The sequence below is a fragment of the Rhinichthys klamathensis genome, unplaced genomic scaffold (assembly GCF_029890125.1).
Source record: "Rhinichthys klamathensis goyatoka isolate OS25496 unplaced genomic scaffold, OSU_Roscu_1.1 h1tg000281l_1, whole genome shotgun sequence".
NCBI classification, from domain to species: Eukaryota; Metazoa; Chordata; class Actinopteri; order Cypriniformes; family Leuciscidae; genus Rhinichthys; species Rhinichthys klamathensis.
In genome coordinates, this window is record NW_026606800.1 from 1,263,250 (window position 1) to 1,335,338 (window position 72,089).

General features: G+C 36.5%; 4 protein-coding genes across 7 annotated transcripts in view; 3 read left to right on the forward strand and 1 right to left on the reverse strand.

Moving 5' to 3' along the window:
- The first annotated feature begins 16,517 nt into the window (after positions 1 to 16,517).
- fermt1 (FERM domain containing kindlin 1) lies at positions 16,518 to 34,969 on the forward strand. Its single transcript, XM_056269437.1, has 15 exons — positions 16,518 to 16,642; positions 18,733 to 18,882; positions 22,857 to 23,090; positions 23,826 to 23,960; positions 24,421 to 24,610; positions 27,785 to 27,887; positions 28,578 to 28,685; positions 30,224 to 30,355; positions 31,025 to 31,074; positions 31,433 to 31,557; positions 31,641 to 31,747; positions 32,795 to 33,019; positions 33,150 to 33,274; positions 34,394 to 34,535; positions 34,613 to 34,969. Exons 2-15 carry the CDS (start codon positions 18,741 to 18,743, stop codon positions 34,784 to 34,786), a joined length of 1,992 nt encoding a protein of 663 aa, XP_056125412.1. The 5' UTR covers positions 16,518 to 16,642; positions 18,733 to 18,740; the 3' UTR covers positions 34,787 to 34,969.
- A 3,669-nt stretch (positions 34,970 to 38,638) lies between these two features.
- On the forward strand, positions 38,639 to 50,303 carry trmt6 (tRNA methyltransferase 6 non-catalytic subunit). The gene is made up of 11 exons (XM_056269438.1): positions 38,639 to 38,908; positions 40,233 to 40,363; positions 40,447 to 40,556; positions 41,816 to 41,907; positions 42,005 to 42,088; positions 43,901 to 44,025; positions 44,140 to 44,465; positions 45,388 to 45,473; positions 47,118 to 47,220; positions 48,349 to 48,435; positions 49,536 to 50,303. Exons 1-11 carry the CDS (start codon positions 38,799 to 38,801, stop codon positions 49,722 to 49,724), a joined length of 1,443 nt encoding a protein of 480 aa, XP_056125413.1. The 5' UTR covers positions 38,639 to 38,798; the 3' UTR covers positions 49,725 to 50,303.
- Positions 49,841 to 55,841, reverse strand: chgb (chromogranin B). Its single transcript, XM_056269432.1, has 5 exons — positions 55,655 to 55,841; positions 55,386 to 55,432; positions 55,203 to 55,296; positions 53,045 to 54,828; positions 49,841 to 50,578 (listed from the first exon to the last, which is right to left on the reverse strand). The coding sequence occupies exons 1-5, from the start codon at positions 55,698 to 55,700 to the stop codon at positions 50,522 to 50,524; spliced, it is 2,028 nt and encodes a 675-aa protein (XP_056125407.1). The 5' UTR covers positions 55,701 to 55,841; the 3' UTR covers positions 49,841 to 50,521.
- A 15,000-nt stretch (positions 55,842 to 70,841) lies between these two features.
- gpcpd1 (glycerophosphocholine phosphodiesterase 1) overlaps positions 70,842 to 72,089 on the forward strand; it is a 17,964-nt gene continuing 16,716 nt past the window's right edge. The window contains exons 1-2 of one of the 4 annotated variants that reach the window (XM_056269434.1): positions 70,842 to 71,117; positions 71,763 to 71,853. In XM_056269434.1, the coding sequence (XP_056125409.1) occupies positions 71,802 to 71,853 (52 nt within the window). In that variant the 5' untranslated portion in view covers positions 70,842 to 71,117; positions 71,763 to 71,801. Of the gene's footprint in view, positions 71,118 to 71,439; positions 71,650 to 71,760; positions 71,854 to 72,089 lie in introns of those variants that run through there. The other 3 variants (XM_056269436.1, XM_056269433.1, XM_056269435.1) reach the window with 3 other exon arrangements.

Genomic DNA, 72,089 nt, shown 5'->3' on the forward strand with positions numbered 1-72,089 from the left:
TCACACAGTTATCTCATATAGAGACTGCAATTCATCTTTGATTCATTTGGCTTTTTCCGTTCCCGTCGCTGAGAATGAGAAAAAGGCCCTCTCACTTGGTTTGTGTATGGATCATTGAGAAAGACTGGGCCCCCCTTGTCATTATGTCAAATTCTACCTAAGAACGAAACATTCTATTTTCCTAACCTGGTTAAGTAATCATATTACCTCAGGCTCCATAAAGTGGAACAAACAGTAGCATAGAAGTTCAGCTCCCTTTTTACGTGCCTTGAGTGACAGATTGGCTTTCATCAAAGGGGCCAGAATCAAACTTATGGAGTCATTTCGCTTTGCTAAGAATACTAAATTGATCCTCACATGCGGAACATCTGGTGAAAAGCAATTTCCACCCAAGTGTTTTAGTATTTCCTCATAATTAATTTCACATGTACATGACAAGAGCTACTGGCCTCCCAGAACAGGCGCACAAAAGCTAGCTTTGTTTCCCTCCGTCACAAAGTACGCTGTGGTTCCTCGTTAAAACGTGCTTGTTCTTTTGACGCTCAAATTGATGATGAAAGGTCTGCTCAGGAGACGCAAGTCATATCATCTGCTCCAGAAAGCTTGCTGTGTTGGCCACCAGTATGACACGAAAAGTTTAGGAACAAAAGAGAAGTGAGTGAACTTTGCTTTGAAGTACGTTTGAAATATTTGTACAACTGAAATGTCGAACACCTTGTGTAAAGACTAATATGGTGAAATTGCACTAAAATGATTAGTACGCCTATGTACATTAAGTTGTAAATAACCTACAATATTCCTTAAAACTTAAAACCAGAGACATTTTTATTGCATTATTTTATCTACATTTTATTGCTTTAAAACAAAAGTTTGGAAAGAAAAAATTTTTTTTGAAAGAAAATACCAAGGCTGCATTTATTTGATCAAAATAATAATAATAATAATAAGTTTATTTTATATAGCGCCTTTCTCAAACCCAAGGTTCTTTCCCAAAAAACACAGTAAAAACAGCAATATCATGAAGAAATATTACAATTTAGAAATATCTGTTTTCCATTTGAATAAAGTTTAAAATGTATTTTTTTTTTCAGTCTTCAGCGTCACATCAGAATATGCTGATTTGCTGCTCAAGAAACATTATTCTGATTATTAGCAGTATTAAAAACGCTCAAGCGCAAAATTGTGCCATTGCAGTGTTTACTCATTCTTTTGCGTTTTTATTTTTCAGAGCATCTTCATTGACCCTCACGATTTTCCACAATGCTCTTGAGTTGAGAATAGAGGCCTACGACATGAGACATAACAGCACCTGCTCTTACTTGTCTCCAAACGTGAGGTGTCTCCAGATAAAAGTCAGTCACCATCAGATTAATCACTAAAGCCACCAGGGAAGATGCTGTCCGATCAAACGCGTCTGTTTGTGTTGCGTGTCTGGGACCACCTGCATGTGCGTATGTACTGTAATGCTTTCTTGGCTAAACCATTTGTAAGCATATTGTTTTTTTCCCTCAAGCGGACTTCCCCCTCTTTTGAGGTCGTTGTTTCATGCGCAGTCATTCTTTCAGATGTCTCATGTTGCCAAAGTGAGACGTGAATGGGTTGAAGTTGCCATACACAAGTGAACAAGAATGGAAAATATGTTCCTGTTCCGATACCGAGCCCAGATAAAAGCAGGTGTTTCAGGTGTTTTGGATAACTGCTGTATTTAAAGCGGTGGTACATCCTGTTTGCCAAGTACTCTCTGAAAGGCCAAACGTTCTTCTGGTGTTCTTCTAAAAAATCAAAGTGTCTCATTCCTCTTCATCTTTTATGTCAGCCAGCTGTTTTTCTACCTTTTCATCTCCATTCTTAAAGATTAGTTCATCCAAAAATGAACATTTTGCATTCATGCACTTCTTTCGTCTGTGTATCGTAAAAAGGACAAATTTTAAATAATGTGCTGGTCACTTTTCCATGCAACTAGTGAATGGGAACTGGAGTATTTGAAATTCAACAATCCAAAAGCACCATAGAAGAATTGTAAAAGTAATATATAAGTGACGTGTGCACTGTATTCCAAGTCTCCTGCAGCCATATAATGCCTTTGTGTGACGAACAGATCAAAATTGAATCATTACTCACTCACAATCTTGTCCTCCATTGGGTCATTAATCACTGTGAACAGATTAAATCAGTGAGTTGAACTTGAGAACTGAATCAGTCTAATTTGTGCTTTTTTGTGAATGATTCATTGAGAAGATCTGAGTCAAAAGAATGATTTATTAATGAATCGGATTTGATTCTCCACCTCACTGACTCAATTGAGTCACAATCCAGTGACTACATTTTGGACTTTAAGATCATTTTGTTGTTATTTTTTCCTTTTTGTTTTAAGTGCATTGATGCTATGGCAAAACTGCATGTAAACAATCATGCCAAAAGTACTTCAAAATTGAAATAGATTTTGAAATAGATTACTATCGTATGAATATAGCACAAAAGTCACAATGACCACTTTTATGGTGCATTTTTTCCATCATTTTGGCACGCTGGTCCTCATTCACTTCTAATGTATTGAAAAAAGAGACAAGGATATCCTTCAAAAACTGATCTTTCGTATTCTACAGAAGAAAAAAGTCATACACGTTTGAAACAAATCATGGCGGGAAATCATGACATATTCCTGTGTGTTTTGAGATGTTGCTTCACCATCGTAATCCTCTTTATTTCCTTTCTTACGTGGCCAACTTTTCCCTTTGTTGCCGGACTAATCTAGTGCTAATAGTCCAGTTAGTCTGTTTCACTTCCACATTTTTAATCCCCGAACGGCAAGTCTGCTTCCATTGTTAAAGGCAGCAGAAATTGCATTGATCCTTTAACCCCACTAACCCTTCCGATGACCCCCGGAAGGGATAGCATGACTCTTAGGTGATGAGTGGAGCGGTAGGAAGAAAAGGAGCCTTACAGTCATGGGGGAATCTCATCCCCGAGAGGTCAAAGTCATGAGGGACCACTATTATCCAGATGAACTCAGTTGTTTGTGACTTCAAAAGCATTTAAATACAACAGTAGACTCTCTCAGAGAACCTTTTGTGACCCGGGCCCTTTGTGCCGAGGTCTGGAGGGTGACTGGTTTCACTCAGAGCCGTGACAGGTCTGGTGCTCAGAGACGTTTAAGCGTCTAATGTTACCCGAGCAGCTCCGGTATTAGGGCCTGATGACGAGCGAGAAAAACAGCGAGGCCGCTTCATTTACCTCTAACAAAAACACAAATAAGAATGAGCGGAGGGACACAACGGTTAAACAGTCTTCAATCTGGACTCCTGTTATTGGAAAATAATAGCTTTGTGAAAAGGAAGTAATCTAGAGGGCCTTTAATCAATTTCTGCTAGATGAGCGATCGGGATGAAAGCTCTGGGATGGGGTCGCCAGCTCCAGACATTGTGGGCTGGTTGGTGTATAGGAAGGATGGGCTTTAATTTGTCTTTTCAGGGTGTCCAGGCATCTTTAAAGGCTTAATTGTTACCATAGACAGCCTTGATGCCATGTGTTTGCGGAAATGGTTTCAAGCCCTGCTGTGGTAAAATCACTGACCACTGACTAAACGGTGAGCGCTGTATAGGTTAAAAGCCCATTCCAGTGCCATTACGCAAATATTTCACCAGGTTCCGGTTCCTGTGTAACATTACCCATCCAGGCTGAATGTGGCAGAAGAAAAAAGCATCTGTGAAATTTTGGATCGATGTGTTTAATTGTTAACTTTAACTTTTAAACATTAATATGCTGTGAAAAGGTTTGCCATTCATTTTGCTTTCTTCATTTGGTTGCAAACCTTCATTTAATGCAACAAAAAATGGCTGAACACAAAACGCATCTGACTCCTTATACCCCGAGGATGATCATCTAATCGCTCGATCCTCTCTTGTTGCATCCACAACTAATAAAAGTCTAAGAAGTCACTTTATGCGCGATCCCGCAAGGTCCAGGGTCAGATAAACACGCTTTGTTTGGTGAGACATCATTTCTTTCTTGTGGTTATGATGTAAACTCCCATTGTGGGATTTGGACTGAGAGGGGAAACTCAGCCTGGGTTTTGTTCAGAACACAGAAGAGCGGTAATCCCTGCACCTGAGGCCATTTTCAGGGAGGTTCCTGTAAGCCGAGAGCGATCCCAGAACATCTCAGATGAGCTGCTACAATACAGGCCTGCCATCTTGAGATCCATTACCAGAGCCGGCTCTGACAGGAATGTCAAGAATTCCGATGCTCTTTCACTTGAAGAAAAAAGGAAAAGCTGATAAGTCCATTGTTGTCTAAGTTTTTTTTTGCAATTCCACTGGCGGGAACTGCATGTGTCTGCAGGCGTTTCTGATGACCTCCATTAAGTGACGTGATATTTCAGGTCAATGCAATGCTTTGTAGTGAATATTTCCACACATTTCAAATAAAAAGCAAATAATTATATTAGAATTATTATATTCCTGTGGCTGTTACTGAGATTGTCTACAAATGTTTCTGACAAAGTTCATAATGTTGTGCTAATTTCAAGTAAAAACCTGACAATTTATTTTTATTCCTAATGTTCACTGTCAGGACCTATAAACATCTACAAACATTTCTGACAAAAACTATGATGAGATAATCAACACCATAATTGAGAAGCAATCATTAGCAAATGTCCAAATTTGAAGTATAAAGCTAATGTACTTTGTCATAATCAATGCCAGAATTTAGGATTATTGAGATGCTTTTCAATAAGAATTTCAACATATATTTTAATGAAAAAGCTATTAATTCCTAGTTTCTGCACTTCAAGTTGCGGAAACCTCAAATATCTGCAAACTTCATGCTACTCAAATGCGATGTGATAATTCAGTGCAATTGAGAAGAAATAATTACCAAATGATTTGTAGTGAATATTTCAAGTAAAAACCTGATGATCTCATAACATTCTTATGTTTTGTCTTTGTATTTCAACTGTCAGGAAATCCTAACGTGTACAAAATGGTAATGACGAAGACCATGATGCAACACAGCAAGTCACCATAACTGAGAAGCAACCATAAGCAAATTGTTTTACTTTAAATATATTTAAAATAAAAAGGTAATGATTATATTATTATATTATTATGCACGTTTTTATATTTCATTTGCAGTAAGTGCAGCTTTTACATAGGTTTCTGACGAAATGCATGTGTGAAAGCCATAACTTAGGGTTATTGAGAAACAATTGTTAGCAATTTGCAGTAATTCAACATATATTTGAATGAAAAAGCTGATAAATTCCTAATTTAAAAAAATCTGCAACTCCAAAATGCAACATAATAATTCAGAGTACTTTGACTTTGACTTTGACAGACTTTATTGTCATTCAGAATACAACAAGTGTATACAGAACGAAATTTCGTTTGCATAGGCCACAAATTTCTTACAGTTTCAATTTTGCAGTGTAAATGTTCATCCCAAAAATTTGGACAAACAGATTATAATAAATATATAATAAATATATATCATAATTATTAATAAGAAATCATTATTAAATGATTTGTAGTGATTATTTCAACATATTTGAAGTGAAAAGCTGATAAATCTTGCATGACTAACATTTGCGATTCCAGTGGCAGTAACTGCAAGTGTCTGTAAACGTTTCTGACAAACTGCATTCGAACGTAATTGAGAAGTAATAATTAGAAAATGCTTTGTAGCGAATATTTCAGCTATCATTTCCTCTCCGCCTGCCAAAGATAACATCACATCAACAGAATATACCGTAACCATATTTCTTCTTAAAAGGACAGTAGAAGGGTACGTGAATAACAAAGTGAAAATGCGCCAAGAGGTGCTAAATCGTTTGTGATAGGTTCAACTAGAGGACACCTGTGAGTTTTGTTCTTCGCGAGCGTACTTCAAAGTTCTCCAGGCGGGCTTTAGGCAGGCCAAATGTGTCTACCTGATGGACGTGCATTCAAGGAACAGATGAAAACAGTAGCTTCTCTGTGTATTTGAGCAGCATGTCATGATGATCCCTAATGCGACAGTAATTGCTCCTTGATGCCTGGCTTGCCAGCACAGAGCAGGACCTTTCTCCCATGAGTCAGAGAGAAAAGACTCCGAAATTGGAATGTCAACGGGATAATCCTCATGTTGTTGCTGATGGATCCTCTTGACCTTTGACTGCCAAATATAAGGTGGAGTGAATATTTAACAAACAGCTTATGTTAACGATGCTTGCCTTTAATGAGAATATGAAACCTTTTAACATGTTTCAGGCAGCGCGTAAACACAAAGGAGGTGTTGCCGGAGGCGTTCAGCTCTTTTGAAGATGACCGCAGATGAGTTCGGCATGCCATCCAACCGAAAAATGTGGGGAGTCTTGCTATAGGGCGGCCTGAAGCATGTGGAGAACACTTGAATATATATATCAGAGTATTTAATCAGAAAACAGTGTGGGACGTGGATCTTTCAATGGTCTGAATTCCTTCTCCATGTGTGAGAAATCTGCCCTCCGCAACCTGCAGTTCAAAACTCTCAAATTTAACAAATGTCTGTGGATTAGTAGGCTGTAACCATGGCTAGGAACAGGAAGGAACTAACTCCAAAAGCACTAGAAACGTCTAAACTTACACGGGCATGGCGGACATTCAACTGACACTCGATAAAGTGTGCGAAACATTCAAATATTTACTTTTATTCCTAGCTCGGAAACAAATTTACGTGAATTGCAATCCATAAATCTTGTTTCCTGTCACTTCTTGCCTCAAGCATTGCATCTAACTTAAACAGTTTACTGTTGTTTTCTAAATGTCAAAACTCTAGCATCAAGAACAAATTAACAGCAAGCTATTCAGCTTCCCAAATGAAATATATACCTCCAAATAAAACGCAATTAGTGGCATTTGCCAAGGCAAGCAAGTGACTGCAGGTTTTGCATGTTAAAGGAAAAGCAATACAATTTTCTTTTTTCTAAAGTTACACTTTATTTCGATGGTCCACTTTAGATATTCTACTAACTATAAGTAACTTTGCAACTACATGTCAACTACAAGTCGACTGTAGTAGACTGTTAAGGCCCGTTTACACCAAGGATGTTAACTATAAAGATAATGATAAAGATATATTATTCAATATTAATGAATAACAGAGTTCTCGCCACAGCTATAACGATAATGGCACAGAGAAACGATATCGAGCATTTAAAGCGGCGACAAGAACACAATATCATCCACTGGTGTGAACGCTAATATTGTTATCTTTATAGTTATCGTTCTTGGTGTGAACGGGCCTTAAGGTTAGGGTTGGGGTTAGTAGAATAAGTTAACATGTAGTTGCAAAGTTACTTATACTCAGTAGAATGTCTTTTGGGGAGCATCACAATAAAGTGATAGCAGATATTAAGCAGACAGTCTACTAATAGTCTAAGGAGAGTATTTTATAGTTAGTAGAATGTCTAAAGTGGACCATCAAAATAAAGTGTTACCAAATTTAACTACTAAGCAATGTGAACAAAAAATCATTTGGAGCAGGATATTAAGGGGGCATCTAATAGCTATTCTGCAAATAATTTTTTTTAATTAATCAGACAAAAATGTTAATATTGTTTTTACAGCATTTATTAAGCTTTGATAATGTTAGTTAATAAAATGTTCATGTTAGTTCAAAGTTCATTAACTAATGTTAATAAATGAAACCTTATTGTAAAGTGTTACCAGTTTTTTTAAACAGTTGATGTTGCAGCCCTACAGGATATTCTACCAAAAAAAAAAAAAAACTATTTACCACATTTCTTGAGGATCTATCTCTGTGCTGAGAGGAGCCCTCCAAAGTGATCTATATTTCAGCATGCATGGAGGGCTCTGGAAAGCCATGCCAAAAAATGTCAGGAGCTTGTCAGCAATTCTTCTGATTTGTCATCAGCCTTATCAGATTTTGCAGTGCATCTCCTTCCTGAGTGTGAATAGAAAAATGGAATTCATTCATTCAACATTGGAAACTGTATGGCCGCCTCGCTTCTGTGTGTCTTTGACTCTGGATAAACACAAATGGATTTTGAAAAATGCCAGATCTTTTCCAGATGGTTTCACACAACACCTCGCCTTGCCGTTTCAACCCTGTGTCTAAGATTGCGACTCAATGTGCCACTGTGTGCGTGGTGTCTCTTGAGACGTGTACAATAACAAATAATTTTTCACAACGATCTTTTGTTTACTTGCTGCTGAGATATATGCGAACTACAACAAACAATTTCAAACCATCTGAACATTAACTCATTTGTCATGGTGTTTAAACAAACCTGTTGGCTTATTTACTGTCACAATGAGTAGTTAACCGCAAAATTAGCATTATGTCATTTTTGGTTTGTTTGTTTGTTTGTTGGTTTTTCGTTCCAAATCCCTTCTTTCTTCCGTGGAATGTACTGTTTGCTTTTTTTCTATGAAATTAGTTTGCAAACTTCTAAACGAATACAAAACCCCCATAACATTATCCTGAAAGTAGTTTATATGACTTTGAGTTTTAATTTACAAATCCAATTTTTGAATCAGATCTTCAGTGAATCAGTTGATGATTGAATTATTCATTCACAAATTAATCTGGTTCTCCAGTTCAGTTCACTGATTTATTGATCCATTCGCAAGTTAACAAACCACTGGAGGGAAAGATTGTCAAATTCAGTCTGTTCCTCTTCCATATTACTTAAGAATATTTGCCAAATTTACATGTAGGCAGATGTTTTTATCCAAAGCATTGAAAGAATACATTTTATTAGTTCATGTATTCCTTGCAAATCAAAACCAATGCCCTTGGCATTGCTATCTCCATGCTCTACTATTTGAGCTTCAGGAATACTTGTGTGCAAGTGGAATGGAAAGTCCTTAAACTTTAGTCCTCATTCATTGGGACAGTTTTGTAATTGCATGAACATTCTTCAAAAGATCTTCTTTTGTGTTCCACAGACTAACATCATACAGGTTCGGAACAACATGAGGGTGAGTAGATGACAGAATTCTCTTTAAATAAAACTAAACCTTCATCTTTTTGTATCACACAAGTTTGTGCCCAGATATAATCTTTGCAAGTGGCTCTTGTACGTTTTGTCTCCGTATAAAGTCTGAAACGTTTGCTGCAGTCACCACAGAGCTCTGCTAAAGCTGCGGTTTGAGCCAGACTGCTCTGGGACAGGAAATGTCTGAGCATCACTGGATGAGGGTTCGAACCTGCTGGGCTAAGCAATCCAGAAGTATGTACTGTCTTCACTGCCTTTCCTCACTTTAGGAACAAGTTAAAAAGGCTCTGGATTTATGATTTAGCACCGTAAGAATGTGCACATGTGTAAAAACAGGGATATTTATGTTCGCGTATAGCCGTGAAGTGATGTGTGACTGCTATATAAAGGCTTTGTTCGTTCACAACTGTAGCCATGTCAAGATAACACCACTAGTCTGGTCTTTTTTTTTCAACACAGTTTCACTGCTGCACCAAGAGTTTGGTGTAAAACACGCAATTGGCGAAAGAAAAAAGCCACTTTACTGACGGTTTTAATTATGGGGAAGCAGCAGCACTTTTAAATCAATGGAAGTGGTATTATTTGCAAGCGTTTAAAGCAAAGCATGTTTCTATCCGACATGCAGTGCAACATGGAATATGGGAAACATGTGCCACCAGAGCTGCGCTCACGTGCACTGACGGCATTACACGAATTCCTTCCTAATTGCACATTTGACATCTTTCAAAGCCGAAGAAGTGGCAGTCCAGCAACAAGGAATCTGGGGATAAGGCGATATACGGACCACATCCGTCCCGCTTCTCCCGTGGGCTATTTAAAAGTACAGTAGGCTGTATTTTCCGCTGCAAAGCCAAGCACCCACCCTTCCGTCCTTGCACCATATTGGAAACAGATGCCGTTGGATGCAAGGCCCGGCTAATTTAAGTGGACAGGCCAGATGAAGGAGAATGATTGCACACTACCCCCTGTTGGCTTTCATTTCGTAAGGTTTCAGAAACATGGCAGAGGTCTGCAGAGAGGCAGTGAAGAATTGTTTTACTATTGAATGTTTTAGCCCCGTATAGCACTGGATCCAGCGTGGGTATAGACCATTTCCTAAATTAGACTGTCACATGTACAGGCTTTCATTGCATTAAGTATTTAGAGACTAGCATGCAGATATGGAGAGAAAAGTTCCTGGGGTTTTTTTTGTATGTTATCACAGTTGTGTCTGCCAAACTTTTAGTTGGTAGGAATGTTTAAAAAAGCATTAGTAACTAAAACTTTTAACCACAATTAGAATGTGTGTAGAAAGTTGTGCACTTATGGCCCGGTTTCACAGACAGGGCTTAGATTAAGCCAGGATTAGTCCTTAGTTCAATTAAGACATTTAAGTAGCTTTTACAAACGTGCCTTAGAAAAAACATGACTGATGTGCATCTTAAGACAAAACAATGGCACTTACAAATTTTAAGATATATCAGTGCAAGTTGCTTTCGGTCAAAACAGCTTAAACATGCATTTTAGTCTGGGACTAGACTTAAGCCTTGTCTGTGAAACCGGGGGTAAAAGTTCTTATGTGACTTTGTTTCGCATATGAAGCCATATTGCAATAATATGTCATTTAATTGTTTTTTCTCTTGCAGATGTGGTGTTGACAATTTCATTTAACGAAATGATTCATTTTTGAAAGAAAGCATAGGTAAGTGTTCTGACTGAAAACTACATCTGCGATGACCTAAAGCCAATGAGAGAAAGCAAGATAGGCTACATGGCAGCGGGAGTTCGGGGAGGAGTTATAGACCAGAATATCAGTATTTTAATAGATATATTTACAATTACATCAAACAGAAACGAAGCACAAACATTTGCTTGACCCGCCGGAACAGCAGCACATTGAAAAATTATTTATTTACCTCCAACTCTCTTTCCAGAACACACAGTCCTTGCTCCCCTCGTCTTCCGAACCATTTCCTCCTGCAAACTGTTTATTTTTCTCCTTTTCCCTGCAAATCAGCGCACAGACAATTTGGATCGCAATTTTCTTGCAGGCCTAATGAGGCTATCATTTTTAATAACAATTTCAGTCTCGCGCGAGAACTCCGGTCTTGCGTTATTTCCTTATTATATCACTTCTCGCGTGTGTTTGGTTGTGAACGTAGTTTGCGGACCACCAGACAGAAGTCGTCGGCGATTCTTTCTTTTGTAAAGTCATGCAGTGTGAAACCCCCTATCGCTGATCCGTCGTGCAGTGTGAACACACCAGCAACTGAATGTTACCCCAGATAGTCATGCAGTGTGAAAAGAACAGTGACCCGACTACTTTGAGAATCGTGCAGTGTGAACTCGGCATAAGAGATTGTCTTGAGGCTTTAACTTTTTCCCGCCATTGACAATAACTTTTCGTCATTGATGAAACAAGCTGCAGTGAAGGGAAAGGTTTATTAGTGAATAATAAGTTGTGTATATATAGTAGCCTACTACCATTCAAAATTTTGGGCTCAGTAATATTATTTTAAAGAAAATGATAAAGAATTTTATTTATATTGATAAAGAATTTTACTCAGCATGCAAGGATGCATTAAAGGGATAGTTCACTTTGAAATTAATTTTTGGTATGTTTTAGCTTACCTCAAGGGCATCAAAGATGTTGGTGTCTTTGTTTCCGCAGTAGTTTCAATTTTGATATTTTTAGGTCAAACCGTTCTTGTCTGTCAGTCATATAATGCAGGTCTATGGGGTCCACCTCAAAGTGCCGGAAAGTGCCGGAAGTGATCTCTCGCGCGTGTACGTCACTGATACAATTTTTTTTTTTTTTTTACGACGGTTTAAACATTCCGGATAAGCGCAAATTAGTACCATTTTAATTAGCTGTCTTACCTACAATCTCTGTTCTGTGTAAACAATGAGTGACGTACACGCGCGAGAGATCACTTCCGGCACTTTCCGGCACTTTGAGGTGGACCCCATAGACCTGCATTATATGACTGACAGACAAGAACGGTTTGACCTAAAAATATCAAAATTGAAACTACTGCGGAAACAAAGACACCTACATCTTGGATGCCCTTGAGGTAAGCTAAAACATACCAAAAATTAATTTCAAAGTGAACTATCCCTTTAAATCGAACAAAAGTGTCAGCAAAGACATTTATAATGTTACAAAAGATTTTTGTTTCAAATAAACACTGTATTTATGATTTTCTATTTATAAAAAAAAAACGTGCAAAAAATGTATAATTTTCCACATTAATTTCAACATTGATAATAATAAATGTTTCTTGAGCAGCAAATCATCATATTAGAATGATTTCTGAAGGATCATGTGACACTGAAGACTGGAGTAATAATGCTGAAAATTCAGCTTTGATCACAGGATTAAATTGAATTTTAAAATATATTAAAAATAAAAATAATATTTCATAATATTACGGCATTTTTGATCAAATGAATGCGGCCTTGGTGAGCAAAAGAGAATTCTTTACCAACCCCAATCTTATATTCTAGACAGAATGTATTGAAATATATTGGCATTGACTGCTTTTATGGTGCCCCACACCCCCACCCCTATTTTTGGGGAGCTTGCAGCCTGAATCCCCATTCGCTTTTGTGATATAAAAAAGAACAGCTGCAAAATATCTCTGTTATATTCCACAGATGAAAGAAAGTTTTCCTTTTGCGTTGAACGATTGCTTCATGGGTTTTGTAATCTAAATATTAAACTCATCTAGCTGAAATTCAGTCTAGTGACCGAGCATGTATCATCATAAGCGTGGTTGTACTATGTAATTTGTGCCTGTGTGTGCGAGATAGAGACAGTTAGCTCACTCGGTGAGGTCTGTGGAATAATTGTACGGTGTGCGCACATGCCAACGTCACTACAGCAAACATTTGCTCGCTTAATTCTATCGTAACCTGAGCCGGGCTTTATTTTCACTACAGGCCAGTAATATTTACTTAGCCAAGCCAGATTCGTGCACACAAGTGATCTCAACTGTTTCCTAAGCCATGTTGACATGTTTGACTTGAATTAAATCTGTGGCTGTAAATAAGAAATCTAGAGGGGTTCATCGCTAATCGAGAGCAGAGGCACATTGTAAAACTCAAGTGAGACACAAATAATGAGTGTGGGAATGTCGGGATGGCATAAATCAGTTTTAACTAAGGACTGCACTGCTTAGAGTATGTAACCCGTAATTCTCAACATCAGCCCTCTGTGCACTACATTTGCACAATGCCTTCTTTACACAGTAAATGTGTTTTAGCTTAAAGTAATTAATTAGACTCATTTAAACTGGTTGCCATACAGCACTAAATGAGAATCCGGAAATCAAAGGATTCAGTGCACTTTTTGGCTTGTCTATTTACTCTCTCTGTCTCCTGTGACTCTGTGCTCACGAGCGTTATAACGTTTTGACTATTTTTCAAATAAAAGATTTCCTGCATCATAAATCGATGAACTTTAGCTTAAAAACTATGAAAAAGTCCCTAATTCCTCACTCCAGTCCCTAAAATGTCACTCCAGATAAAAAATTGGAACAACCGTATAACAAATGTTACTGCTTATATAAGTAGGTAGCACTATATATATATATATATATATATATATATATATATAGGAGAGAGGGGCAGAGATGGAGCTTTATGAGCAAACAACTCAACTTGATACTTTTTAATATTTGTTTCAGTTGCAATAATGTCACATAAGATAAGTGATACAAGAAGAACAAGTCTATCTGATCCAATAATCGGAGCTTTAAGCAATCACATAAGAAGAGGAAGTGAGCCTTTAGAAGAATCTTGAAGAAAAGTGCAGAATGCCACTCCAAATGCAAATTATTGGACGCTACCAGTTTCTTGGATTCAGAAATCAAAGGAAGAATGGAGCGAATAGTGGAAATACCAACACTGGAAAAAAAAGGTTGCTGCCTTAAATTTTTAAGTACAATCAACTTGAATGTTCAAGTCATTTCAACTTAAATTACATTAAACTGACTTAAAAAACTTATATGCATAATAAATAGAAAGTTCCAAATGCCAAAAACAATTTTTTGATTTCAGGGTTACCTTTTTTAAAAAGATATTGAAATGAAAGATGGGTAATACTTTATTTAAGGTGACGTGTTACTAGTACTACATGTACTTATTATAGTAATAACTGTAAATTATGCATAATTACAAATACCTAGCCCTAAACCAAACCCTATAAATATGTATTAATATTCAGTACTTATTTGAGTAAGTACAATGTAAAATAAAGTGTAACCGAAAGTTAATTTCTTTGTTTTTAGGCAAAAGTTCTTCGAATTAAAGGAACATGAAGTTAAAAAGTTCTAACCCCTGTGCTCATGCTTCATCCTGCTGTGGAAACTTACTTGGGCATCAAAACTCAAGTTCATATGGAATGACCTCGCAGAGAGGCCCTCCTGGCGTTCGTAATTATTAAAATAACATTTTCAAAGAATCATCTGCTGGGTTCGCAGGAAGAGCGTCTTTAAAGGCGAGAAGAGAAAATTAAAAGGCTGATGTGCAGATGGAGTGGCATCCATCACCCCTCTGAACTCTCAGGTTAAGAAGTTGTTTTGTTATCTCCCGCTCGCCCTTTGGGTGTGATTAAGCCTTGTTTTCCCTGTCCGCCTCGTGTACTTGCGCTTAAATGTCAAAACTATGGCAGGAATGCTGGAGCAGAGAGGTCAAATGAGGTCATACGGAGGATGTAAACAACAATGTTTTCTTTTCTTTTTTCTTAATGGACTGATCCACTTAGGGAAAGAGCGCACCGCGAGCGTAGCTTGATCCCACCGGCCTCCGTGTGTGGATTCCTAGCAGGGATTTAGGTTTTAGATCGCAATCGGACCCGACCTGAGTTTTAACACTGGCTAGGGAAGGATCTAATCATCTGCACAATAGATTCTCTATTCGACACGCTGATGCCGCTGATGCCGCTGAGTGCCTGATCAAACTATAATAAACTGAGTAATTGGTTGAGTTCAGAGAAAGGGTCGTCTGTTTGATATACTGCCCCCTTCTTTATGATGAAATATTCCTGCTGGTGTTCCTGTAGGAATTTGAACACAAGTGTTAACGTTGTGCTTTTCAACTAGAAAACAAAAGATCATATGCGTTGGACATGGTTTGAATTAGCATAAATGTAAGAGGACACTTCTCCCATGGGAGTCTGCTTTAACGGCGCATATTTAGGGTCTTTAGGCTTAGCCTTGACATTTGATATTTTGGTCAAGTCCACATTCCCTGTCAGGTTTACCAAACCATAAAATAATGTCCATAGGGAGACAGAAACTATGTGAGTCTTTAGCCGAAATTGTGGCTAAACTCTGGCTGCACACCAGCTGTACAGCAACACCTGGTGTTGTGCTGGAGAAACGCAGTTGGGAAACACTTTAGGGCATTTCTGTATTGTTTAAAATGTCACATGGTTAAGTTTGTTTAGGGAAAAAAAAAAGTTTTTTTATATGTGAATCTTGTTAACAGTCTGTTTCTCATAAACTAATAATCTTCTCTCACTTTATGACCACAATATGTGTCATTGGATGTCTCTCTCTCTCATCAGTGTATGGTATTGCCATATTCATATACCACGGTATTTGCATGGGACTCCAATGTACTTTAAAGAATGCTTTGGTGCATGCCAAAAAAAAAAAAAGATTCCAATCCAAGGGCAATTCCATGATAGCATATTAGTATGCAAAGTCTGACCTCTGCTGGACAGATGAACTGAATGAAGACAGATGAACTTCAAATAAGAAAGCAAAAGAAGAAAGATTAGGATATAAAAATCATTTTTTTATGGTATAGATTTATATTTATTAGGCTATATAACATTTCTACATAACAAATTATTCATTTAAATTCAGTTCATTGTTCTCATTTTCTTATCAGCATTTTAAGCATCAGTTATATTTAGCCTACATTTAGCCTACTTTTGTGAAATAATAAATTAAAATGGTCAAATACAACATTGGGACCAAATAACATGTGGCTTGCCGCTTGTGCTAAACTTAATGTTTATTATGTAGGCTATATTTAACAACGCTAAAAAAAAATCGATTTCTCGTATTCCGCATTAAATAACAAAATATTAAAAGTGTAACCTAGCCTATATAAAGTTTTCAAGTAAAGCATTTCACAAATAAAGAGGGTTGACAGCTTGTAAGTTATAAAATATTCTGTTCAAAATTAAATTATGTGCGACTAACCATTTAGCTAACCTTCTGGGTGTATAATTCCGGTTTAGTTTTGTTGGCTGGAACTGGTTTAAAAATCTCACAGACACAGCGCACACGTTAGTCATTATGTGGTCATAGTTTGGGCAACAATTACAACCTAGTTAGTGTTTAGGTATTTGCGTAGTCACTTCCGTTACGGGCCCTCCCTGTATTTCTATGGCACACCGCTATTATGCTACTATGGTGAAGACTGTGACTAACAATATTCAAAAAACAAGCCTTGGCTGCTGAAATCAAACAACGTAACCTCAAGGACAAGCAATTAACGTACGCGAGTTTACCGAGAGCTTGAGAGACACGCGGCACGATTTAATTAATATTCATGAGCCCGGCCTTCGACGTAGTAGAATTCTGGGCGGGGTTTTCTCCATCTTGCCCACCTGGACAGGAGATCTGTTTCACTTTCCAAAGGGAAAATCCTCGGGAACGCATTCAGGTGAGTGAAACTAAAAAAAGATATTTTACTCAATTTAGATTATTATAGGCCTAGCCTATAACCTAACTGTTTCCTGTTTCGTTTGCTCTGTGCTATTTTTATTCGAGAAAATTGCTTAAAATTAGTTTTAACGATGCTAAGAGTTTGATATATAGGCTAAAAGTAGATATGAGATACCAAAGAAATGTTTTATATCATGTTATTTGTGAAAAACGTCGGATCGTATGCATTGCACTACATTCTGTACTCTTTCCTTTGGGAAACGTAAGAAATTTGGGTCTGTTCTGAGGTATACACATGCCTACATTCATTAATTTCGATCTATCACTGTATTTCGAGATATTGAGCACAACTCATTTTTTGCATGCTTGTAATAGTATATTCTTAACTAGCCTAAATCGTTTTAGTTGACATTTGCAGCACCTTAGTTACAGCATATATTTGATTCAGTTACATGGTTCTTTGTAGATTAAAAGAGTTGTTGATTTCACATATTGTAGCAGAGGAAAAGTGAATCCCTCTGAAGTGCATAGCTGCTTTTATTTACAGCCCTCATTTAATTTCCATACTCATATGATGTACTCATACTCATTAAAGTATCTGTTACATTGGGAGGAGTATTTCTTTTCTTTTCTTCGCCTGCGGACATGTTAACCTGCTCGCTTACCAAGGCCCCTTGGGCTAGATAAATAGTTGTCTTAGTTCAGAGAGTGTGTTTTATCTCTAATCTAGTCAAATTTATCTCCCTCCCCCACCCTCCTTAGTGAACATGGACAGACCTGGTTTTTCTAAATAGCAATATTGAGAACTCAAATGCAACTTGTAAAAACTAATGCTTTCCCATCTTAAGTCACACTAAAAGATCCTTGAAGTCTTGGATTGTGTAGTTTACACAGCAGATCTCGACTCTGTGTTTTTGTGCGTAAGACCCGGGCTTTGTTGTTTTTTGATGTACAACCCAACAAGACAGCAGGATGACGGCTCTATGTGAGTGGTTCTGTTGTTTCTGACTGAGATCTTGTCTCAGCTTGTCAGGAATTTTAAGCTGAAGTCTCCCTTGTTCTGTAATCACACATCCCTCCTCCACCCTAGTTCTCTGTCTGTCGCTCCCTCTGATTTTGTGTAGCCTATGTAAACCTGTACTTACATCAAAAACAGAATGTTTACCCCTTGTTTTATTTATTCTTTATATCTGTAATGCTATATAAAACATTTTCCTGACAAATCAATTATAAAAATAGTGGTAAAACTTTACAATAAGGTCTGATTTGCAGTTAATACATTAGCAAACATGAACTGACAATGCACAAGCGATTTTTTTTAAAGCATTTATTAATCTTTGTTAATGTTAGTTATGGTAACACTTTACAATATGGTCCCATTAGTTACCGTTAGTTAATGCCATAATAACTAACAATGAGCAATTCATTTGTTACAGTATTTATTAGTCTTTGTTAACAATTGTTAATAAAAATGCAACTGTTCATTGTTTGTTCATGTTAGCTGCGCTTCATTAAATAATATTAACAGATACAACTTTTTATTTCTATAATGTATTAGAAAATGTTGAAATGAACATGAACTAAGATTAATAAATGCTTTAGATGTATTTTTCATTGTTAGTTCATGTTAATTAATGTGGTTAACTAATGTTAACAAATGAGACCTTATTGTAAAGTGTTACCCATATGATTGCTCTTTGTTTGTTTATGTTAGTTCACGGGGATTTTAACTAATGTTAACAAATACAACTTTTGATTTAAATAATAAATCAGTAAATGTTGAAATTAACTAAGATTTTTAAATGCTTTAGAGGTATTATTCATTGATAGTTCATGTTAACTAATGTATTTTTTCTAATGTTAACAAATGATACCTTATTGTAAAGTGTCACCAATAAAGTAGGCTATATGATAACAAAACACACATTTCAAGCAAAACATAAAAAAAGGTTTGTTTTCAAATCATAAAATAATTCATATGCTGTTTGGAATGAAGAAAAAAGTATTGTGACACTGAATCACATGTATAGTCTTCTGTCATGTGCCTGTGGTGGTTCGTAACTGTGTTTGTCTGTGATTTGATTGCAGGCAGAATCATGGCCACTCCCATAGCCAACTCCTGGGAGCTCACCATCCAGGTGGACCAGCGCGAGGGAGATGAGGGCATGAAGTTTAAATTGCGGGTCAAGGGGGATCTCCACGTCGGGGGTCTCATGCTCAAACTTGTAGAGAAGATCAGTGAGTAATTTACAGAGTTCTCTGTTGGAGAACCAGCACATGAGTATGAACACGAATTGGTGTAGCTTTTCATTTCTTAAACAACCATGTAGGAAGACACATCATGGCCATATTCCAGGATGACAATGTCAAGATTCATCCGACTCAAATTGTGAAAGAATGGTTGGGAGGGAGCATGAAGAATCATTTTCACACCTTAAATTAATTGAAAGTCTTTGGGATGTGCTGGAGGAGACTTTATAGGGTGCTTAACTCTTGCATTGTCAATACTAGATCTTGACCAAAAATTGATGCACCTCTCGATTGAAATAACATCACAACATTTATTTCCATCAAGAGGTGCATCAAGGACTACGTTTACATGCAGCCAATTTTCGGGTTATGGTCGGGTTAAGGTCACTATTCGGGTTTCTGAAACATTAGGAATAACCCGTTTACATGCGTGAGCAGAGAGAGTTTCTCCTGTATACATGTAATTGCAATATCCCGATGTAAACGGCGACGCACGGCGTACGGACAACCTTAAGACGCAATATGCGTCATTTCCGATTCTTCTTCCTGTATCCAAAGACAACAACAATAGCAGCAGCACGCGGATAATGAATAGTTCGGGGCAGATAGCGATCGCCTTTGTTTGCGCTTTGGTGCTGGTACTGACCTCGCTCCAAAAGTATGCTGTGCTGCGTCTCGCCATGTTTACTTCCGGTATACTGCACGCAGGTTTTTGTATGCGCCGAGAAGTTCCTCTACTCAAAAGACCAAGATTCCTTGCGAATAGAACATGCGCAGAACACAAATCACTATGGGGATATGCCGATGCGCGTTTACATGACCAAAAATTCGGGTTAGAAAAGGGGTACCCCAGGTATCATATCCCGGTTTTTAAAATCCGGGATATGAGCATATTCGGGTTTTTGCCGGTGTTTACATGGCCGTGCGCGACCGGGTTATTGCTAATATCCCGGTTTTGAACGGGTTATTGGCTGCATGTAAACGTAGTCAATGAAAGATCTTGTATTGACAATGCAAGAGTCCAGCACTCTGTAAAGTCTCCTCCAGCACATCCCAAAGATGTTGATATGCTGGATTCAATAGTAGAGTTGTGAATAAAATATAGCCATTTCAATCTTAACCAACCTACATATATTAGAAAACGAAATAAAACTTGAGCGTTTGAGCAACCGAACACACATCTCCAACCCATATTGCTCCGTGACACGTCAACGGTCGCTTTGGCCAGGTGGTATTTATAGCATAGAGGGCGAGACACTTCAGATTCGAGAGAACATTTGATTGGACAGAAGATGTGATCCGCGGTGATGTCATAAACATCTGTGATCCATTTTAGCAGAAGTGAGAGACTGTAAGATTTGAATGCTTATATCTCCTAAATGCGAATTTTGTCATTGTTTTGGAACACACCAGCTTATTCTTATCCTTAAGGCTCACATATTCATACTAATAGCTAAAAATCTTCAATTTTGATTTCAGGGGGCCTTTAAGCATTTGACTATTTAAATCCAAACAGCAACTTTTTTGGGCCGGGAAGTAATGCTTCTGGAAATACTTCATATGTTGTGTGTATGATAACATATTTTATGTGTAATTCATAAAAAAAAAAAAAAGTATTAATAATACTACACTTACCGCAGTAATGTCTTTAAATTTCATTTCATTTTAACTGCCGTTTTGTTTCAGCCTCTGTTTGCTACTTTAATGCAAATTTAAGATTTTCATTTGGATTTAAAAGAAGTTCTGAGTGCAATTCTGAAAAGCTTTTTAAGAACACGTCCAAAGCTCTTCAAAGTAATAATAGTGTTTTGTAAGGATGGGTTGAAAAAAGCAGTCAGAGTTTATGGGAAAAACCCCTGTTAAGGAACAAAAAACAAAGTACTCTGGATCCCGTTTAAAGTGCAGTTTTAGAGTCCTAAACACTGGTTGAAATGCACAGGTACGCCCATGTTTGCCTTATATCTTTGTATAGCCTCATGCTCAGAGCTATTGTTCTTTGACTCAGGCGTTGTTTGCCGACGCAGGGTCTGAAGTTCACTGTGTAACTGTGTTAGCCAGAGAGACGTTAGCAAAACATCCTGCTTTCCTCTACAGACTCATCAGACGACCCAGTTGCTAATTATTATGCCATGTAGCTCTTTAATTGTAAATGGTCATTCTTGAAGCCATTTGAACACAATCTGTTTATAGTCAACGTAATAGGTATATTACAGGACAGGCACCCCAGAATTTCTCTAGTAGGTAATTACGGGGCGGGAGTCAGATGATGATCAGTGTGGAGGATGAAGGAAATGTGAGTAAAAGAAGAATCATCAAGGTTTAAATGAATTTGTCGTGTCATCAAACATTGCCTCATGTTTGTATTGCTCAGTGGCAAATGGTCTGGTTTATGTCATGGTTGTAGTTTAACTACACATTAAACCACTCTACATACATTTTTCCTGGTCAGCTCTTTAATAATAAGTCCTATACTAACGTGCGCAAAGTAAAATTAAAATTAAAAATGCAAATAACATTATTATTTTAGCATTATTTATATACTACTATAATTGTATGTCATGATATTTTGTAAATATCCTTTTTTTCAGTTTTTTAATTTAAATTTGAATAATTTTGTTGTGTACCATTTGTTAATGTTTTTTAAACAAATTATTTGTAGCTTTAATATATTTAAATTTGAATAATTTTGTTGTGTACCGTTTGTTAATTTTTTTTAAATCAATTATTTATAGCTTTAATATATTTTTCAACTTAATTACATTTTTTAATGTAACATTTTTATTTCATTTTTATTTTTTATTTCAACTTTGTCAATGATTTTTAATAGTTTTAGCTAGCATAACATTACTCACAATTAAACGATTATATATACTAACCTGTTTAAACTAAAAGTTCATTTGAAATTGGTGTTTTAGGGCTTTACATCAACTTTTCTGTTTTTTACTCAGATTAATCCAATGTTTTCCGGTCACACTTTATTTGGTTACACTTTATTTTAAGGTGTCCTTGTTAATTATACACTTAAGTACTGATTAATAATACTTAACTACATATACAGTGCTTACCATAGGGTTAGGATTAGGGTATGGTTTAGGGTTAGTTGCGTGTAATTATGTTATTACTATTGTTACTACATGTAACGTGTAACTTGTTACATGTTCTTACTGTAGTAATAACAGCAAAGATGTTTTGTATAGATGCTGTGATAAAGTAAAAAGATATGTTTTGCGACAGTGACTGTCTGCTCCGTCAAAGACTGTTGGTTCACAAAGACAGTGCACTCATATTACTAGTTGTGTCCCAATTCAGAGGCTGTGGGCTTTGAAGGATGCAGCCTCTGAATTGGGACACAGCTTATGAATGGGAGAATGTGCAATGCACAATATGGCGAAATAAGTCCCGCCTTCTAAATAAAAGTCATTGCGTCACTGCAGCTGCCGTCAGAAGCTCTGGATGCTATAGAAACAGTCATGAGTTCTGAGATTTTTGTGATAACATAAACAGATTATGACTCTACTGCTTACGACTACACATGCGCATTGGCTGGTCATGATTTGAGTGTTTAGAAACAAAATTTATGAGACAGTTGTTTTCAGATTTCATTGGTGATTTCAAATATGAAATGTAATCGTAAGCTTGGTAAACAGCTTTGGAGAATTTGATGTTTCCCCATTCAAAGAGATAGGAGCTGTACTTTCATGACTGAAATAGCTGCCAGAGAGGCGTTTCAAAAATGCCAGTTGAGTGAAATGACTTTAATGCCTTATAGGGACTTTGCCTCCATGTACTTGGTCTTAAAGGTTTTATGTTATTACAAAAATCTGTTTCACTATGGAATTGCTTGTGGGGGGGTTTTACTTTTGGAGCCCTACTGTTGTGCTCTACATGTGTGTGTGTAGATAAATGGCATCAGAGCATTGTCTCAGGCTCATGTTCTCATAGTATGATGTTCTCTGTGTCAGAGGCTCCTCAGGACTGGTCCGATCATGCCATCTGGTGGGAGCAGAAGAGCTCCTGGCTGCTGAAGACACACTGGACTCTGGATAAATATGGAGTCCAGGCGGACGCTGACCTGCGATACACTCCACAACACAAACCCCTGTGTATCCAGCTGCCCAACATGAAGACCATCAAACTCCCGGCTACCTTCTCTGGTGTGGTCTTCAGAGCCGTGGCTGAGATCTGCAAAGCACTCAGTAAGAACAAGTGCAAAGGAAAATAATGTATTTGTTATATTGTAAAATATTATTAATATAATATCACATTGCAATTGCTTAAAAGAAAAAGAAATAGGGTTAATTTGGGATAATTGGGATTTTATTTTACAGTCATTTCCCTGGAAAAAGGTCAAAATTTACCCTAATTCACCTATTTTTAAATATTGTGTAAAATATATGAATGTGCTGTAATACTAATTCAGGTTTGTGTGATTTAGATACCACATTATATCATATAGACAATCATTAAAAACAAACATTTATGATTAGCACTTTTGATTGAACCTGATACTAGAACTGGAATTGCCAACAATGCAACTGTTTAATGCTGCTCAGAGGTGGCATAAATGCATTTACACAACAATTTTAATTGCATATTGTTATACTAGGGGCTGAGGTGTGTCAGAGCAGGCATACTTTAGTCTGACTTTAATGCAGAATTGCGTCTTTACACAGAATTTCGAGAAACTCAGCTGAATGAAGTACAATAATACAATAACTATACAACTAAATTTGAAACTTTTAAAAATAGACACTTGATACATTTAAACAAAAAAATTTTTTTTATGAATTTACGAATCTTGTTTTTATAATTCCAGTTAATACCTTTTTTACATGAAAAAAAAAGCTGAGTAATTCATTTTTCCATTATTTCTTTCTCTACATTAGTTGATTCTTTACTAAACTGTGTATGTTTCCATTCTTTGTTCTCAGACATTAGAAGATCTGAAGAACTTTCTCTTCTAAAACCAATAGATGAACCAAAGAAGAAAAAGAAAAAAGACAAGGGTGCAGAATCAGCCATTGATGAGATATTAAACATGGACATCGCCAGCGGAATGGCAGGAGGTATTTATTTGCTGAACATGGCCATGAGGATTTTGCTTTTTGTGGATTTTTTTTATTACAATGAAAAAACAAGCATCAACAAACCAAACCAAAAAAAAGAACCACCTAATCATAACCAATAACATAAATATACAAAACAATAAAACATTCATTCAAATAAATATCCATTTTTAGACTGTTAGCCATTATTTTTTCTTCAAAAATAAATAAATAAATACAAAAAAAACCTACGTAAATAAAGTTCATTTTAGCTAAATGTACAGTGATTAAGTAAGCATTATACATTTAGGCGTCCAGATAAAAATCGGATTATTTTTTATAAGTTTTAAACACATTAATATGCATTTTCTTCTTCTAGAAAATACTGTAGATTGCTTCTGGATAGTTATCAACAGTTTGGATAAACATGTAAGTCTTAAACAAATAATAATTTACAAGTTTACATTTATATTTTCTACAGGAGCACTTGGTCTGTACAGTAAAACGATGACTCCGACCTATGACCCTGAGAGCGGCTCTCCTGCGTCTTCCACCAGTCTGTGGTTCGGAGAGAGTCCCCTGACGGCCAGCCAGCCCAATCTTCCACCGGAGGAACTGGCCAAACTCTACAAGCCTCTTACTGTGGATGATAAAGCAGCCATTAATGCTGGGTAAGAGAAAGACACAGGCTGGCACATTTACATTACCATTCAAAAGAAGTCTCTTACATTCACAAAGGCTGCGTTTATTTGATCAAAAATACAGTAAAACAGTAATATTGTGAAATATTATCATGCAAAGCTGAATTTTCAGCATCATTACTCCAGTCTTCAGTGTCACATGATCCTTCAGAAATCAATCTAATATGATGATTTACTGCTCAAGATACATTTTGATTATTTTCAATGTTTAAAACTCTTGTGCTGCTTAATATTTTGTCGAAACCGATACTTTTTTTTTTCAGAAATCTTTGATGAATAGAAGGTTCAAAAGAACAGCATTTATTTGACATAAAAATCTTTTGTAACATTTTAAATGTCTTTACTGTCACTTTTGATAAAATTTAGCAAGGATGCATTAAATAAAATTTTTTGAATGATAGTGTTTGACCCCTGACCCTATGTCTTCAAGAATAGAGATTCCTTCAATGTCTTTATTAATAGATCTTTATTAGTGCTGGGCCGTTATCGGCGTTAACGTGCTGCGTTAACGTGAGACTCTTATCGGGCGATAAAAAAAATATCGCCGTTAATCAAAATTGGGTTGGGATCATAAATAGCTTTTTCGAATATCGTTATATTTTCGCGCAATTCTGTAGTATGACGCCGCGCCTACTGTCACAGATCGCGCAGTAGGGTATTTTCCTGTCAGGGACACAAGGTGTACTTTTACTTTGTTACGTTGGGCGACGTTCCTCTCGTTACTTTATTTTAATGCAAACGTTGTTAAATGAGTTTATTCCAAGCGCGCTGTGTCCTTTGTATGGGCATGAGCGATGCTCATTTACAAATGAATCACTCTTTTGAGTCGATTCTGTTCAAAGACTTCATCAAACAAGTTGTCAGATGATCTGTCTAAATCGGTTCGCGAATCAGTTGATCTGTTCAGTTCCTCGCGCACTGAATCGTCTGAAGCGCTTTCAATTCACACTCGGAGTCGAAACAGGAAGATTTAAGAGCATCAAGAGCGTTGGATGAAGTGGCCGATCTACAGTCTAGTCTAGTGAATGCAAATCTGCAAATGCATCATATTTTTGCCAGCGATGAAGATCTTTATTAGTTGAACATCTTCGTAAGCTGTCTGTGAATGAATGATTCCACAGGACGATACATTCGATTTCATTTCATTCAGGTAATACATTGTGTGTGTATTGCGCGTGTATTGCGCAGTGGCATAATCACACGAATAGTTTACATTGATTGAAACTAATTTGTTTAAAAATGAGGCTATTGCAGTAACAAGGCAGGTTCACATAAAATTCTTATGACATATGATGACATTATTTTTTGATCTAACGAGCATTGGCGATGCAAAAACGGACTGTCGTGCGTATTGTTTTTTTCTTCTTCCAATTAGCCTACTATGTTAAAAAAAAGGACGAAAACATGTTACTTGTTCAATTAATAAACAGTTTGTTTGATGACAAATCGCTAAAGATGAAATTGGCCTCCCTTTCTGTCATTGCGGTTTTTTTAGTTTTTTTTTTTTAACGATATTCGACTTTTGCTCCTCGATTGTCGAATGGCATTTTTGTCAGAAATGCACATCCCTACGCGAGGCAAACTATTCTCAAAGACTTACTTTTAGTCATTATTTGGGTAGCACACATATTCTGATTGAATGCCTTCGGGAGAATTCAAATGAGCCATTTTAATCTAGATTAATCTAGATTAATTTCAATATTAATCTAGATTAATCTAGATTAAAAAAATTAATCTATGCCCACCTCTAATCTTCATACTTCAGTTCATAACACGGGTAGTTTTGTTTATAAAATCTGATTGGACATTCTGCCGTTACAATAGCCACACACCTGTGATTTAATTGTTACAACTATATTACTCTATATGTATACATTCATTTTTAAAAATTTATTCAACATTTATTTTAGCATATTGCTGTTTCTACTGTTTTATACAAGATATATTTCACCTCATTTATATGGTAAAATCACAGTAGCACACGCTTTAAATAATTAATTGCCTTAAAGTTGTGATAGGTGTGTCTTCCCTCTTGTGACGTTTATCCAAGCAAAAATGTAGGACAGGACTTGATTTTGTTTATTGAGAATTGATTGGATTGTTGGATGGTTGTGGTTTGCTATTGGTGGATCTCATGTGAGTGACAGGTTGCTCCGCCCTCACGCCAGTAATCACATCATCAGAGAAGAGAAGTGATGTTGCTGCAAGGGGAAGTTATTCTGTTTACGAGGCACTAGGGCTGTCACTTTTGTGAAAAAAATCCTGTTCGATTTTTGAGACGTAAGTGTTCATTGAATCGATTGTAAAATCGATTTTCCATGTCTAAAGACGTTTCCATTTTCATCACCAAATACAGGCAAATCCACGGACACCTAACAGGCATTAGGACGAACGTAAAGAGGGCGCTTGAGACGCACAAGTCAACAATATTTCTGATGATATATTGGCGTGAAGTTTCGTGCTCAATGACAAACAGGAGCGCAACATTCAGGGATTGAAATTAACACCCTCCGACCCGGCAAATGCGGGTAAAAATGAACTTTGGCGGTTAACGCTGTCAAATCATGAGCCAATTTGGCGTATGTCTATGTTTACTCGCTTTCTTTGCAGGGGAAGTTCGTGTAAGCCAAATCTGCGTGGATTTAGCGCAAATACGCAACTCGTGAGTCCTCATGATATATTAAAAACAGTAGATAGAGCAGAATCTGCGCATTTCTGGCTTACTTGAACACACACGTCACTGAGCAACAAATAACGGCGCGCTTGTTCACTTGCATTGAAGTAATAGCGAATATTAAAAAGCATTTGGTTAACAGAAAAGACATTGATATTTTCCGACATCCTACATGTTCTGTGTGCTGTATTGATCTGTCCATCTAAAACACATTTTTGGTAAAAAAAGAAAAAAAAAGAAAAGGCCTTTAAAATCGATTCCCTGTTTTCGTTTTCGATACATGTGTTGGTTGGTCCGATCGATTGTGCAATCGATTTTCGAACGTAAAGTGACAGCCCTACGAGGCACATGCATTTAAAATAATGTGCACTATTATTAAAATAAGAATTGTCATGTTGACTAATATATTGCTGTATTTATTGATCAGTTTTTGTGAATTTGTGTATTCTAACTGAGACGTTGATTTGCAGGTGGCTGGATTCCTCTCGCTCGCTGATGGAACAGGGAATTCAGGAAAATGACCGACTCCTTCTGCGATTCAAGTACCACTGCTTCTTTGACCTCAACCCAAAGGTGAGAGACCAACTATTCCTTTATATTATACCAGATTATATTAAAGAGGACCTATTATGCTTTTTTACATGTTCAACTTTCTTTAGTGTGTAATGTTGCTGTTTGAGCATGAAAAAGTTCTGCAAAGTTACAAAACACAAAGTCACTCCAAAGGGAGTTATTCTCTATATCAGTGCACACTGTTCCTGAACTCCCTGAAACGTTGAGTTTTCTTCCGGGAACAAACACGTCACAATATTCCTCGTTTAAATCATAACCCGCCCAAAGCAGATGCAAAAAAAGGGGGAGGCCTGGTTGAGTTGAGTCAGTAGTGTGTTGAAACTCAAGGTTATGGTAAGGAGCTTTCCGATTGGTCAGCCACTCAAAGCGGTTGACCAATCACAACACACTGGTCCAGCAGCCAGTCAGAGCACATTGCACTTTTCAAAAGGAGGGGCTTTATATAGACTGGAACTAAAACAGAGCGTTACTGACAGACTGTGAAGAGAGGAGCTGCAACAATATTAAAAATAAATGAAAAATAATGTTTTTGACAATTCAAGCATAAAAACCTATTCCAGTAGACTCCACAAACAAAATCAAGACTTTGTAAAAAGCATAATATGGCAATCTTTAAGATGTGACTCAAATGTTTATGGATGACAACGTTTGATGGCCCGATATGTCTAAATGAGCTTTTTCTTCTCGTAGTATGATGCTGTGAGAATCACACAGCTGTATGAACAGGCCCGATGGGCGATACTGCTGGAGGAGATCGACTGCACTGAAGAAGAGATGCTCATGTTTGCATCCCTGCAGGTACAGGACGGCTGTTCTCAGTTCCCCAGCTAACAGGGAACAATCTCAGAACTGTGGCTAGCATTCTGGCAAAGTTCTCTCAAAGTTATGAGCAAACATTCATTCAGAGTTATCTGGTCTTTAAAAATGTTCTCAAAATCTTAGCACAAAAACGTTATTATAGATCATTCATGGGACTTTTTTTTTCTAAACTGTTTAAAAGTTACTACTTAAAAAAAAAAAATGTTACTACTGTTTAACTACTGTTTTACTAGTTACTACTGAATGTTTAAGAGAACATTCAAAAGTAACGTTACCATAATGTTTGCAAAATGATCAAATGGTATGTTGCATAATCTGAATTTTTTTTTCCAAAACGTTTCAAAAATGTTTTTAACTTTCAGGAGAAAATAAAAAAATCAGATATAACGTTTCCATAACTAAATGAGGATGTTTGCAAAACGTTCTTAGAACATATTTTTTTGTTTCTGTTCATTATTTTATTTCAGATTTATTCCAGAATATTTTTTTCCAGTTCCAGAAAGCAAGAAAAGTTATTTAGACATTCGTTGGCTATTGAGATACTATTATAGTTTTTATTAATATTTTGTGTTAGCTTTTGTTTATAATTTCTGTTTTCATTTTAATAGTAGTTAGTTTTAGTCATTATGTTGTTTTTTGACATTTTTATATTAATGTCTCTGAAGTTTAAAAATATATATATATTTTAGTAAAAGTTAAGCTAAAAGAAAATGAGAAATGTTGAAAAAAAATAATTTGTTTTTTAAATTTTATTTTATTTCAAGGAAAGTTTCATTTATTTCCAGTAACAAAGTTTTTTATGGTTTTAGTTTTTGTTAACTATAATAAAACATCATCTGACAAGTATGCTCTAACATATAGTATTTAGTGTCATGACATATCTGAAATGGTTTTGAGTTACGGTGAATTCTTTAGAGTCGTCCTTTCTCGCCTGAAGCTATGAGATAACTTACTTTGAGGACAAAGGATGTGACATTCCGCAACACAAAATAGCATCCAGTTACGCAGTTTTGTGCTGGTAATCTATATCTATAATCAGTGTGAGATGGGAAATCTGGCTAACTGTGCCACCGTGGGCTCAGGTCAGGTGGTAATTCGGGCGGGGAAATCTGTTTTGAATGTAGGATGATGGGATACATGCCTGAACAACAAAAAAAGACAGAATTTCATATGACAGAATAATGCTTGCACAGACAAGCATTCTACCACCTTTTCCTCACTTTACTCACTCACTTTCAACATTATTTGTTGCTAAAATTAATTCAAACTCCTGCCTCATGCAGTGTTATGTGCATTGAAACTACAATGTTTTTTTTTTGTAATGTTAGCATGTTTGTAATCTACTTCATTAGTTATTTACTGAGAACTCGCCATTAAAACTATTTATATTCATCCATAGTATAATTTTGTCAGTGTCTTCTGAGTCTTGAACTCAGTTATTGACTGACCAAAATGAGTTTTGGGTGCTAGTTTTTGCAATTGGTGTTTCAAATGTAAAATACTTGAATCTTTTCTAGTATCACATCTGTAAACTGACCTTGTCAACGGAGCCACTGACTAATTCCAATGAACCAGAGATTGATGAAGTCGAGGCTGCGCTGTCAAACTTAGAATCTACCCTGGAAGGACGGAACGCTGATAAGATCCTGGTATCTGTGATTTTCATTATGATTAGATTTTCTTCATAAGGATGTTAGCTTTATGACTGATATTAGGTTGCCTGGTATAATAGCCGCCAGCTTGTTATATCTGGAATGAATCTGGCTGATATTTAAGGTAGTTTATACACTATACATACATTACTTTATTTACATTACTGTTCATAATTTTGGGGTCAGTAAGATTTTTAAAAGAAATTAAAACTTTTATTCACCAAGGATGCATTAAATTGTTTAAAAGTGACAGTAAAGACATTTATGGTACAAAAGTTTTTGATATCAAATAAATCCTGGTTTTTAAAACTTTCTATTCATCAAAGAATCCTAAGAAAAATGTATCACCTTCCAAAAAAATATTAGCATTGATGATAATAATAAGAAATCTTTCTTGAGCAGAAAATCATCATATTAGATTGATTTCTGAAGGATCATGTGACACTGAAGACTCGTAATGATGCTGAAAATTCAGCTTTGACATCACATGAACAAATTACATTTTAAAATATATTCAAATAGAAAATAGTTATTTTAAATTGCAATCATATTTTATATAATAACTGTTTTTGATCAAATAAATGCAGCCTTTTTTTAAGACTTCTTCCAAAAAAACATTACAAATCTTACCATTTTATTAATATTAACTTGTGCTTTTCTTTCCAGGAAGATATCACTGATATCCCAAAGCTGGAAGATACACTTAAACTGTTTAGGTGAGTTTAAGGTTATCAAAATTGTTTGAGAAAAATAAATCAACTTACTATTTCAGTATAAAAGTCTAGGTTGTTACAGATTTCTCTTTGAAAGCCAAGCAAATTATTAACAAATAATCTTTTGAATTTTTTTTATTTGAGGTGTAAAAAGGTAATCCTAGGACTATGATACCGACGATAATGCTATGTTAATTAGATGCATATCATGGTCCTGAATGAAAGCTTATTCATATACCATGGTTCCATGTACAAAACAGTACTTTTTGTCAGTAAAACATTTTTTGTGTCTAGAACTGCAATAATCTGCAATAACTATACAGTGCATATTTACTTAACTGTTCATTTGTTTGCTCTGCAGGCCCAAACGATTGACGTTAAAGCCGTATAAGGAGTACTGGTTTGTTTTTAGGGACACCACCATTTCTTATTTCAAAAACAAAGAGTCTGCCAATAAGGAGCCCATTGAGCAACTCCATCTACGAGGTGAGCGGCCAATCAGAGAGAAGATCGTTCATTTTAATATAGCCAATGCATCAGCGGGATAATGCATATCATTAATCATACAGGATGTGAGGTCATTCCTGATGTCAACGTCACCGAGAGGAAGTTTGGCCTTAAGCTGTTACTGCCAGCAGCTGACGGAATGAACGAGGTTTATATTCGCTGCGACAATGTGAGTTTTATATCTGTGTTTTATATGCAGATTGTTGCACACGTCCTTTTGATTTTTTATAAAGTGAACATAAGAAATGTATTGTTATTAATATTTCACAATAAACATTTAGTGAACTGAAGAAACGTACGTTACTTGATTATAATCTTTTAGAAAAATCATGTTAAAATGTCAAATATAACACATTAGGCTTTCGAGGAACGTTTATTGGTTAATTTCTCAATCATCATTGTAATTCATTACATTATATGTTTTGCTCCCTACGATTAAAACTAAAGAACTTTTATCATAAAAATAAGCTTCATATTATTAAGACGTATTATGGGAGGAAACAGAGTGACGACTATTTAAATGCATTTTTTTTTGAAAGTAGTCTGTTATACTGATGTTAAAAATCTGAATTCCATCTTACTTTTTGGCCATATAAATAACAACACCAAATTGCATATTTCTGTTCAGTTTGGGCCTCTGAGGAAAAAAAAAAATCCTCCTCAAATGTGAGCTACATATTCTCACTGTAAAAGTATCAGATATGATACAAAACATAAAACATGCTAACTTTAAATATAATGTATTAAATTGGTCAAAAGTGAAACAGTAAAGACATTTAAGGTGCAAAAGATTTTGATATCAAATAAATGCTGTTTTTAAAAACTTTCTATTCATCAAAGAATCCTGGGGGGGGGGAAAATCACCTTCCACAAAAATATTAGCATGGATAATAATAATACATGTTTCTGAACAGCAAATTATCATATTAGAATAATTTCTGAAAGATCATGTGACACTGAAGACTGGAGTAATGATGCTGAAAATTCAGCTTTGATCACAGGAATAAATTACAAATATATTCAAATAGAAAACAGTTATTTTACATTGTAATAATATTTCATAATATAAATGCATAAAAAGGTTCAATAATATACTTAAAAATAGATTTTTCTATTTCTATGTCATATGTCAGGCTTTACAGGGTTAAATTACAATCAGAAGCTTTATGAGTGTTTGCATTTATTTGTTTCTTCTGCTAAAACTAAATGAAAACAGGAAACGCAGTACGCCAAGTGGAAAGCTGCCTGTATTTTGGCCTCTAAAGGAAAGACGATGGCTTACAGCTCGTACCGCACGGAGGTGAAGAACATCCAGTCGTTCCTGCAGATGAAGAGTCTAGCGCCCCCTCCTGGCCAGGCAGCGCCTGACGTAGAGTCTATGGAGATGAACGCCGAGTGCTTCGTTTCTCCCCGATATGCAAAGAAGTACAAGACCAAACAGGTGAAATTACATCTCGAGTCGACACACGGAACGGCAGGATATAGCTCGTTTTCACTATGGCATTACATCATTGGCTATCTGAGATCTGTTACAATAATAGCAACATTTATATGTATTCTTCTTATTTTAGCTGACCACACGAATCCTGGAGGCCCATCACAATATTTCCCAGCTTTCCCTCATGGAGGCTAAAATGCGTTTTATCCAAGCTTGGCAGTCCCTGCCCGAATTTGGCATCAAGTACTATATCGTCAGGTAATTTTGCTTTAATTTAATTTAATTTAATTTAACAATGCATTTTTAGGGCCATGCTAAGGCTGAGTATGGTTTTGAACCCTTCAACCATGAATTATGATTAAGATTGTAGTTTTCTTTGAAGTTGTGTACTATAAGTGCTTTTTAGAGTTCAGTTTTCCGAAAGTTAAATGAGTTAACATTGAAATGTCTAGTCTTGTTTTCTGAAAAATGAAAATGGTAATTTAATGAAAGTTGTCTTTCCATTTAAAGGTTAAATATTTTAAGATGTTTTTTTTTTCATTTAGTATTTCAATAATACTAAATGCATAGGACTAATCAATTATTCATTTAGTATAGTCTAATTTTGACTTTCTGTTAATTTCATTATTCAAATATACAGATACTTCACAGCGGTTTGTACAAATTATATATTATATTCAAACACATGCTGAATATGATTATTTTTTACTAACAAAAATTAGACATAAAATTTCCAGTGCCATAATTGTCAATTACTTTTGCTGAACAACAGGTTGATATGTGGCTGTTATTTCTCAGGGACATTTCTAGAGTTTTTGAGCCTTTAAACAATGAAATATGATTCAAAATTTAGCTTTGAAGTTGTGTACTCCTAACTAAGTGCTTTTTTCAGTTCAATTTTTCAAATAATAAATGAGTTTACATTAAAACATCATAAAAATGTACAAGTGCGTTTGGCTATTTTTCGAACAAAACAAAAAATAAATTGGGGTTTAATAGTGTTGTCGCTCCATTTAAAGGTTTGATTGCAATTGTAACTTTGTTCTCATTGAGTATGGTACAGTATGTCTACCTTCATTATAAGGTCCAATTGTGACTTTTTGTCAATTTTTAAAATCAAGCACTGATCATTTTTGGTGCTTGAAATGGAATATAAATATACTTCACTTGCAGCTGTGAAAGTCTGTTTGAAAAAACAATAGTCAATGAATCATTCAAACATGCTGAATATGATTTTTTTCATAAATTAGACAGGTAATTTTGCTGAACTACAGATTGATTTGTGCCTGGCATTGCTCAAGTCTGAATATGGTTTCTGAAGCCTTCAACCATGAAATAAGATCAAAATCATTTCACATTGTCTTTTGCGTGCCACAGATTCAGAGGGAGCAAGAAAGATGAGCTCCTGGGAATTTCCTACAACAGGCTGATCCGCATCGACATGTCAACCGGTTTGCCTGTGACCACCTGGAGGTTCTCCAACATGAAACAATGGAACGTCAACTGGGAGATTAAACAGGTGAATAAAATAACCTTTGTAACCCGTGTGGCTGGTGCAAAGATGACTGTTTTTGAGCGTGTTTGTTTGTGTTACAGGTGGCCATTGAGTTTGACCAGAGCGTGTCCATTGCGTTCTCCTGCCAGAGCTGCGACTGCAAAGTGGTTCACGAGTATATCGGAGGATACATTTTCCTTTCAACGCGCTCAAAAGACCAGAATGAAACATTAGATGAAGAACTCTTCCACAAACTCACGGGAGGACAAGACTGACCTCACATCAACACGTCAGGACTCTGACATGGCCCTTAGTGTTGCAGGAAAGCAATTTGTATAGTGTTTTTTTTTTAATCTGCCAAAGTCGTTTTATATTTGTATTAAGACACACACAAGCCTTGTGCTCAAACGAGAAAATAAATCGGATTATTCAATCCATATTTTTGATCTGAAACAATACATTTGCTGACTCTTCACATCTTTATTTTGGTTGTTTTTGCATCTGAACAATATACATAATGTACTGTGCACATTTCCAAACGTGAATTTGTGTTATGTGATACAGTATGGTTACGGTGGGGTTTGGATTTAAATGAGTTGCTAGTTTACCATTGTAGGTTTCTTTGAAGTTGTGTACTAATAAAGAGCTTTTGACAGGTCAGTTTTTGAATGTTAAATGAGTTTACATTAAACGCATGTTGGGGAAAGTTACTTTTAAAAGTAATGCATTACAATATTGCGTTATTCCCCCAAAAAGTGACTAATTGCATTACTTAGTTACTTTTTATGAAAAGTAATGCGTTACATTACTTTTGCTTTACTTTTTCTCACCTGGGCTGGGCTTGCTTGTTTGTTTTTTAATAACAACAAAAAATGTTAAAGGCCCTTTCACAACAACAGTGAAATGAAGAAGCCTCAGACTGAAGGAAATGCATATTTACACCTTTTTTTTTTACAATTTTATTTACAAAGAACAATAGGATACAGGAGAAGGAAGTTCAACACTCTTATTTCTAAATCTAATCTAGTCATTTTTGCTTATTAGTATGGTTGAATTAGATCACTGAGGGTCAGCAGCAAAGACACTGGTTAATAAAGTGAGATTAAATACATAAAGTATATTTGTGTAATTTAATAGAGTTAATTATAAAAGTTTGGCGTAAAATTTCATTTTACTGTTTTCGTTCATTTTGAGAAATACTGAATGTTTTTGTGCAAGTGAGATTTAGTCTAGAACTACAATAACCATCATGTTTACACAGCGCACACAACACCTCACTTTATTTCTCAACATGGGGACAGGAGAGCTGTCAGTCAATAAACGTGGAAAAGTAACTAGCGTTACTTATTTGAAAAAGTAATTTCGATATTTTGTTGTAAATTGAAAAAGTAATGCGTTACTTTACTAGTTACTTGAAAAAGTAATCTGATTACATAACTCAAGTTACTTGTAATGAGTTACCCATCAACACTGCGCATAACCAAAATGTCTCGGTGCTTCTGGCTTGTTTTCTGTTTTTTTGAAGCAATTTTCTTTTCATTATGTTGGCTGGAAAATCTTAAAATAGTCTAATTAAATATTCACTTCCATTATGAGATCCAATTATGTCTGAATTTCATAATCAAGTACTGATAATTTATCATACTTGAAATGGAATGTACTTAACAGGTGTTTTACGAATGTTTGTAAAAACTATCGTGCTGAATTAATATGAGGTATTTTTTATAAATTAGATGTAAAAGTAGCCTAGTTTTTAATAATAGAACCAAATGTGATCTAACTGTATATTACAGGCTACTATACATATACAGTACTTGCAATACATGTACTATTATGTTTGAAATATTGGTATTTTAGTAAAGATAACCATAATAGTGCATAAAACAAACTTATAAAGTACAATAGCAGTACCATAGTACAGAGATAATTCCATGATATTGTACGTGTCAGACAACCATGGTAGCTTATGTTTAGGTAGTTTTTCAAGTTTCAAGTTTAATTAATTTATAAAGCACTTTTAAAAACAGCCACAAGTCTGACCAAAGTGCTGTACAAAACATCAAAACACAAATCCTAAATATACACACTTAAGATAATACACACAAATATCATTTTTATATAGTTTTTATTAGTATAAACCTAATGTGAGGTTTGGTCACTTATAAATGAGGATATATATTAAATGTACACGTTTATTTTTAAGTGACTAAAAATCGTTTTGATTTGTGACTTAGTAGTCTAACATGGAAGAAAATTGAGAATAAGTGCAAAAGAGTAATAAATTGCATGACTTCAATAGCCAAATATGAGTGGGGAGCAAGGAAAAGCGCACTACTACATGTATATCAAGCCTTAATACGGTCAAGTATAGATTATGGGTGTGCAGTGTATGGTGCTGCAGCAAAATCAGAACTAAAGAAGTTGGACAACATACAGGCTAGGGCACTTAGAATCTGTTGTGGAGCAATAAGATCAACCCCTCTAGATGCCATCAGGGTTGAAATGGGGGAGATGCCACTAGATTTAAGAAGGGAAAAGCTTACAATGATGTACTGGGTTAATTTGCAGGGTTGTAATAAGAGTCATTGCACACGAGCAATTTTAAATGACTGTTGGGAATATAAGAAGAATAATGGGAATAGTTTTGGATGGAAGTATAAACAATGGGTTAAGGAATGTGGGCTGGAAAATGTAGTTATTTGTCCCAATATGCCATTAAAAGGGGTATCAGTGTGGAATATTCCTGAATCTAATGTTGAAATGAGACTGCTGGAGGATCGGGAGAAAGCAGAAGGAAGATATACTAATAGCTATGAAATCAATGGTTTTATGAGAGAACATTTTTATTCTTGTATACAGATCTATACAGATGGATCTAAAGACCCAGTCGAACAAAAAGTGGGAGTAGGAGTATATATTCCAAAATTTGAGACGAAAATAAGTTTAAGGTTGAGTGACAAAATGTCTGTATATTCAACAGAACTAACTGCTATAATAGTAGGATTGCAGTGGTTAGAGCAGACTAAGCCGAATACGATGGCGACTGTAATTTGCTCAGATTCTGCATCAGCACTTAAAAGTATATTGTCAACAAAAACTGATAGAGAAGACCTGATAGTAGAAATTTATACATTATTATATAGGCTGAACATAGAGGGTATAATTGTATACTTTTGTTGGGTGCCGGCACATATTGGGATATTAGGAAATGAAACAGCAGATAAATTAGCAAAAGAAGCGTTAAGGAAAAACTTGGTAGATATTAAGATACCTTTAGGAAGAAATGAAGTTCGATCAATAATTAATAGAGAAATAATAAGAATATGGCAACAAAGATGGGAAAGTAGCAGTACAGGTAGGTGGTATTATAGTATTGTAAAATCAGTAGGGAACAAAGAATCGTGCTATGGAAGACATAGAAAGGAAGAGGTAATGATTTCTAGACTAAGGATGGGTCATACAGGGTTAAAATCAACACTGGCATTAATGGGAAAGCATGGAAATGGTATGTGTGATGAATGTGGTGTTATTGAAACAGTAGAACATGTGTTTTTTAAGTGTAGTAAATATGAAGAACAGCGTAGGGGTCTTTTTAGTAATATAAAGAACAGGCCAGTGAGTATCATGGACCTATTAGGTAAGGGTTTGAGTGATAGACAGAGGTTTAAGGACGTGATAACTTTTTTAGAGCTTACAGGGCTAGATCACAGGATCTAGAGCCTGAGGAGGAAGAGGAACTCTGGTCATCCTGGAGGTTGAGGAGCTTAGTGTGGAAGCTGGAGGAGCTGAACACGCAGCGTCAGCTGAAGCTCGGGCTCTGATACTCTGGGATGTTAATATATATATGTATGTGTGTATATATATATATATATATATATATGTATATATATATATATATATATATATTTTTTTTTTTTTTATTATTATTATTATTTTTTTATTATTAATCAGATCCATTACTCATGTGCGCAAGGTATACAGTAGGTGGCGGTAATACTCCAAAGGAGTGAACGGCCATAAAACGGAAAGAAGAAGAAGAAGAAGAAGGTAGTCTTCCTGACAGACTCGGGACAGACTGGGCTCTCGAAATCAGCACTCGATTAACTGGCCTCTCGGAACAGGAAGTGACAGAACACAACACACGTGGGGAAACTAGGGAGCATAGCTTGTGTGAAGAATTACTGTTGTTTGCAGACAGAAACAGCCACTTTTGCGTCGGGTTTGTTGAAGTGTAAACTAGTTTTTAAACATTCTCCGGCCGATCTTTATCCACGCTGATCACAGTAAATGGCGGAGTGTGTAAATGACAGTGATGCTGAGAGCACTATAAATTACGGAGATTATGTAGTGCTGAAAAGAGGAGATGTCTTCAAATCAGTGCAGGTCGAAAATAAAAAGTGAGTTTAACAACTTTTAATTAAATGTCATCTTTCTTATAAGTCTTGCCGGTTCAATGGCTTGAGGTTTTGTATACACCACCTTGAAACCACATTGAAAATCGATGGGATTAAAAAACGAATTAAACCTGCACATCAAAGAAAAGTTAAAATATTACAATTATCAGACATGTATTGCTTTCTGCGCTATTTCTGTGTAATAATCTACAAAAGGTAAACATGACATAAACTTAGACTTCATGTCAGTTTTATTCATCTTTGCACTCAAATTATTGTAAAAGATTTTGTTGTTGTTGTTGCGTTTTTCATTAGTGGTCTCAGACTTGTGAAGACCACTGCTTATCTTTAAAGCCATTTCATATAAAAAAATGAACAGCCAATAATCTTATCTGTTGTAAATCTGACAATTGATAGTATAAGTATAATATTCACATTTCACTCCTGTTTCACACCATGAAATCAAAATTGACTTATTGTTTTTTTTATGGAATATTATGGCAACCTGTCACTCACATGAGATCCACAAATAGCAAACATCAAGTCTCAAGTCCTGCCCTAAATTTTTTCTTGTCCAGGAAAGCTTTCACTCGTCACGATAAGGAAGAAAATACTATGGCAACTTCCGTCTCATGTCGACTTTAAAGGTAGGGTAGGCAATTTTCGGACCGGCTAGCAATAGCATGCTAGCTTTGAAACCATGAGATCCCACCGTCCCTTAAGAGCGTATCCAAAGCCACGCCACGAATACAGCAGGGAGCAAACTAAACTACCTAATGTTTCAAAGCACATAACATTACAGTAATAATCAACTTAAAGAGCTCTGACTTGTAACACCTGGCTGCTGCAGATTCATTTCGGCGTTGATAGTGTTGCCACTGAAACGCATAAATTAGAGTCACAAAGCGCTTTGAGTATAATGTCACGGGTTTCCATATCTTCCAAATTACAATAGTTATGGCGTGAACACAGCATAAGCTTGTTGTTTTGGTTCAGGAGGAACTGTAAAAGGCGGCTGCTCTTTGTTTATGTGCTCGGTGACTGATGTCTAACAGCATATATTAACATGATGACATGCGATGTCTGTGCGAACAGCTGCATGGAGGAATGAAAAAACATTCGTTGACAGGCAGGTTGTATTTTATGGTCCTACGCCTTCCACAGACTATATACATTTAGACCACTTAACTTAGTGATTGCTATCAGGATGTGAAGAGACTTTCAACCAGCATAACAAAAAATTTTCTGGAACAAATCACCTACCCTGGCTTTAAGGGCTTGTTACTCGCCTCACTTGCTTTGACATTCTGTGTATTGTGTGTTTTAGGAAAGTGATCTTTGAGAAGCAGTGGTTCTTCTTGGACAATGTGGTTGGGCAGCTGTACAGGACCATGTTTGAAATCGAAGCCGGCGGTTCACTCAAACCCAAGGCAGTAAAACGTGCAGGAGACTCTTTAGGTAATGATATTACAGATTTATTTTTGTATTCATTTATTTTCTCCTGGGCGAGATGAATTTGTTTCTCTTTTCCACTGTCATAGATTCTAAAGAAGCAGGCCAGGATAACAGACATATAGTGGATGATGGCAGATCTCAAAAACTGACCAGGGATGATATTGAAACACTGAAAGAGCAAGGGTTAAAGGGGCAGGTATGTACCCGAGTAAAGGCTACTTTTGCAACCGCATTTACTAAGGTGTGAGTCTCTAAATGTTCTATTCAAACAGCAACTTATTAGCCTGGGAAAACCCAGACAACTTCCGGCAAATTTTGATTTGCTCTGAAAGTTAGTCTGGCAAAGAGTTAATTCAAGCCCATTTCCAATCCGTCGAAATCGAGGCACCAATCGCAGGCGCGGGCTTTACACGATGACGACAGCGCTATTTTGTAGCCTACATTACAAAGATGGATGCCGCCGTCGAACATCACTCGTTCGAATCAGCTATTGCGTCTGTTTTAAGCGATTTGAACGTTTCCTTTTAGTTAAAAACCGAGCAAAGAACAACACTCGGAGATGTTTCTCCGCCCCTCTGCATACGTCATCTCCTTCATCGCTCTGATTGGTTTTAGGTCTATCCGTGACGTCCGTTGGTGACGCCCCTCTGGAAATGATTTGTCTATGACGCTTTGCCAGACCATAACTTGGTTACAACTGAGAATGGTCTGGTTTTAACCAGGCTAGCAACTTATAGTAACGTCTTAAATACTTTCTGTATGGGGAGTCGAACCTGTATTCTCTTACCAGTAATCATAGCAAGCAACACTGACCAATATAATATCAAAGATGGCAACGTCGATAAAACTAAAAAGTCTTATCACATCTGCTTCATAATATGCGGAGGCCTCGCCTTGTGGTGGCTTGGAATTCAAAGGGGAATCAGATGTACGTGTTTAGACGTAGTTCAGATGTCCAGTTATTGGAAATGTATCTGATTTAAAACCGCGTTTGGAAGTGTTTTAGAACGGATGTGAAAAAAATAGTTTCTCATGTGGATTTTTGTGTTTACACGTGTGCAAAAAATTCTGATCTGCCAGATGTGCGAGAAAAATCTGATTTTTTTTTTTGTGCCAGTGTAATGCAGCCTAAAATCTTCGAGAATGCAGTTGTGAGCCTGTTGTGGCTATAGAGTGCGGTTGTCACTCCCGTAAATAATTGAACTGTATGTGAACGTAACCGTATGTAGGGCTCAAATACAGGACTGAATCCAAATATGACTGGTCCCCTGTGAGATTTTTGCGGTTTAATCACTCACTGGTGAAATTTTGTTAGGCCAGTTGCTTAGAAAAGTAGCACACTTCTTGACAGAAAGCCATTTTGAGGTGTTATTCATAGCCGTATAGAAGGTATTTAGGTTTTCATATTTGGTTACAAAGACATTTTTCTCACATGTCTTTTCATGTACATTTAAGGAGATTGTTCAGCAGCTCATAGACAACAGTACAACATTCAAGGACAAAACAGAATTTGCTCAAGCGAAATACATCAAGAAGAAAAAGAAAAAGTGAGTTCAAACAGTTGATAAACATTTTGAATTCATATTGTATCAATCACTTGAAAAAATATAACTGTTAACATGTACTTTGCGTTTATGCACACAGGTACGAGAGTGACATAACAGTCCTGAAACCCTCCGCTCGACTCCTCGCCATGATGTACCACGGCAGAGAACCAGGAAAAATATGGTACTATGGGATCTAGGAAGACTAGTTCACTCAAAAATGAAAACAGTCAATAGGGGGGAAATGTTTTTTCGATTTTAAAAAAAAAATTTTGAATCCTATATCCTGCATTTACATACATTTAGGGACTATGCTGATACAAAATCTAGGAAATAATGAAGTTGATTATAATGATAAATTCTGCCAAAAAGAATAGTAGGCTACTAAACTATGTGTATGAAAAAGATGTCTAAGGGTGTATTCACACCAGGAAAGTCCGATAGTTCACTTGCTTTGGTCCGGACCAAAAATTTTTTTTATTTTTTTTATTTTTTGGTACGGTTCGCTTTCACGCTGCTCTTTTTGCAAGTGAACCAAAATTTGTAAACAAAACCACACGTGTGCGAAGGTCGTCCATTCATTGGACAAGGATTCTCAAGTAGGGAAATCAGGAAGTGCAAAAAAGGCTCAGCATGGAGTACTGCAATATTTGTTATTTGACTAATTTTGTGTTATTCTGTACAAACGCAATATGAAGAAACTGCGCAGAAAGGTATAAAGTTTTCATTCATAGAGATGGGCTATGTTCACACATTCAAATAATGAGATTCTTATTGTATATACTGCTAACAAGTGCTGTCAATGTTAATGCTTGCGATTAAGTTTGTCCAGTTTAACGCAGCATCATCCTTGTATTGTAACTACCGTTACATTATATGAACTGCAAAAGCTTTTTTTGCATCTATGCGGGATTAGACTAAAGAGAACGCGCTGTATGTGAATGTCCTTATGCACACACTCATTCATTTATTCCATTCCAATGACGCACACACGACGCGCAGAAAGACGCGCAACAGTATCGTGTGGCCAGACAGCGCGCCGGAATGGAATTCTCTTTCGCACTTGAACAACAATAACACAAACCATTATGCCAAAATCTCCGACTACGGAAGCCTGTTAACTCAAAGGCGCAGTGCTTTCTTGCAATTGGGTCGGTTCATGTTCACACCGTAAACGAACCGTACCAGAGTTCGTTTGAAACCGTACCGAGACCACCTCTTCAGCTGGGTCTCGGTTCGGTTGTTTGCTCCGCACCCGAGTTCGATTGCTGTATTCACACCTGCCCAAAAGGTCCGCACCAAGGGGGGAAACGAACTAGAGTTCGATTCAATCGAACCAAACAAGGCAGGGTTGAATACACCCTTACTTTCTTTATTGTTTAATAGGGGCCGATCGCCAAGACTTTATAAAGTCAAAAATGTTCACCATTAACGTTTTAAATAATGTGAGACTCAATTTCCACTGTTAAACACACTTTTAAGTTGATCATTACTTTGTCCAGTTTGTTATTTGAATTTTTTCTTCAGGTATACTTGATATGTATATGCTAGAATACGTTTTGTTATCCAAACCTAAAAACATTTACTTGAAGATTTTACTTCTTTAATAACATATCCACAAGGTCACAGTTCTCAGTGTTATTTTATTATTATTTATATACTATTATATATTTAATAGTATGTATTAATATTTTGAATTGGCTTTTATTTTTGTTTTAATTTTATTATGTGCTTTTTCATTTTTTTTTAGTGCTGTCAAATCGATTAATCGTGATGAATTGCATCTAACATAAAAGTTTGTATGTATATAAATGCCTCGTTTCAAGTAAACGGGTCAAATATGTCATTTTTTTACCGAGTGTTTTATTTGGATAGCTTATTTGACATTTTTATGATTTATTAATAGCTTGAACCCCAGTTTGAGAAACCCTGTACTAGTACATATCAGGATTTGAATGTTTCATTAGCATTTATTGTATTTGTTTCACTCTTTTAGTCACCTGCGGTATGACACATTGGCTCAGATATTGACTCTGGGTAACATCCACGCTGGCAGTAAAATCATTGTGTTTGAAACCTGTGCTGGTCTTGTGTTGGGCTCAGTGATGGAGAGAATGGGAGGTAATCACACTTTACTTTTCACTGTTTTATCTCCATACAATAGATCTATTGAAAAACCTATATCAGCTGACCACTGTTACACTATGCTGATGATCTAAACGTTTTCTTCCTCAGGTTTTGGCTCAGTGATTCAGATGTATCCCGGTGGAGGGCCAACGAGAGCCGGCATGGAGAGCTTTGGCTTCCCGTCACACTTCCACGAGACGCTGCATGACTTCCCTTTATGCAAAGTTAACGCTCTGCTGGCGGGAACCCTGGATCTGACGGAGAAGGATGCAGATTCTCAGGCCAACGGCAGCAGGATCGGTGGATCTGACTCTTCTCAGGAAACCTCAGGTGTGTCTGAGGAGAAGAAAGCAGAACCTAAGAGTATGGAGGTCAGCGCCGACCCGCAAGAAGAAATGAGGAGAGCAGAGAGAGAAAGACTGCGAGAACAGAGGGTAAGAGAGTTTAACTTTCATATATCGCTTCGTGTTTGGGTGTTTCTGCAACTACTATTATGTCCAAGGGGTTGATTTGAAAAAACATATATTGTCAACATTAATTGAATTGGAAAAATATTTCCATGCCTTCATTTATTCATCTTGCTGCTTTTGCTTTTTTGTATAGATTTTATTGTTTCTAAATTTGAAAACATGAATATAAATTAGATTATTATAAATATTAATTATTACTTGGAGATCATTTAAACAAAAAGCTAAAAACTTACAAAGTCCAAGACCAAACCTTTCCTTTTTTAAATATTATATATATTGAATAATTACGAATATCAATTATTATTTTGTTCAAAAATTAATTTAAACAAAAAAATATCAATAAAAACAAACTATTTAAAACTATTTATATTTTGTCCACAACCAAACCTTTCATTTTAAAATATGAATATAATTTATATAATTAAAAATATTAATGATTACATTTAAAACTCTCTCTCTCTATATATATATATATACACTTTATATATCTGATCATTTAAAGAAAAAGCTAAATATCCACAAACTATTAAAAAATGTGCTCTATTTAGTCCATTTTAAAGTATGAATAAAATGTAAATAATTATAAAAATTCAACGAAAGCTAATCAAACTGTTTAAAAATGTATTGTTTTGCCCTCTGTAAGTGTTTTCAAAAGCCTACTTGGTTACCAAGGAGACAAAAGTTTAAATGAAGAGCAGCTTGAGGTGAAATGTGTGAAATGATATGTGTGAAGAAAACAGAAAAAAGTACAGGGGGAAAAAAAAACAGTTGAACAATGTTCGTGGGCAATTTTAACTAGTCAGTGGTAGAAGTGTTTTTTAAGAGTTTTCCAAAAATGTCAGTATAAGTCAAATACTTGATTTAATTCACCGTTCTAACCTTACAGGCTCAAGAGAAAAAGGTGAAGATGGAGGAGAAGAGGAAGAAGTTGGCCTCAGCTGCTGCTCTGTTAGAGGGGAGAAATGCAGATGGGTATGTTATTGTGTAGTTAAAGGCTTATTATATAGCTAAAATGTTAGTTTTAAAGAGCCCCTATTATGCTATTTTAAAGTTTCCTAATGTTGTTTTGGAGTCTCCTACAACAGGTTTACATGCATCAAAGGACCGAAAACGGTTTCATTTCCTCATAATATACATTTGCACATCACCACATTTTCAATTATTCTCAAACAACTCGTCAGATGATTCAATCTCTCTAAATCCCTACTTTCCGCGAGCTACTCTGCTCTGATTGGCCAGACAGCTCAGTCTGTTGTGATTGGCCTACCGTGTACAGCGCGTCGAAAACAAAAACGCCCATTGCCGCCATAACGACAGCTCTGCTTGTCCTGAGGCTTCCTACACTGTAAACTAAACACAGTAACGAACAATGACATCGATTTTACCATATCAATCCGAGCACGAGTGCGATGATGAAGCTTTGGAATAACTAGTTATTCAACCCGAACCTCCATCGCAAGGACAACTCGAGCAGGACGTTACTCAGTGATACGCTGCTCAGTTTGTGGTAACGTAACAGTTACATCATGAGATTTTGTAACTGTAATTCCTCACCATCAGCATTAACAAGTGTATGTCCATCAACAAACCGATTATTTTACTTGTACTTATTTATTTACCGAGTCTTTTTCTAATTTATTGTGGTGAACATGTGGAAACTGTAATAATAACAATGCATACATTAGCTGAGCTCTAGCGTGAATGACTGATGCAACATAAACGTTGGTAAAACAAATATTGCATGCTTAATCTTTACTCAAAGTAGTGGGAACGACAGACAATCTGCATTAATAGACACAGTTATAGGTAATAGTGGCCCACAGCTGATCAGCAGAAGTATTTCAGTAAGAAAGTAATAATGTCAGTTAGCAGGAGACCTACACAATATAAAACTCAAAACTTAAGTATTTTGAACACCATCTTTCAAGAGCAAGCGGTTTGCGAATCCTGCATTGAACTCCGAGATTTGAGAAGCAGTCGTCAGTAAATTAAAGGGAACACAGCAAAAGTTTAGGATTATACTGCTGTGATATCGTGGTAAAGATGAATTTTAACCACTGATTCTTCACATGCTCGTCCTTGGGCTGTGAAAGAAAACTGGCTTTACCGTCACAATGTAGAGCACAGCTTCTTCTGGACATGATGCTGTCCAGTGTCCACAGGAATCAGCTGCAGTGTTTGAGGTTCAAGTTTTCCCTGGTGTCTGCGCGCGCAATAAGTGGGCGGGCAATATACTAATGTTTCGTCTTGACGTCACAAAGAAACGGCTTATGACTCGTTTGAAAAGCGATTAATTTCATTGACTCTTACTTTTGAAAGACAATAACTTTATATACGGTGCACTTTCAGATTTAAAACTTTGCAGGATGTTTTCATTCACTTACACACTACATGAAAGGTCAGTTTCAAAAATCCATAATAGGGGCCCTTTAACTTTATTGTCCAGCCCTAAATGCATTTAAAACAACTAACATTTTATATGTCCTGGTAGTTGATGAGTATTATATTTTGTATTTTGATAATTGATAAGTCTTGACATGTCATATTTTGATCTGCAGTCTTCCAGTGATTCGCCTGCTTGATACTGGGTGAAGCTGATTTGAATGTTTGTTTCAGGTTGGTGATTGCTTGTCGGTTCCACCCCTGTCCCGTGTTAATGGGTCTGCTGAAGTTCCTAGCACCATCACGTCCGTTCGTAGTGTACTGCCAGTTCAGAGAGGTAAAGCGATTGATTTGAGTTTTAAAGAGGCAGTTCCCCCAATAATGAAGATTTTATAATCGTCATGGTGTTGAACACAAAAGTGGTTACTTTTATTTCCGATTGTTGCCAGGCTCTTCTAAGGCCTAAAAAATACCATATAATCAAGTCAAGTCACCTTTTTTATATAGTGCTTTATACAATACAGATTGTTTCAAAGCAGCTTTACAGTGATAACAGGAAAATGATGCATTTTGGCTGTTGTTCAGCTGAAGTCAGTTCAATGTTATTTTATTTATTTATTTATTTATTTCAACCAATATATAATTACACATGACAAGGCAATAAGAAGCATTTTGATTAATCTGTACAAGCCTTTAAAGACCCACTCCGATGAAAATAATGTTTTTCTAGGTGTTAACATGTTCTTGTGGCATTTTTCTGATGTTAGAGGATATATCTTGAGAAAAATCAGCTCAAAGTTGTATTTCTGAGTATTTCTACATTCAAATGGCTGTGAATCAGTAGCAGACGCTAAAATGCCGGCTAAAATCGACTGGAGTTGTGACGTAGTAACTCCACTGGGCGTCTCCACACGCGACGTCTTGGTGTGAAATAATGATCGGTGATCGGTGATAACTTTGATTAACTTCGGATAATAATAATTAACGTGTATATAATACTGTTGACCCACCGGTATTGGGGGTGTAAGCTAGCGGGAGAGACAGAGCTCTCAGCAACGGGCAGGGGGAGGGTCGTCTCCGTGCCAACGGCTCCGCCCACAACGCAGAGGCGAATTGGTAATGAGCTACTGCCGCTCTGCTGAAGCGAAGTCCCAGGAAACGGCACAGGTTTTGTGATTTTGGCTAAAAATGGCATAATCATAATTTAAAGACCACTGGGAATGTTTAAAAATAGCTCAAAATATGATCGGAGTGGGACTTTAAATTCATCATACTTTCATCAACTTAAACAAATACTTCAATCTATTGCTCGAAACGGAGTGGGTAGAAGTCAGTTCAATGTTGATTCAGTTCCGTTGTAAATCAGGGTATACCATTGCTTTAAAAAGATTTGCATATTCAATTTGAGTGAAGTGTTTTGATAACTGCTTCCAGTAATATTTACTCTTTGATCTCTTTCGGACAGCCGCTGATTGAGTGCTACACAAAGCTCAGGGAACAAGGAGGAGCAATCAGTCTCAGATTAACAGATTCCTGGCTTAGGCATTACCAGGTAATTCTTCATCTCAATGAAGAATATTCATTTTACACAGTTGATTTTGCTCTAATGCCAGGCTTTGATTTATACTTTTTTTTTTTTACACTACTGTTCAAAAGTTTGGGGTCAGTATGATTTTTTGGTAACACTTTACAATAAGGTTACATTAGTTAACATGAATTAAAAATAACAGCATTTATTAATCCTAGTTCATGTTAATTTCAACATTTAATAATACATTATTAAAACCAAATGTTGTATTTGTTAACATTAGTTAATGCACTGTGAACTAACATGAACAAACAATGAACAGCTGGATTTATATTAACAAAGATTAATAAATACTGTTGCTCATTGTTAGTTCATGGTAGTTAATACATTAACTAATGTTAAAAAATGAGACCGAGACCAAGTGTTACCGGGGGGTTTTTTCAGGGTTTTTTTTTTTTAAAAGAAATTAATACTTTTATTCATCAAGGATGCATTTAAATTGATCAAAAGTGACAGAGACATTTACACTGTTTCAATGTTTCTATTTCAAATACATATTTTAACTTATTAATCCTGAATGCAATGCATTACAGTTTCCACAAAAAATAAAATATCAGGCAGCTTATTGTTTTCAACATTGATAATAATCAGAAATGTTTCTTGAGCATCAAATCAGCATATTAGAATGATTTCTGAAGGATCATGTGACACTGAAGACTGGAGTAATGATGCTGAAAATTCAGCTTTGACCACAGGAATAAATTACATCTTAAAATATATTCAAATAGAAAACTTACTTTAAATTTTAACAATATTTCACAATATCACTATATTTTTGACAAAAACAAGTCTTACAAAACCCAAACTTTTGAATGGTAGTGTACATCTATCAAATTCCATATTTTAAAAGAAATCAACATTTGTGATGCATTTAAATCTCTGGATTTTCCAAAAATTGCCATTACCATGGTTTATGTAAAAACATTTTTTGTTGCATTTCCAGCAAAAACAGCTACATTGTTATGCAATTACTATTATATAAAAAGACTGTGAAATTAGATTTTGGTCATACCGCCCACCCCTAGAAAGACTTTGACTTCTTCACTTCTGTATCATTGTTCCAGGTGTTGCCCAACCGGACTCATCCGGTGCTGCTCATGAGTGGAGGTGGAGGGTATCTGCTGTCTGGAACCACGGTCGCTACAGACGCTGGCAAAGCTAGGAATCAGCACAAATCAGATGAGCCTGCCGCCAAGAGGCTGAAACTGGATGAGATTAGTTCATCTTGTGACGGCTCTGCCAAGGCAATTTAGTTTAACTTGCTTAAGTGAGAAGAAACCAAATAAGGGTTGACTCACACATTCAGGCAGTGCTTTATTCTCTGTATGGTTGCATGACTTTATTATTCAAAGTCTACTTTTTTTTTAAAGTTTTGCCAAGATTTGCATTTAAGAGCTACAGAATGTTCCCTTCATCGTTATTTATTTATTTTTTTAGCAAGATGTGGGGGGATGTAAAAGATGCATTTACTTTTGTAAAAGACGCCATCCTCTGCACTTGGCGAATAACCAAGTTTTGCTCACAATAAAGCTTAGTCAATCATTCATCGCTAAGGGAAACTGTATATTTATCGTTTTTTTAATAATGTTCAAAAGGCTTCCAGCATCAAAACACAAATGATAACTGCATCCATCAGCTTTGGTCCCATAATTACACATTTTATTAAATGCAAACAATGCAGGGGTTCTATTGAAGGCCATAAAGAACAACAGGAATTTTTAAACACGTACAGCATCTTTCACGTAGCATGCTCTTAAATGCAGTCAATAGGACATGGGCATTTGTCTTTGTTATTTTAGATTATGTAATAAAGAGAAAAATAATTCACATGACATTATCAAGCTACTTTTTTTATAGACTGTCTTGTTTCTCAGACTCTCACATTAAATATACACTGACTTACACCAATAACAAAAGTCTTATGCAGTTGTAAATGGGTACAACATATAATGCATTCATATAAAGCAGCCCAAGTGAGCACACATAAAGCTGATGGAAAGTCAAATCAGGCAGCAGGGGAAGATGATGTTTCAGCTGGTTTTTGGAATGGTTAAGTTGTGTCTTTCATCTGTTGATCCACAGAGGCCAGTTTCTCAAGTTCGGTTAACTGATGAAAGAAAAGAGCAGGAATTAAATGTAATACTTCTAACTCTTAAGTGATGCTTAAAAACCATTGCCTTAATCAGTCCCCATGGTTTTTTTGTGTTTGCAATGTGTTTACAATCGTTTTGTGTTTGCAAAGGTTGTTTCTTTGCTCTAGTCCAGGGGTGTTCAAACTCGGTCCTGGAGTGCCACTGTCCTGCAGAGTATAGCTACAACTTGCCTCAACACACCTGCCTGGAAGTTTCTAGTATGCCTAGTAAGACCTTGATTAACTTGTTCTGGTGGGTTTAAGTAGGGTTGTAGCTAAACTCTGCAGGACATTGGCCCTCCAGCAGGATTGGACACCCCTGCTCTAGTCTCAGTAGAAAAGTAAAAGGAAGTACCTTTAGTTATACAATATCCCTGTCATGATGAGGAATAATGCTCCTAGCATGCTCTCTCTGAGCATTCAGAGTCTAGCTATCCCTCTACACCCTCAACTAAAAGTAATGTTACTGCATAGCTTGCAGGCATATCAGATAACTCAAATGCCCTTGTAATAGGAGAACATTTGACAAAAGTAGTCCCCAGAGATGCATTTTTGCTGGGAGGTAATTACCACTTTTTGGGGCAGTTGGAGTTGCATGTAATAAAAACGGAGAAAATGGTTATAGTCTACCCACGTCCTCTCTCAGTAACTCAACTTGCCCAAGTCCAGCAAGCAGAGATACCGATAAGCTACGTCAAGCAGAAAAACTGGCCTTGTTTTTCAAGAGCTCCATGGAGCAACGTTTGATTGCATTAATGTCATTTTTTGCTTGCAATGCATCACTGACTGTCTTCATAAACATCTCAGGTCAGTCCATGGTTTCTATTCCCGTTTGTACTAGGAATGTAGGCTTTAGGGCTCAGTGGCGCCATTTGTTAAACTTCCCAAACCAATTCCCAAAGGTTCCCCAGCAGAACACATTTTGGATATCTTTCTTATCTGGCACACCAATTCCAGGACTTGGTGTCTCTACAAACAAGTTCAATCAAAGTAGGAAGACACCCAAAATGTGTACTTTGTCAGAAAAAAAAAAAAAAGGAAAAATGTATCTTTAGGGGTAGAACTGCTTGTCACTGGGGCAGTTACCATAAAGGGACAACATTTTACTTGTATCTACTCCTAAAAGGTGCAGATTAGAGTTGTAATACAGTATGTATCCTTAAGGTACTACACTCTTAAGATAAGTTCGATGGTTTTCTATATAGAACCCTAGTTTTGAAGAACCCTTTATGTCAAAAACTGTCTGTTGCATAATACTTTCATATTTAATGGGCTATTTCAAATTTTCTAGTGATAAAGGATGTTTACCAGCTGTTCAATCCATAAAATTTAATCAATCTAAAAAATGAATTAAAACGAAATTCATAAAATGATCCCATGATGGGAACCCCTAAAAGTTCTATATATGAAGCACTTTACACAATCCTTTAAAGGGATAGTTCACCCAAAAATGAAAATTAAGTCATTAATTACTCACCCTCATGTTGTTCCAACCCCGTAAGACCTTCGTTCATCTTCGGAACACAAATGAAGATCTTTTTTGATTAAATTTGAGAGCTGGATCACTGCTACATAGGCTTCCTAAGGGAGTGAAACTTGACGGCCCAGAAAGTCATTGAAGAAAATGTTTAAATATTCCATGTGACTACAGTGGCTCAACTATAAGTTTATCAAGCGACGAGAATACTTTTTGTGCCGAAAACAAAAATAACGACTTTATTCGACTATTCCTTTTCTTCCTTGTGGGCCTGAGACAAGAGTTCAAGAGAGTACGCATGCGCGAGAACTAAGAAGAGGACGTTCTTCTTCTACTACTTCTTGTTCAGTTCTCGTGCATGCGTCTCAGGCCCACAAGGAAGAAAAGGAATAGTCGAATAAAGTCGTTATTTTTGTTGTTGTTTTTTCGCACAAAAAGTATTCTCGTCGCTTGATAAACTTATAGTTGAGCCACTGTAGTCACATGGAATATTTAAACATTTTCTTCAATGACTTTCTGGGCCGTCAAGTTTCACTCCCTTATGAAGCCTATGGAGCAGTGATCCAGCTCTCAAATTTAATCAAAAATATCTTAATTTGTGTTCCGAAGATGAACGAAGGTCTTACGGGGTTGGAACAACATGAGGGTGAGTAATTAATGACTTAATTTTCATTTTTGGGTGAACTATCCCTTTAAGGTTTCATATAAAACCCTTTATTCTCCTTATAGTGTACTGTGAACCTTTTCTGGGGTAAATAAGGTATGAAGATGTCCCTTTGAGGGTACTGCCCCCTAGTGACATGCTGTGGTACCCCTAAAGGTAAAATGTGTGCACTTTTTTTTCTAAGAGCGTACTGTTAAGGGTAAACTATCAACCTTGACAAGACAAGTAACCTTTGGTAACTCTCGGTGGGCAATCCTGGTAATAAATGCACTGTCTGTTGGATGAAACTACCATACTATACCTCCTTTGGTGTGAAAAGCTTCTGTTGGGAGACATCCTTTTCCTCCCCAGATGACGATTCCTGAGAAGGCAGGCCCCTTTTGTACCGGAGGGTCCCGGCGACCTCTTCTAGTTTGAGGTTGGGGTGTTCAGTGTTTTCACCCACCTTATGGCTTCTTTTGTACCAGGCTGGATGGTAGTATCCTCTGTAAATCCATGGGGAGCGTTTCTCATAGACCTCACCTTTGTTAAGTAGACGTTCCTCTAACTCATTCTTTTTCTTTGTTAGGTACCTCAACGCAGCCTCCCTGTCCTGCTTCTCCTCTGCCGAACTCTTGTGTCCTTTCTTCAGCTCATTTTCATTAAGCTCATGGACAATTTCCTTTTCCTCCTCTTCAGGTGAACGGAGCTTGATGGCCTTGTCTATTGACTCATGGAGACTGTGAGTCTTCTCTAAGATGGGTTCATCTTCATTCTCGAGCTCTATGGAGTCGCCACGCTTGTGGTGATGCTTCTTATGGTGGTATCTATGAGTGGGTTTCCAGTATCGTTTTGCAATATCCTCGTCTACCTCTTCGGATTCCTCAGACCGCTTTTCCTGAGAGTTCATGTCCTCAGATTGCTCGTTCAGCAAATCCTCGATTTGTTTTTGGTGCCTGCCATTTCCATAGCTCCTTTTGTGGGTGTAGCTTGGGAATTCTTCTTGACTTCTGTCATAGTCTGGTTCTTCAAAACCCTCATTCTCACTGCGTTTGTGGTGCTTTTTCTTGTGGTGGTATCTATGGGATGGCTTCCAGATCCGCTTTTCTCTCTCCTCACTCTCCTCGTCCTCTTCTTCTCCATCCCCGTAGTTTCTTTTGTGGGTGTAGCTTGGGAATTCTTCTTGACTTCTGTCATAGTCTGGTTCTTCAGAAGCCTCATTCTCACTGCGTTTGTGGTGCTTTTTCTTGTGGTGGTATCTATGGGATGGCTTCCAGATCCGCTTTTCTCTCTCCTCACTCTCATCGTTCTCTTCTTCTCCATCGCCGTAGTTTCTTTTGTGGGTGTAACTTGGAAAGTCTTCTTGGCTTCTATCATAGTCTGGTTCTTCACGTTTTTCTCTGCTGGCCAGAAGATGACTCTTTTTATACTCGTATGGAGGGAATTCCTCCTGGCTGCGCTCCTCATCGGGGTTATCACGCTTGTAAAGGATGGAAAAATGTCTTTTCTGAGGAAATTCCTCTTGGCTTCTCTCATCATCATAATCTTCTCTTTTCTGCTTGTAGCCTCTTTTATAAAAACTTGGGAAATCTTCCTGGCTCCGTTCATCATCCTGTTCCTCACGTTTTTCTTTGATTCTTCTCTTCATAAAACTAGGAAACTCTTCCTGGCTCCGTTCATCATCCTGTTCCTCACGTTTTTCTTTGATTCTTCTCTTCATAAAACTAGGAAACTCTTCCTGGCTCCGTTCATCATCCTGTTCCTCACGTTTTTCTTTGATTCTTCTCTTCATAAAACTAGGAAACTCTTCCTGGCTCCGTTCATCATCCAGTTCCTCGCGTTTTTCTTTGATTTTTCTTTTAATAAAACTTGGGAATTCTTCCTGACTCCGGTCATCGTCCATTTCCTCACGCCTGTCTTTTGTTCTTCTTTTCATAAAATTTGGAAACTCTTCCTGGCTCCGTTCGTCATCCAGCTCTTCGCGTTTGTCAGCTTTGAGAAGATCCTCAATGAGTTCCTCCTCCTTGACTTTAGACTCTCCTCTTGGTTTTTTCAGCTCCTCTTGAGCATCTTCCGGATTTTTCACAAATGTGGAATGACCTGATCCTGAATTCAGGGAGACATAAAAATGAGCACAAAACACACATGCAAATGACTCGTAACTCATTTCCACTCCATTGCATGAATACATCCAATTATTATTCCACAGTCTTAGAATGAAACCACTGACCCATAACTGTCTCCTCCACCAAACACAATGTACTGAGATTAGAATTTATGACGATAATGTAGTCTGACTGTTTTCACGTTATATGTCCAAATGATATTTTTAATGAAAGTTCACTCTGCAAACAGTGCAATGCTAGAATAACCTTTCATAAGAAGTCACCTTTGAGGTAATCCAATAATAAATCGATGTTCTTTTACCTCAAAAACACATTGAAGCAACACAATACGAACAGTGCAAAGTAACAACGTACCTGGTGTAAGGATGTTTTTGCATTCTGGATGCACTGGATTATCATCAGTCTTGTAGAGCATCTTTGAAAGGATCTGAACTAAACACCGGGTAAGCTGAAATGAAAGTGTGTACATAAATAAAACGAGTAGAGAAATAAATGCATTAGGGTTTTTTTTCCTCATAAACAGAAGCTACAGCATACCAGATCCTCTCTTCGGCTGTCCTGCTCAACTGGTATGGAATCTCCATCTGGGATAGTAAAAGCCTTGTATCATATTTGTGCAAATCGTAATGCAAAATGTTTTTAAGCTTATTCATCTCGATATCACCAATTATCCATACGTTTTACTTGTGCAAAAAACGAAAATTCCCATTGTGATGTACTATTTGTTTCTGCAGCATAACTGTCGTGTCGCTGACCATGGTGCTGAAATTATTTATGCAATGATTCTTTATGAGAATTTCACTTACCCGCAGCGAGGAAAACAACCAAGCAGACCAAAGCCGCAAACTTCATGATGCGCACAGATGTTGTCTGCTGTTAATCTTATCCGGAGAGGTCTTTGTCTTGTTTTGCAGACTCAAGAGGCAGAGACAAGCTCCGTTCCGCGTGTTGCAGCTCGGAGTGCGCGCTGCGTCTGTTTTGAGCGCGCGGGACACACAGGGTCTGAGCTCGTGAGTTCGTGGTTGCTTACGTCACGCCTAATGTGAAGCCAATGAGACCCCCACCACCCCCACTTAAATTAAATTTTCTAATCTTCCACTCCGGCCTGTGTATAGTATTGAAGATGCATTTATATCGGTGCATATATACTGATTTATATAAAAAAAATTCTGTGTCATTTATCACTTTCCAATCCAGGAGTTTTATGTGTTGCGTTACATTAAGCAGGATATTGGGGCAAGTTGTCACATGGGCTTTCAAGTTTTGAGTCAAAAGTCCAACTTCAAATCCTTGTTTTCTCTAGCAGGGTTTTGTGTTAAATTCAAACACATTTAAATAAAGAGATACAATGTACTTTTTTACATAAATATTAACCCTACTGGTAAACCCTATGGGCTACGTATGGAGACAAAATGTCCCCACAAAGATGGCAATATCTGAAATCTGTCCTTGTGGAGACATTTTTTGGTCTCCATGAGGAAAACAGCTTAAGCCTATAAATAATACTAAGTTAAAAATGTAAAAATGCAGAATATTTTCTGTGATGGGTAGGGTAAGTGGGGGACAGAATATACAGTTTGTACAATATAAAAATCATTGTGTCTTTGGAAAGTCCTCATAAAACATGAAAACACAATGTGTGTGCGTGTTGCCTTCCAGTCATGTGAAATCTGTCAGTCCAATATAGCAACAAGAAACGATATAATGCCAAATCTAGTTAAATCCCTGCAAGATCTTGCAATATTATTCGTTTAATTTATTGTTAATTATATCTGAATAATGCCTATTATCATACATTATTTGAATAAAAGTCTCCTTTCTCTTGAAATCAGACAGAATGTTGTGCAACTCACAGACACCCACTTCATTCATGGGTCTTATGTGTCATGAGGGAATATGTTTGGTACAGGTGCTCTGAGTTTCAGAAGGATTGCACCTGGGATGCTGTAGTTGCTGTGGTAACGGGACCATCATGGGGCGGTTGGAGTTTTTTCATAGCGGCAGAATGTTAAAAGAGGCTTTGATTTATCATCCACTCGAGCAGAACAAGCAATGGGCCACATTTTAGCCTGTCAAAACCAGGCAGAGGAAGCAGCGGCTTGAGAAGGATCAGTAATGTGACTTTAAATTTTCATGTGAGACGGAGTGTACAGGTAGAAGTGTAACGCTCAAAAATGCACATTTCAGTCCTCTATATCTGCCAAAATGATAGTTTCAGTAATGAATGACTTGACATTGGATTTTTAAAAAATCAAAACCGTTTTTTCTTTTCTTTTATAAGCTACATGTTTTATTGGTTTTAGAGTCATCATTTTTATACCTATAATAATTACTTAAATCATACATTGTTGTAGGCATTAATCTGTACTTTAAAGTTGCATTGTTGTTTTGTGCTTGATTTAGTAGTGACAAAACATCTGCTTTATTATCATTGTAACTATCTTTTTGTGTTCACATATGCATATCACTATTAAAGTCTTACATTTTCTCACGTTTCTAGTGTTTCAAGATGATTTCTATTGAATCAAATAAGTTTGTTGCCTTTATCACATACAGTTGCCTACATCTGCAATTAAAAGGTGTGGGTGTTGCGAATGTAACATGGCCTTTGTGACAATTCAGTTTGCCACTTTTAACTTCCTGTTTGGCAATTGCACTTGACATATTATGAGATATCTGACTGAGCTATGATAATGTCAGACTGGCTCTGAAAAGCATTGATAGATGTCTTTTAATTAAATATAGCATTATGAGTCTCATGAATAAATAAGGTGATAATTGCATAGCCCTGTCTGAATATTTGTCATATACTAATGGATACCAACATACACTGTTGTTTAATGTTCCAAACTGCAACACCAACCAAGTAATATCCCAGAATTGATCATGTTTATTATCATCTCTCCCCCTCCCCATGGGAAATCCAGACCTTTGGCACGCTTAGGAAAAATTCCACATCCCTATCTATCATGCTTGTAGCTATTCAGCAGTGAAGCTCGAATGCAATGAATTATAGAGACATCTTGTCTCTAAAGCCAAAACCCCTGTTCATAATTTATGAATTATGAAGATTTTTGAGTCATAGCTGCGCATATTATAGACACGATAAACAGGGAGAATTAGATGCAGGGTGCAAAGTACCTTGTACATATTAGCTGATGTACTAATTGAGTAGAGCTCGTATGGGTTGTCTGGCTTTAATCAAATGCATTTGCATTCAGAAACAAAAGACGGAGGCCAACGGCACACGCGAGGACTCTGAGGGTTAGTTTCTTTGATCTTCTTTTTTGAATCCACGGCATCATAAAACGAGATATATTTCTGAATTTGTATCCAATATTGCCGGTGGTCCGAGGGTGGGAGGTTTTATTGTAAATATATCGCATGACAGCTTCCCCAAAGCGCTTTGTCAGCAAACACACACCCAGCACAGCAGATATGTCACAGTCGATGAAACAATATAATACCCCTGGCACAGAAATTACGAGTTAAATGATTGTGGAATACAAAAATGTGTTAAAAAAAACATTCAATGAAAGATAATTTCTGTAAGTTTTAATGAAAGATTAGATAGCCTATTAAGGACAAACTGCCTTAACTTTTTTTTCTTTTTTTTTTGCTCAAAATTACCCTGATTCACTAATGTAAGCCTGTTATAAGCCTATGTTATTTTTTAGACCTGTCGGCATAGTATGGTTTTCGCGGGAATTTGTGTAAATGCCTCACTCGCCTGTGTGTGGCTAGTCATACATCGAGAAAAGTTGCTCTGGTTGCATTGGCTTGGCTTGAGATGGTGAAAACTGAGGTGAAATGTTGTAAAAGCCATGCGGAGATTGCATTTTCATTATTCAACAGGTGAGTAAGATACTTTATTGGACAGATAAACTGCCATATGTAGCTCTCTAACAGTTGTGAGGGGTAATATATTCCACACACATAGAACAAACAAAACAATGTTCTTCCGCAAAATGCATGCAGTTTGGGGGTTTTTCTAGCCGCTAGAGGGCCAAAAGTTACATAGTGTACCTTTAAAAACCACAAACACCTCAGGCCAGTAGCCATAACATATGCAAAATAATATTATTTAAATCATGCTTAGTTTTTAACCACTTAGGATGTTTGCGATATCAAACAGAGTATTTCATATGTAAGCATGGCACACAACAGGAAAATGCACCTTCAGGCTTTGTACAAAAGGCCTATTGGACACATAGCTAGATCATATTCTTGTTGTGAGCATTCAATCTACATCAAACAAGTATTTTATAAATGAAAAAATAGGTATATTAGCTAATGGATACAGTGACCGCACAGTTTGGGGGAGTTTAGGTCTTTTGAAAGGGTGTATATTTAAACAAATAAAAATAAACGGGCAGTCTATTATAGTCGAAGCACTCCTGCAGGTGTGCAATGAAAGCGCACTGCTCGATTATGTATTCACTGCTACCGAATTTGACCTGGTACTGCATCATCTCTCTTGTCCATAAAACACAAATACAGCATCTTATTTAGCATAAATCAGGACCTCATCATAAGTATCCCCAGCCAGATCCATAATTTAAATTAAACCCTAATATATTTTGTTCAGCGCATCTATGCAAACAGCAATCAGTCTACACTGATACATATGTTGATATTTTTGTTGGTAAGATTTTAATGTTTTCATCTAAAGTCTCTAATGTTCACACAGACTGCATTTATTTGATATATAGGCTATGTAATTTGTTCCTGTGATGCAAAGCTGAATTTTCATCATCCTTTATGTTTTGATATTACATTGCTCAAGAAACATTTCTTATTATTATCAATGCTGAAAACAGTTTATTAAACAGCTGCTTAATATTTTTCCTGGGAACTGTGATACATTTTTTATTTGATGAATAGAAAGTTCAAAAGAACAGCATTTATTTGAAATAGAAGTCTTTAATGTCACTTTTGATCAGTTGAATGCGTTCTTGCTGAATAGTATTAATTTAAAACAAAAGGTTCTGAAATCTGAGGTTAGGAAGCGATCAGACACACACAATGACAAAGCTAGACAGACATCTGCTGAGAAAGAGTGTGAAGTTCAGCTTTGAGTCCTGTTCTCATTATGAAACCCTCTGAGAGGAATATGTGTGAGACCTGAAGCATTCAGACAGTCTAGATAATGTCGACTATAGAGAAACTAAAGGAGACAGCAGAAGTGCTCAGTAGAGGAGTTATTCTCCCTTTACCCACTGAAATCGCTTTATAATTCATCCAAGACACAGGCAGCAGTTCAGTTTCAGGACAACACAGCAAACAGATTTTAGTGAGAGAAACACTCAAGCTGACTGTAATGGGGCATGGAGAGTTTATTGAAGAAAGTTTGACACTTGGGAACAAACAGGTCCATACTGGGAACATCACGATATGGACAGTTTTTTATTCACGCAAAAAAAAAGTTCTCTCTCTATACACATGATGCAGTTATGGAGTTGTCTAAAACAATATAAATGCATCTTTATTTTAAAAAAAGATCTAAAACCATCTCATATTGGCTTGATTATTATGTAAGAATATTCAGAACTCTTTCAAAAATCTTGATAGCTCAATATCTTGTAATTTTCAGTATGAAGTACTTTTTCATATACTGCAATGATGACTATGTGAGAATCCATCATTAAAAATGTAATCCATGACAATTCCATGCAGGTATCATTACACAGTAGACTTACATGCTACACTGATAAAGCAAATTATCACCATAAAAAGTACTACTTTAATAAATAAAATACTAAAATATCTTTGCTCAACTTTTCCTTTCAGTTGTTGTTCTCGGAGTGTTCAGTTGGCAGTTTATTTATTTTGCATTCAAGGAAAATTAATAAAAATAATAATAATATTAATAACCTTTTCCTTTCAGTCAAAAAAGTCAATGCTAATGTGTACAACAAACACATAAATATGCATATGAAATATTTTCATTGGGAAGTGAAATGTTTTTTAAAAATTAACAAGGAAAATCCGTTTAATTTTTATATTTTGTGCATGTGAACTGATAAAAATTATTCTGTGGTGAAGTAAATACTATAAAAACTAATGTAATTTCTACATGAAAAAGTTTGTTCAGGCAAGATTTCCAAAAACAAAGTAAATTCTATATTAGTACTCAGTTCAAGCTTGTAGAAATTAAAGCATTTATCAAAGTTTTAAAATTATAAAACTACTCAACTTTTCTGATACTGGTGTTCCCATCATGCACTGGGGTAATTATCATGAATAATTAATAAGGTTGATTATTCATGATCATTACCCCAGTGCATGATCATGAATAACTAATAAGGTTGATTTTCCGCTCTTTTCCAGATGTATTTACACTGTTTTATCATTGCTTTTGTTGATAGGTTTAATAACTTGCCATTTTGTGACATTTGAAGTTATTTTTCTACTCAAAATCATATACTCAAAAACGATCCATCAATTGTGTAGTATTCGTTTGTCAAGTGCCACTGTACCGATGAAGTATTGGATTATTAATTTAGCTGTTTCTAAATAAAGCATACACTTTAAAAGAATGATTTAATTCAGTCTTATATTGTTTGAGTAAAAAATAGTAGATTAGACTTCTAGACTAGAAGTTACTCAACAACCTTTTAGTGGCCGTTAGAGTGACTTATTACTTAATTCCGTATGTGAAATTGACTTTAAAAATCTTTGTGCAAAACCTTGCAAAAGAAAAATTAAGTCAATTTTATTTCTTGTTTTTTCAGTGACCCATTTGGTCTCACTGTATATATACTCAACATGCACAGATACAGTTGCAAGAATAAAAGGTTCTATATAGAAGCTTAAAGGGTTCTGTCATGGGTTTTAATAGTTTAAATAATTATTATGTTTTAATTTATATTTAATTTTATGAATTAAATAGATAGTAAACATACTTTATCCCTAGAATTTTTTTTAAATAACCTGTTAAACATGATATTATGAAGAAACATTTTTAAAATCTAAAGAACCTTTTTTTCCACTATAAATCACCTTTTGTGAAATGGAAAGGTTGCATGGATGTTAAAGGTCCTTCATGGAACCATCAATGCCAATAAATAACATTTATTTTGATTTTTCTCATAAATGTTTCTTTAATAATAAGTTAAGAAGAGTGATATTCTGCAGAACCATGTGAGAATGGATAACTAAACTGTCTCTGTATTTCACAGACAGACTGGCAGACAGACAGATTATCAGTTGTGATGATCTCAGCCTCCAGTCTTTCAGATAATCAAATGAGAGAGTGATGAAATGAGAGATGCTGATAAGCGCAGACTGCCTTAAAAGACAATACCAGCCGATTTAGTGACTTAATCCAATCCTTCCAAAAGTTTCCACATCAAAGATGACCTGCTGATCAACTTTAATTCATCAATTAACCTGCGAGGTCACACTTGTCAGCTGATCGCACCCCCGGTGCCCTATCTGAAATCGATCAGACGTCACACATGATGATCCAGATGAGAACTGTTTAACTGAGATCTGACATTTGAACACTGTGCACCAGACTGATCCCTGATGCCTCGGGGCTGACGTGATTTCTCATTTGGATAATATGATCTGAGGAGGTATAAACATCAGCCTGGTGTTCCAGCATGACCGGTGGCATTCATTGCGTTGTGAAACTAAACCAAGAAGAGAGAAGTAAATGCTAGACTGCACCGCTCAGTTCTGGGCAAAGATCTTTCGAAGATGAATGTCAATGAGGTTGACCAAATGCTGCCCTGTGGCTCTTTTCATAACAATGAAAAAAAGAGACAAGGACAAGAATTCAGATTGACAACCGCAATGTGAGGGACTGTTTTCATCAGGTAAGCATCATAACTTAAAAGTCAAGTCACCTTTATTTCTATAGCGCTTTGTACAATTCAGAGTGTTTCAAAGCACCTTTTCATAGGGCTGGGTGATATGGCTGAAAACTGTATCACGATATAAGTGTTTCATATCGGTCGATATCGATAATTATTGATATTTTTTATGACCTATTTAAAGGACCATGAGACAAATATATTAGACTACATTTAAAAAATATATATTTTAAACTTAACCTTCCTCTGATTATAATATATTAGCAGAAATGTCAACACAACCATGGAAAACATCAAATAATGAAAATGTCAAGTCAAGTCAAGTCAAATATATTTATATAGCGCTTTTCACAATACATATTGTATCAAAGCTGCTTCACAGTATCAATCAAAACAACTTAACAGTGTTTGTTTATTACTGGAAAAGACATCCAAGTTTGGTAGAGCTGATCAGTGGTATGATGGGTCATTTAATTTGAATATCCCCAACTGAGCAAGCCAAAGGCAACAGTGGCAAGGAACCGAAAAACTCCATCAAGTGACCCGATGGTGTCCTAAAACTCCATCAGATGACCCAATGGAGAAAAAAAACCTTGGGAGAACCCAGGCTCAGTCGGGGCCAGTTTTCCTCTGGCGTTTATGAAGTAGAGCCCGAATTTACAGTAACTGTAAGATTAAAAATTTTATATGAATGCCTGGCTAAATAGATGCGTCTTTAGTCTATTTTTAAACTGGGAGAACGAGTCTGAGCAACGAACAATATCAGGAAGGCTATTCCAGAGCTTCGGAGCTAAATGTGAAAATGCTCTCCCTCCTTTGGTGGATCTGGATATCCTAGGAATGACCAGAAGCCTCGAATTTAGTGATCTTAAAGAGCGCGATGGATTATAGGGCGATAGAAGATCCGTTAAATAGACTGGAGCTAAACCATTCAGAGCTTTATAAGTCAAAAGCAATACCTTGTAATTAATACGGAACTTTAGGTAACCAATGAAGTGATGATAGAATCGGTGTTATATGATCATATTTTCTTGATCTAGTAAGAACTCTAGCGCCTGCATTTTGGACTAACTGTAGCTTGTTTATTGAAGATGCAGGACAACCAGCTAATAAAGCCTTACAGTAATCTAATCTCGAGGTCATGAATGCATGAACTAACTTTTCTGCATCAGAAACAGATAGCATATTATGTAACTTAGCAATGTTTCTAAGGTGGAAAAAGGCTGTTTTTGTAACATATGAAATATGCTTTTCAAAAGACAGGTTGCAGTCTAATGTAACACCCAGGTCTTTTACTGTAGGGGATAAAGTAACAGGGCATCCTAATATGTTAAAGTCGTGCTGTGAAAGGTTTTGTGGGCGGTTTTTAGAACCGATAAGTATTACCTCTGTCTTGTCTGGATTTAATAAAAGAAAATTACGCTTCATCCAATCTTTTATATCTTTAACACAATCTGTCAATTTGGATAATTTAGCGTATTCATCTGGCCGTGATGAAATATATATTTGAGTGTCATCGGCATAAAAATGGAAATTAATTCCATGTTTCCTTAGAATATTACCAAGTGGCAGCATATATATTGAGAATAATAAAGGGCCTAACACAGATCCCTGCGGCACTCCATAGTTTGCCGAAGTTATGATCGATTTTTCTCCATTTAAGTAGACGAAATGGTAGCGGTCAGATAAGTATGACCTAAACCAGCTTAAAGGGGTCATATAATATTGATATTGATGACGTGTCTATCGCGATACATATCGTTATCGTTTTATCGCCCAGCCCTACCTTTTCAGCAGAATCAGTGATGAAGACAGAGCAAAACAGCTCTAAAAAAGACATTAATGTGATTATTCAGCTGAAAAAGAACAACTGTTTATGTGACAGTAAACACATTTAATTATAATGTTACAAAAGATTTCTATTTCAAAAAATGCTGCTCTGTTGAGGCAGCGCAACTGGTTTCAACATTGGTAATAATCAGAAAGGATCATGTGACACTGAAGAATGAAAATTCAGCTTTAAATCACAGGAAGTTTTTTTGGCTTTCAGTATGAATATGTTAGCCTTAAGGTTATCTATAAGCTGTACTCTAAAACAATGACACAATTCACATTTAGAAGATATAAGCATTCAAAACTTACAGTCTCTCACTTCCGCCAATATGGATCAAAGGTTTTGATGACATCACTCTGCACTTCAGCTTCTCATCAGATTTTCTGTCCAATCAAATGCTCTCTAGAATCTGAAGCTCCGCCCCTACTCTATAAATAGACGCTGAAGCTGCAGCTAAAAACTGGTGGATTTCCGCGGGAGATTCGAGCATGTCTTTGCGTCATTACGTCACATCTGTACACATAAAGAAGGAGTCTCGGCTTGTAGGCTATATTGCGTGTGAGGATGCTGGAGGTGGAGATGTATAGCCTTTTCTCACAGCACTTGATATAATTAAACTTATCAATTTGATGGCGGATCCAGAAAGGTTCAAACGACAATCACCACCAGTGACAACAGATTCACCCGCTGTAAAATGCAAAAGACTTCGTTCGGACTTCGGAGTGGCTACAGAAAAAAAGAGACTGCAACCGGACCCATACGAAAACAAGGATACATATCGGAAGGACATTACATGTAGTCACGCAATGCTGACGTTGTTAACATTAACGAACAAAGTATAATTTGCACGGTTTTGCGTGATATGATAAGCGATTTTTAGATTTAATCAGCGCGATTTACTGCAATGTCAGAACCAGAACAAAAGTGGATGTTAGCCTACTTACTTGTTCAAATGACATTTTCCGGTGAAAATTATTATGTTGGTCATACTTCCAAAAAGAATAATCTGTGATTCTGAAATGCCAGTATCGCCAACGGCACCGTGATTAACAGCTGCACACTCAACTCAAACATTGTGTTCATCCGCGCTGTGCCGAGTCGAAGTACAACTCACGTAAAGTTGATAATTCCGCGAATGACTGCAATTGCAGATTTCGAACAGAGATGGCGACAAAGAGGAAAAACTGCGGACTGCAGCTTTAAAGGTTCTCTAAGCGATGTCGGGTGACGTCACTTCTTGTTGACGTTTAAAGTATTGTCAAACAAAACGGAGGCTAGCTAGACCCTCCCTCCTCCTCATCCGCGCACTAACCCCCCAAACCCCGCCCCCAAGTCCTTCTTGTCGGTGATTGGGTGGAACTGTTTGTCATGTTTCGTGGAGCGGGTTAGCCCAGTTTGTTTTTGTTGCTGTTTGTGGAGCCTGGGCTGTCTACAGAGATCGCGTTTCTTTACAGTGTGTTCAGGGGAGAGGCAGCCAGCGGTTAGTGAGGAGATGTTTGCTGTATGTGACAAAAAATGTTTTGGCCTAAAAAACGCGTGACATCGCTTAGAGCACCTTTAAGCTAGTCCCAGACTAAAATGCATGTTTGAAAGCAACTTGCACTGACTTACAATTTGTCAGTGCCATTGTTTTGTCTCAAGATGCACACCAGTAATGTTTTTTGTCTAAGGCACGTTTATAAAAACACTTAAATGTCCTATTTGAACTAAGGACTAATCCTGGCCTGTTTGTGAAACAAAAAGTGCTTTATAACAGAAGAAATTTAAGAAAAAATAAATTGGCCATTCAACTTATTCTCTCGAAACAAAATTAAGATTGAAAGGAGCCCTCTAGCTTGTCCTTTTTATTCAATTACATGAATACCAGTCTAATTCTAATTCAGTGAACAATCTACATCAGTTAGTCTTAAATATACAAATGGCAACATCAGAGTTAATCACACCACTCGTTCATGTAAATGAATGTGAACTGTATCTAATAAGATCTCTCATTTTCTGATATCAGGCCTTTTTTGCATATCATTATTTGCCTGATGTTTGTTTCACTGATGACAAAAAGTGCATGGGCAGACATGCTTTTGTTTCTGTTATTGCGGGTACAGGCTATGTGAGGACCTGCAGTCGTGTCTGTTTGAAGCCTCCTCTCTTCGCCCCACTCAAAATAATTGAAATGTGAAGGTCACATATAAAGGCTTGTCATCAATGTCTAGCGTCTGATTTGCAAATGAAGCAACCCGCATGCGGCCCTGAAGTGCAAATGGCCTCTGAATGATGTCAGATCCATTATAATGGCATCTGATCTACATTAAAACCCTTATGCTGTTGTTTACACTGGCAGCGCCTCTGTCTTTGATTGACGATGACATTATTCGTGGCAGCCCATCTGCTGGATCTATACAAATTAAGAGTTTGATTAAGGGTTCTAAAACACAGAGAAACACAGTCAAACTTTTTGACCCATTGGGTATTTAATTTGAGTTCTTTGGAGAGTAGTACACTTGGAGAAGTGTTTTAATAGACCTTAGGTAGTGCCATATTTAATTTTTAACTGGAATGAAAATGAGTTTGTGATGGATAAAAGTACAGCGCGTTCAATGGATTATACTGTTGTTTAACAATGTACAGATTGTTCAGCTGACGAAACGTCTTTCCGAAAAAGCTTTCACTAGACAAAAAACTCCATAAAACAGTTTTGAAAGTTGTGAGTTGTGAAAATGACATGATCTAGGACCTTGACAGTGTGTGCCATGACTGTACAGACTGTACTTCCATCCCTCACAGCCTCAGACTGCATCCAAAATCGCATACTCTTTTTTGAGTATTGAGTATAGGTAATTATTTTGGTAATTACTAATAGTAATTACTCCACGAACGCTAAAAAGTACGCTCTGAACAGTATGAGTGTGTGTAGTATGAATGTAATTTGGACGTAGTACATTCGACATGTTGTCATTATCATGTGACCTACCAGCGTCAGTTGCGTCGCTTCACTGCCATTCACAAATCCTCTCCCGTGGCCTCATGGGAGAGTAAAGTGTCCATCGTATGCACACTTCAGAATCTCAGGTCATCCGGTACTGTTTGCCTACTTTTTTGTGAGTAGCCTACTGTGAATTCAGACATAACTCTTCTGTCACATACTGTTTTTTTTGCCTAGTGTATAGGAGGAAAGTATGCGATTTTCGGATGCAGTCTCGGTTTCATCTGCGTTAAATTCGATATGGCATCTAACCCGACCTGAGGTCTATAGCAAGATCCTTTTTTGGTTCATCTATGGAGAGATGGACTACATCATATATAACATGTCACAACATCCAGAAGACTTTTAACTGCGTCAGCTTCTACGTTTTGCAGAACTGAAAATCCAAATTTGATGATTCATAAACCGAGGATCTTCTCTATATTCAAAAGAGCAAATAAGCTTTATAGAATGACTCAAAATGGTTTTCGTTCCTGTTTTGTACTACTCCGTCTGCATGTCCAACATACCCTGGTCAAGAATCAGCTATTTTTTAAACTAATAGTCTGCTAACAGGACTTTTAGGGCTCATATGTGGATGTGAAACAGTTTTTACCTTCTTTGTGGGATGGCTTCAAATGATGGCTGTTTTGACTTAAGCTCAAATTGCTATAAAACTCCACTGAACGCTGAATAAATTAGTCATGCTTTTGTTTAAAGGCAACAAACCATGACCCTTAATCGTAGCATGGTCATCTCTAAGAAAAAATATCTTGTAAACATTAGCATGGATGTATAGGCTAACTGCAGTGTAGTACAAGTGTGTGCCACTAAGTGGAGCCTTTCCCACTTTGGAAGAACAATCTGAAATCTTTTACATGTATCTGTGGAAGTTTTTCATTGTACAAAAACCACAACCTCCACCACTTGTGTGATTAAATGTGTGTGATTAAAGTCTGTTTATGCATAGCTGGATGCTTACACTATCAAAAATTTGAGTTCAGAAAGATTGTTTTTTGAAAGTCTCCTCTGCTCACCAAATCTGCATTTATTTAATAAAAATACAATAAAAACAGTACTATTCCCAAATATTAAAATAATTGTTTTCTGTTTGAAAATATTTTTATACTGTAATTTATTCCTGTGATGCAAAGCTGAATTTTCAGCATCATTACTCCAGTCTTCAGTGTCACATGATCCTTCAGAAATCATTCTGATTTGCTGCTTTCTTAATATTATCAATGTTGAAAACAGTTGCTTAACATTTTCGCAGAAAGCATGAACATTTCTTTTCCATGTTTCTTTGGTGAATAAAAAGTTCAAAAGAAACATTTATGTAAAATGATCTCCTGTAATATTATAAATGATTTCTTTACTTTGTCAATATTGATCAATTTATTGACCCCAGACTTTTGAACTCTGTACATAACACAGATAATTTCTATTTCCTTGAAAAATCTCCTATAATTTCATAGAATTACTAAAATAAGAAACAGATCATGCACTGCATATTTAAAATGGGAAAAGATAATATAAAAACATAATTAAATACATAAACTAATAAAAACATGTATGAAAACAAACAATAATCATATTAATATTATATAGTTCAGATTTAAAGAGGGAATTAATTATATATTTAGATATATTTCTTTACTACTATTTGAATAGAGGACAAAAATATGTTTAAAGTTCTTAATGACCAAAGTTTTATGAACGTTTCTTTGTTTTGTATGAAAAGACGTAGATTTAGATTTAGAAAACCTTATTAACATTTCCCAGCATTTTTAAGGGCATTCCTGAAATGTTATGGGCAAAACTCAGCATTCATTATTACACAAACGAGCACACAAATCAGCTAATGAGGAGTTGTGCAGTGTTCTCACTTCCTCTTCTTCCTTGAAAGTACAAGCTAGAAAAATAATGACTACTAATTGCGTCCTGATAAGGGGGAGGGGGGGGAATTAACACTACTTATTCACCATCTAAAAGCAGTTCTCTCTGAATGAGATCTCTCTATGATCTTATCCACAGACAACAGCAAATGGTGGGTGAATACGGGGTAAATAGAGAGAAAGACTGACTCATTAAATATTTATAATCCTGCAGTCTCATCCATTCAGCTGTGCTAAGCACTGTCAAATACAAATGCAGCATTCACCATTCTGGGAGCAATAGCCTTCATTTCAAAAGAACGATTGTATTTTACCTCTCAATGGCTCATATGGCAACAGGAAGAGCTACCGGGGGCAGCAAACATCCGTCATAAAGAAATCACGGACTTAGCTAAATGAATTTATGACTGAAGATATGGTTTATCTCTGCATTTTTTTGTGTGGATGTTTGTTGATGTTCTTAATGTAATGTAAATGTAAATGTAATATGTTATACATGTGTGTTTGTATTATGTACGCATCTATGGTGGAAACAAATTTCCTCTCAAGGACAAATAAATCATCATCATCATCATTGCATGAATCCGGGTCATGCTGTTCTGAACTTTCCTACTCTCTCAATCACTATTTCCCCCTAAACTTTTTTTTAAACATGCGTGTGCCTATCTGACCTCTGTTATGCAACATGTTCTGTCTTGCTGAGGCACCTCATTATGCAACCAGTTCTACTGAAAGACAGGCCATGAGAAAAATCAATGTGTCTGTAATTCTCATTTTATAGCAAAGGTTCATCTGTCCTTTCTAACTTTTTCAATTTAGCATGCATATACTATTATGTTGTCATTAAAAACATTACTTGGCTTGTTTATTCGAGTAGGCCGTTAACTTAATCTGCTTCATTTATTTATCGGCACACCAGCCGTGAAATTAATTTATTAGCCTCAATGTGGAAAATCTTTCCTGTTAAGAAGACCTTTGACTTCTGTTCAGACAGATAGAAGTAAGTTTCCAAGTTTAATGATCATGCACCCAATTGGATGAAACAGAAGTAGTACAAAACAGCAATACAATAATAAAACAGACAATAAACTTTTTGAACAAGGTAATTAAACATACTTGATAATGCACAAAATGTACAGAGAGTTTACTCTTAACATAAACAAATACTTAAACAGTAACACACAACAGTGTAATGAGTAATGACTCTATACAGTCTCTATGCGGATCTAGATTATTTATTCAAAAAAGATAAACTTCTGCTCAGCTAAAGGGTAAAAAAAAGAGTACATTTATTAATTTACTGTATACTGCATCGTCAACATATCAGCTTCAGCTTGTGTCGATGAACTCTAACCAACAAGGGTCAGTGAGTTAGACTCCCCTATCATAGGTCAGTCACTTCTTCCACCAATCATATGCGTTCAGAAAACGCAAAGAGGAGGGGACAAGTTGTCCATGTCAAGCGAGCCCTCCCTCATTTTTATTTCCTATAACAAAGTCACCTTCTCAACGTTATTTTAACCTGTAAATCTTTTTTGTTTGTGTTTGAACAAGTACACATAATTGAGAGACGTGATAGTTTTAACCCTGACACCTCGATAAAGTTATTTTAAGAAATGGTCTACAGTCAACAGTGTCGCATTACCCGGGCTTTCAGATCCGCGTGCATGTAACGACAAATATAACATGGGCACGTCAGCGCGGGATTAAAGTTTCTCGGTACAGCCGTACAAAATGATGGATTTTTATCTTTAAACTCAGGTAACTGTTACTTTATCATGTTCGAATTACTTTATAATTACTGGACTCGACACCGAATGCACGCTATACATTTCGTTTTACGCAATACTTGCACGTTTTCGCGCAGTAAACAGAGCGTCTCAAAACCTCACTTGGCTCCCTATCTAGATAGCTGCTAGCATTTTAGGCGCGTGGTTAGAACGTAACAATGTTGTCTGTATGTAACGTTACTGTGTTTGAGCAACACCCTCGGATACCGGTTGTTGTTGTCGCTGACAGTAACCGGTTGCAGCCGGTTCAGACCGTGTGATTTTGCTTCCTCTTCCAAAGCAAGCAGTAACGTAGAGTTTCATCGCATGTGTTTAAACCGGTTGTTCAACTCTCCTAAGACCTTTTTTTACATTCAAGAATCTAACAATTTTCTAATATTGTGATTAGGGGCAGGTATATATATTTCCGTTGATGTTTAAGGCGTGATTTAATCTTCAATATAATTCAAATACATGTATAATGTAATGGGATCTTAAAGAACCAGGAGCAGATTGTGCACTGCAGTTCTGCAGGCAGGTATTACAACACAGAGGAAATCCAGATCAACTGATGCTGTTAACATGGCTTAGATTTGTTTTTCATTTGGACACGTGTTTCTTTCCCTCTGTGTTTTAGGTCTCTTCATTCTCATCTCCGTTTGCCTGTGTGTCAGTCATGGACAGCACTAGTGTGACTCTGACTGTGAGAGGGACCACAGCACGACTAGGTAAGAGAAATAATTCAATAAAAGAGTATAACACAGTGTACAACTTTGGTTACACTTTATTTTTTAGGTGTCTGTTACAGTTACATGGTTTAGGGTTACTTTAATGTAGTTATGCACAATTTATAGTAATTACTATAGTAACTACGTGTAACAAGGACACTGTAAAATAAAGTGTTATCACAACTTTTAATAAAAAGTAAAAGTAACAATAATTATATTGTCAATCAGAAGTTCAA

Excerpts from the sequence above, each read along its gene's own strand:
- fermt1 (XM_056269437.1), top strand. The coding sequence starts at position 18,741 with ATGGCCACTCCCATAGCCAACTCCTGGGAGCTCACCATCCAGGTGGAC. Across the intron at positions 28,686-30,223 it reads TCATGTTTGCATCCCTGCAG|TATCACATCTGTAAACTGAC; the intron begins GTACAGGACGGC and ends AATCTTTTCTAG. Across the intron at positions 33,020-33,149 it reads AGAAGTACAAGACCAAACAG|CTGACCACACGAATCCTGGA; the intron begins GTGAAATTACAT and ends TTCTTATTTTAG.
- trmt6 (XM_056269438.1), top strand. The coding sequence starts at position 38,799 with ATGGCGGAGTGTGTAAATGACAGTGATGCTGAGAGCACTATAAATTAC. Across the intron at positions 40,557-41,815 it reads AGCAAGGGTTAAAGGGGCAG|GAGATTGTTCAGCAGCTCAT; the intron begins GTATGTACCCGA and ends TGTACATTTAAG. Across the intron at positions 45,474-47,117 it reads GAGGGGAGAAATGCAGATGG|GTTGGTGATTGCTTGTCGGT; the intron begins GTATGTTATTGT and ends TGTTTGTTTCAG.
- chgb (XM_056269432.1), bottom strand. The coding sequence starts at position 55,700 with ATGAAGTTTGCGGCTTTGGTCTGCTTGGTTGTTTTCCTCGCTGCGG. Across the intron at positions 55,433-55,654 it reads GGTTGTTTTCCTCGCTGCGG|ATGGAGATTCCATACCAGTT; the intron begins GTAAGTGAAATT and ends TTACTATCCCAG. Across the intron at positions 50,579-53,044 it reads AGCTTTTCACACCAAAGGAG|TTAACCGAACTTGAGAAACT; the intron begins GTATAGTATGGT and ends TTCTTTCATCAG.